General features: G+C 40.8%; 3 protein-coding genes across 5 annotated transcripts; all 3 read right to left on the bottom strand.

Moving 5' to 3' along the window:
- Positions 1–13,079: 13,079 nt before the first annotated feature.
- Positions 13,080–22,237, bottom strand: LOC117302376 (high affinity cationic amino acid transporter 1-like). The gene is made up of 12 exons (XM_033786302.1): positions 22,060–22,237; positions 21,470–21,794; positions 20,885–21,013; positions 19,991–20,146; positions 19,291–19,593; positions 18,527–18,749; positions 17,244–17,383; positions 16,263–16,365; positions 15,357–15,538; positions 14,993–15,159; positions 14,094–14,202; positions 13,080–13,769 (listed from the first exon to the last, which is right to left on the bottom strand). Exons 2-12 carry the CDS (start codon positions 21,705–21,707, stop codon positions 13,540–13,542), a joined length of 1,980 nt encoding a protein of 659 aa, XP_033642193.1. The 5' UTR covers positions 21,708–21,794; positions 22,060–22,237; the 3' UTR covers positions 13,080–13,539.
- A 1,890-nt stretch (positions 22,238–24,127) lies between these two features.
- On the bottom strand, positions 24,128–30,442 carry LOC117302539 (high affinity cationic amino acid transporter 1-like). The gene is made up of 3 exons (XM_033786513.1): positions 28,391–30,442; positions 27,547–27,655; positions 24,128–25,359 (listed from the first exon to the last, which is right to left on the bottom strand). The coding sequence occupies exons 1-3, from the start codon at positions 30,086–30,088 to the stop codon at positions 25,103–25,105; spliced, it is 2,064 nt and encodes a 687-aa protein (XP_033642404.1). The 5' UTR covers positions 30,089–30,442; the 3' UTR covers positions 24,128–25,102.
- Positions 30,443–32,326: 1,884 nt separating this feature from the next.
- Positions 32,327–46,046, bottom strand: LOC117302708 (receptor-interacting serine/threonine-protein kinase 1-like). 3 transcript variants are annotated; one of them, XM_033786706.1, is made up of 15 exons: positions 45,896–46,046; positions 44,122–44,311; positions 42,768–43,068; positions 42,382–42,518; positions 41,313–41,362; positions 40,942–41,094; positions 39,904–40,007; positions 38,485–38,701; positions 37,438–37,536; positions 36,065–36,150; positions 35,314–35,509; positions 34,949–35,034; positions 33,583–33,661; positions 33,159–33,338; positions 32,327–32,692 (listed from the first exon to the last, which is right to left on the bottom strand). In XM_033786706.1, the coding sequence occupies exons 2-15, from the start codon at positions 44,286–44,288 to the stop codon at positions 32,427–32,429; spliced, it is 2,121 nt and encodes a 706-aa protein (XP_033642597.1). In that variant the 5' UTR covers positions 44,289–44,311; positions 45,896–46,046; the 3' UTR covers positions 32,327–32,426. The 3 variants fall into 3 exon arrangements, with proteins under 3 accessions (XP_033642597.1, XP_033642598.1, XP_033642599.1); XM_033786707.1 differs by having other exon boundaries at positions 38,485–38,698; XM_033786708.1 differs by lacking the exons at positions 35,314–35,509; positions 36,065–36,150.
- Between the last annotated feature and the right edge of the window lie 26,043 nt (positions 46,047–72,089).

Raw genomic sequence — 72,089 nt, 5'->3', positions numbered from 1 at the left:
TAAGGCCTTACGCCCTTTTGCCGGGCACACGACGAACTCCTTTCCAACCAGATGAATTTGCCGATCTCAAAAAACAATCAGTTTACTGGTGAAGTCATCAGTCCAACGGAATCAAACAAAAAAAAGTTGTTGGGTTTCTGAAGGGTTTTGGGTGGTCTTGACTAACTAATTGTATAGACACTTTAGATTTGGATTTGGGTTTGAATACAAGAGGCAAGATCAAATGGGAGAAAAAAAAACTTAAATTTTGTTTTAAAAAAATGCTTCAATGCTACATGAACAAGAACTTGAATTGTGTAAACTTATTTGTAAAAATAATAATAATTACATATACGATATTTTAATACTTCAGTTGAGTTTTGTGTGGTTTTTCCTTAACAAAAATGTGAACTGGAAAGCCAAACAAATTTATCTGATTGCATTCCAAATACAGTGATTTGGTAATGCAATTTCTTCCTAAAGGCCTTTTTCACAGAGACTACCTGTTAACTACTACCTGTAAGATGAAAATCTGTTATTATTGTGTCTCTGACAAAAACAGGGAACCAGTTGAATGCAAGCTTAATATCAAATATCATTGCTAAACGCTTCAATGATTTTTTCATTTAGTGAGGAAAGAAAAAAAATATATAATGAATTGAATGTTAAACTAACAGTTGTTTTCCTGACTGGCTTTTATGCTATTTTAGGTTTGCTTAATTAGAGAAAGGATCTCTCTCTATGCTAAAAGTCCAGGTGTCAATCGTGAAGGTGGGGGGGGGGGGGTAGGTGAGGGGGACAGGTGGAGTGGGGGCAGTGGATAGGAGGTCTAACTTGTCATCCATCCTTCAACTACATCATTTACTTTAATTGCATAACAGACCTGTGTACTTTGTTTTTGAAATAGCAAGGGCAAAGGCATTTTCTTCTTAGTAAAGGGCATCCTATGAGGAAACTGTAAATTTCTACTAGAGCGTTTCTAGGGCGCCAAGGCAATGACCAGGGGGCAAAGAGGCAATCGCCTTCGCTGTCTCCGTGAAGTACCAGGCCTGGCATAATCAACAGTTTTTCATAATATCAGTGTTTTGTTGAATTCTGAAATAAAAAGTACATTGAAAACACTTGTTTTTAAAACAAATGTCTGCTTAGTAGCTTAAAGTGGAGATTCTTATCTTTTAAGATGATTTGCAACACTACTCTAGTATAGTTAGGGGCTAGTAATGCTGGGGCTTTTTAGGAGAGGGGAAACTTTCATCATTGTACTACAATTTGTAGTCTTAATGTTATCACATAGATAAACAAGTGACAGATAACCAATCACGGTGGCTTGTATAATTTCTGAAACAAATATTCATATCATCTCCAAACATTTCCAAGAAATGACACATTACCACAAAAATGTCCCTGCACGGTTAAGAGTACAAAGGTGACACTAAAAAAAGAAAATACAGAAGTTGTATGGTCCTCCGACGATGGTAGTTTATACAGTCAGTGGTGGCATCTCCAGTTTCAACCCCCGGTCTAGAGCGAGGTACGAGGCAGACGATCCACGAGGCCCTGGTCTGTGCCCCGTCCACCAACCCCCAAATTCAACCACGACAAAACTAGTCAAAAAGTCAACTAAATATCCCACACAATGCCACTGAATATCAACTTATATACCAACCAATACTTCAAGAATGTTGGGAGGTGAGGAAGGATGTAAAAACTACTTACTTTGGGTGAGTTTTCTTGCCTTTCCTTTGGAGCGCATTTCGGGGCCCTCTTTGGTACCGGTGGCAGTTTTCTAGTGTGTTGATATGTTGCATACACTTTTTTCGTGTGAATTTCTAATGTACACAAAATGCCAGCGCCACCTGCCACGCATGCGCTCTTATCGCAAAACCATTATGTGGCCAAAAAAATAGTGTCTCGCTTTTACACTGAAGTGTAAACAAATCATCTGCTAATAACAAATAGAAGGGCAGAAGGAAACCTACCCAGCACATGACAAAACAAAATAATATCAAGATCATCATGAATGAAATGGAGATAATCAGTGTCAATACAGGAAATTAAGTGTGTGTTTAGGTGATTAGACCAGTTGGATGAGCCGGTTTGGAATGTACCTTATCACCCGAACTTTGGTGTCAAGTTCATCTTTTTCTAAGAAGAGTTTTTTTTTTTTTTTTGGGGGGGGGGGGGGGATCGGAGCGCAGCGGTATGTCCGTTTGTCGTTGTGCTGTGGAAAGAGGGATGGCTAATGCCATGCTGACCCATCCCTGGGGGAACAAAATTATTCTGGAAAAAAAAAATAACATCGATAAAACTTTCCACTGTCAACAAAGTTTTTATTAAGAGACAGATAAAACTTCTGAAAGCCTAGCTATTGCTACCAACAATGTCAATATCATTTTAAAATAGAAAAAAAATGTATAAAAATCTCAAAACCCCGTTCACAGCCGTTGAAATTTGGATTTGTACCTATGCACAAACTGGGGTGTTAAAATTTAAACCATGGGTGTTGCCACACATGGATGCCGAAGTGAGAATAAAAATTACCACCAGGGTGTTTAAAAAAGTATATATATATATCAAAATAATACTTTAAAGCGATGCAGTACCCGCTGCTACCGAAAAGGATTCGAACTGCCTCTACCCAACTCGGTGGTCTAAAGTCGTAAGACATCTGCTAGCAGTTCAAAGGTCGTGGTTTCGAATCCCACCTGTGTGGTTTTGTTCCACAGAACTTGGGTGTTTTAAAAACTTACTTTTCTATTTACACGCAGACAACTTATTTGTTTTTACACTAACACCGGGTTATATATTTAAAAAAAAAAAAAATTACTAAAAGGCGCGAAAAGGGGCAAAACAGTTAGTGGGGCACCAGTTGCAACAATGTGAACAGTTATTGAGTTTTGGCTGATAACCAGTTTCTGTTCAGCAAGTTTGTTTGTGCTTAGTAAGTCGCTTACAGGCTTTATGAAATTGGGCCCAGCTCTGCACTCACTACCAAAGAGTCACCCACAGTCATACGCCTCTCTTAATATTTATGCATGGGGTACGTCACAATGCTAACCCAAAACGAGGCAATGGGCGCAGCCACTGCAAGTGATGGGGGACTTGCGCCCATAGCCTCATTTTGGGTAGGAATTATGACGTCATGCATAAATAATAAGAGAGGCCTATAGCGCTGGATGTTATCAAATCACCATGGAAGCATAATTTGCATAACCAGTTTCTGTTAAGCAAGATTTTTTTGTGCTTAGCAAGTCGCTTACAGGATTTATGAAACTAGGCCCAGCTCTGCACTCACCAAAGAGTCACCCATAGCGCGGGATGGGTATCAAATCACCAGACATATTTTATTTATGAAGCATAATTCGCGACAATAACGCCGCCGATGTGCCCCCGAACACTCAGCACTGTCTTTCGCCAAGTAACATTATCTCTCGCTGATCTGTTGGAATGTCCCCCCGTGTGAGTCTCTTATGACAAGGGAGATTGTCATAAGACATGCGGATTACATTCCCGCCTCTTTCTGTTATTTGTTTTCCCCGCTTGATTTTGTTTCTGTCTCTGCTGTTGTCTGCTCCAACGGTCTGGTTTTAAATACTGTTGGTGGGGGGGGGGGGGGGGGGTAAACAATTACGTTGAACAAGAAGACCGCGAATGATAACCGCTTCTTTCTACAAATTTCAAAGTTTAATCAAATTTACACAGTGGATTAATGGGGCATTAAGAAATCATGTATAAAAACATCTTTAAAAATACAAAATAAAATAATTTTGTTTAACAACAATCAAAGTTACATTATTAGCTCGCTCATGTAATTTATGAAATTTAATAAGGATGAATTAGTTAGTTAGGTTTGAAAAACAACAAACATTACACAACTGTTCTTGTTTGCTACATTCTGAACTAAACCAGTTAGACGTGTGTGCCAATAGCTTCAAAATAAAGATCTGAAAAGGTACGGTAATACTCTATACATTGAAAGCATGGCCTATTTGTTGATAGGCCTCATGTGTATGCAACCAAACAATATTATGCGGGTTTTTTTTTTTCAGATAATATAATTCAAATCAAAGCATTTAAAAAAAAAATTGTGATTTTCTTTCTTCAAAAAAGGCTAAGGAAAATAGGCCTACATGAGTAAACAGTGCTAACACACATCGGTGTATATGGGTAAAACCAAAATTACTATTGTTTATCCCCGATGCAAATGTCAATCTACTAAAGGTTTTTTATTCTAAATAACAAAGTTCCCCCAAATAATATAAAACAAAAACATGACCGTCTGTGCTCATCACAGTCACCCTGTTTATACCATGACATTCCAACATCTTAAAATTTGAGACGTCGGGTCGTGACATTAGCCGTGTAGTTCGTGTTCCTTGCTCTGTGATAACGCACGGACGATGTGATGAGATCTTAGGCTACAGCAGAAAGTGATGTTTCGAAAAGAGAAACAAATTTCCATCAAATTCGTCCCCTGCAGAGTTTGGCTTGTCAACGAGTCGGATCATTTCAGTTCGGAGTTGATCTGGTTTCGCTCCCCACCCCTGGTAAACAGTCATCTCATTTTGGGGGGTTGAGTTATTTCTTTTTTCTTTTTTCGATTTCTATATTAGTAAAGCAACCCGTATGACTGATGATCAGTTCTCTTGTTTTCAGATATGCAAAACCGGGTGTTGAAAACAGACTTGCAGGGTATTTTTGTTTTGATTAATAGATGGAAATTTGCATCGGGGTAAACAATATTAGTTTGTGTTTTACCCGTATACGCCGATGCGTGTTAGCACTGTATAGTCTGTAGGTTGGTAAGGCACTGCTCTAGAACTGCAAAGGTCGTGGGTTCGGATCCAACCCAAGTAATGTGCCAGTGGGTTGTTTTTTCACGGAGCTCGGGAAAGTATACTGAGTATACAGTGCCAACACACATCGGTGTTTGTGGGTTAAAGGCAGTGGACACTATTGGTAATTACTCAAAATATGTATTAGCATAAAACCTTACTTGGTGACGAGTGATGGGAGAGGTTGATAGTATAAAACACTGTGAGAAACGGCTCCCTCTGAAGTAACGTAGTTTTCGAGAAAGAAGTAATTTTCCATGAATTTGATTTCGAGACCTCAAAATTAGATGAGGTCTGGAAATCAACTTGCATCTGAAAGCACACAACTTCCTGTGACAAGGTTGTTTTTTCTTTCATTATTATCTCGCAACTTCTGACGACCAATTGAGCTCAATTTTTCACAGGTTTGTTATTTGTATGTATATGTTGCGATACACCAAGTGAGAAGACTGGTCTTTGATAATTACCAATAGTGTCCGCTGTCTTTAAATACACGCTGTATTAGCTCTTCATATCTTTGTCCGATCTAAAAGTATGACTTCGGTGGTGGTGGGGGGGGGGGGGTGCAAAACTTCATCATCAAATAACACAAAACACTGGGCATTGTGTTCGTTTTAATTGTGTCACAGAATATTGTAGTTTGTTGACAAACAATTCACAATTTAGTGGTATGTTCCCCCGAAGGTTTGTTTAAAACTAAAATACCGCCCAATGAGTTGAAGACACTACATGATTGTTAATGTTTAGTGCACTGAGGCTTTGTTTCTGTATCATGCTCGTTTTACTATCAGATAACCCACCCCAACTAATTAAGCTGCAACAAAGAAGCGATGTTCATTGTTTTCTTAGGGTGGTTATTCCCCCCCCCCCCCTAAAATAAACCAACCCCTCTCGGGTTTTCTGTAACAATATCTCCTATTTATCAAAGGTTCGTTAGTGAGCGCACCAGGGCACTGTGGGTTGCCCCCGGGGGACTTCGCGACTTTTTGCGGGGTCTCTTTCAACGCATTTGCGCGGTCATCTTTTATTCCTCGGACTTTCTGACCTTATCCTTCGCCGTTGACCGGAAGAGATCGTTGAGTTTATCCAGTCATATGAAATAATCTCATTGTGAAGATTTACTGTAGTTTCTGTAGTTGTTTTGTGAGTGGTTAATTATAACCAACAAACCACACAGAAGGGATTCTGCATGTATATAATATGTTTTCGTTGCAAGATGAAGTTTAATTTCGTAGGCAGACAATGAGTGAAAAGGCTTACACTGAAAGTGACGAGTTGTTTTGAGCACGTTTTGCTGTGATTGTGTTAATTAGCCCTGGTTTGGGAGGGGGTCCTATTTTGAAGGGTATAAGTGAAGCCGGTCTTTGACCGAACACAAGAGCGGTAACATTTAGCGGTCACAAATATAAAATTGTCTTCTTCGAATAAATCAATGGTGTCCGAACAGTCTCCCAATCTCCACAGGGCAAATCAAATTATTTATTATTATTAATATCATTAAACAAAAGCCTATTTTATATTGAACCCATAAAACAACAGTACATCTTTATTCTCACGCGAGTATTGCATCTAAAATTAAACATTCACAAGTAAAGATATCATGCTGAAAGAACGGTAATAATATGAGCGCTTATTTAAAGACACTAAACACTATTGGTAATTTGTCAAAGACCAGTCTTCTCACTTGGTGTATCTCAACATATACATACAAATAACAAACCTGTGAAAATTTGAGCTCAATCGGTCGTCGAAGTTGCGAGATAATAATGAAAGAAAAAACACTCTTGTCACACAAAGTTGTGTGCGTTTAGATGGTTGATTTCGAGACTTCAAATTCTAAATCTGAGGTCTTGAAATCTAATTCGTGGAAAATTACTTCTTTCTCGAAAACTATGTCACTTCAGAGGGAGCCGTTTGTCACAATGTTTTATATCATCAACCTCTCCCCATTACTCGTCACCAAGTAAGGTTTAATGCTAACAATTATTTTGAGTAATTACCAATAGTGTCCACTGCCTGTAATCCTTTTGTTTGTTTTGCAGTTAGTGTAGTCATACAAAAAAACTGTTTCCGCTCTTTCAAAGTCTTCTGACAAAAAATGAGTTATAGGCCTATTTAACGTGGACAACATTAATTAACCTTATCATGTTCGTTTTAATCAAACATCTGTAGAGTTTTCACAAACCGCACTTGCTTGTGAAGTGAATTGAGTTTAACATTAGTTATTTGACAACATAATATGGAACAATATTTCTAAATATATATAAATTTATATAGAACACTGATCGCATTAAAGACAATAGACACTATTGGCAATTGTCAAAGACAATTCTTTCTCGTAAACTACGTCACTTCAGAGGGAGCCGTTTCTCACAATGTTTTATGCTATCAACTTCTCCCCATTACTCATTACCAAGTATAAGGTTTTATGCTGATAATTATTTTGAGTAATAACTAATAGTGTCCACTGCCTTTAAGATCGTGATGCAGTGTTTGTCAGGTAGTTGCCTCAACAAGGTAAACAATTATTAAGTGTGCCGTTTACCGTATGGTTTCTTGTTTGGCAGTGGCCATTAAATCTCAGTAATAAAAAAAAAACAATGTACTTAATCAGACTAATTATTGCGTAACTGTTACTATTAATGTCTAATCCAATTTCACAATTAGCGTAGACAGATGTAAACAAAAGAAGTGGCAAATCAAAATCAGAAATGTGTGATAATTCATACCTTTTGATGCCAAATAACGCCCGGTGTAACTCCCCGCCCTCTGAGTTGCCCTACTTGTCAACCCCCACATGGTGTCACTACCGTGTGTCTAGTGAAAGAGTCGACCGGGTGAAACGGCTCGTCGCTCGGTAGGCCCAACACCCGCGTGTACGGCACGCTCCCGCTATATCGTGAATCGGCGACTGAATTTATCTACAGGTTTCTCTGTGAATAATTATGACCGGTACAAGACCATGTTTATTAATCATAACGAGGGGGGAGCTAGAGAACTGTTGTACGGCGTCGGTAACAAGTTTTAAAATGCCATTGACGCGGGTGAAGTTATTCAGCACCGTGAATATCCATTGCATATTACATGGGTATAAAGTCAGCTATTTTTAAATTTGCATTAAACTTGGTCTCTGTCTCTCTCACGTGCCGGGGGGAGCCGACTGGAGCATTGGGGGATATCGCTGGCTCAACCCGGCTTAGGTGGGTTGACATTTTTAGGACGGCACTGTTGAAATATCATGTATAACAAACTTGACAAAAATTGGGGAGGATTGCAAATGCCTCCTCTTCGAAAGTAACCCCTTTACTTTGAAGAAACTAGAAGTGGATGTTGTCTCTATTTTCTTCGATTTTTTTTTTATAGTAAATAATGAAATTCGGTTTAAGAGAGGCCCTCGCAGGTTTGAATATAGGATCATAACGATTCACTTTCATCGGCTCAACAATTTTCATTAGTTCAGTTGACCATGACAAGTCAAAGGGCAAAGGTTACTTTGTCAACCAACCCTGGCTATACGACCCTAATCACTGGAAGACAAACATATCAAAATGGGCAAAGCAGCTGAGTGTTTTTTTTGCGTGCATGGAAAGACCGACTACTGTGTACCATCAGTGCATGGGTCACCAAGGGATGTTTCATGGGGGTGAAACACCGGGGTGTCCGGGCCGATTGAAGGGGTAAAAAGTCACTGATGCTTCGGTGAATCCCGTGTAAGATAACCAGTCAACGCTGCTTCAACAAAAATCCACCGGGGAGATTTTTGTTCAGTAGCCTACATCTAAATATTGCCACTGTCGTAGTGCTTTTCAATGTGGAATTTTGTTCCTTCTAAATCGATTCAAAAAGGGAAAATCGGGAATTTGTTGAGGATGGCAATTATATTCTAAACAAAATTGACACTTGGAAAATGCGGATTGCATGTTCGATCATACAGGGAAGAGCTTACGGACGGAAGATGTTGTGAAATTCGGGCAAAATTGTTCTTTTCTGTGTAATTTTACAATTTCTTTTCTGATCCGAGCAAGATTAAGCCACAAGGGAAACTGCCTGAGTCAATTTTTAAAAAGAGGCACATCTTTAAAGGCAGTGGACACTATTGGTAATTGTCAAAGATTAGTCTTCACAGTTGGTGTATCTCAACATATGCATAAAATAACTAACCTGTGGAAGTTTGAGCTCAATCGGTCATCGAAGTTGCGAGATAATAATGAAAGAAAAAATACCCTTGTCACACGAATTTGTGTGCTTTCTGATGCTTGATTTCGAGACCTCAAATTCTAAACTTGAGGTCTCGAAATCAAATTCATGGAAAATTACCTCTTTCTCGAAAACTACGTCACTTCAGAGGGAGCCGTTTCTCACAATGTTTTATACTACCAACCTCTCCCCATTATTCGTTACCAAGTAAGGTTTTATGCTAATAATTATTTCGAGTAATTACCAATAGTGTCCACTGCCTTGAATCATTATATTCAAAGTTGCTTCAATCCTGCTTTGTGAAAAAAATATGCCCTATAGGAGACTACTGCAATTGTCAATTAAGTCAAAACAATTGTCATCACACCATGCCGTAGTAGGGTTAAAAACATTATTCGCTGATTTGTTTAATTTGTTGTCTTTCTATTTAGTATTTCTTTTTATATATAGGCTGTAGAGGGTTATAAAGAATACACTTGTAGTTGAGAAAACCATTAACGTACAACTCGAGGTGCACAAATTATACACAAGCCTGTATTAAGCATTAGTCGTATGTTTCGGTGTTTGTTTGTTTGTCTGTTTTGTGTCTTCACCCTTCCCCAAACCACCCAAGCCATTCCACCTCGTTGCATTCTCAAAAACAAGACAAGCACTGCCCCACACAGATTCGTCAACAACAAAAAGAGGCCGCGCGGCCTGATTTTTCCTATTGGTGGAAACTAAAGCACGATGTTGGAAAAACTCGCCCTTCTTTCAAGACAGACCCACAGTCCTTAAAAAGTGGGCCACGCTCGGCATCCATTACCCATCAGTCACGCATGAGATCACGCCGTTTCGCGTGGACATCTCGAGAAAAATTCTCGCACTTCCGTTGTTATTAGCGCCGACTAGAAATTCAAGAAACAGCGATTCATAAGAGGCGAGAAGATGAGGCAGCAACGGGAAATTCTTTCAACTTGAAGGAGAGGAGCCTATTCCTTTTCTTCTTCAGTTTTTTTTTTAACATGTTTCTCTACAAAATATTGATTTCAATAGCGGGTGGTAACGGTAATTGCATTTGTATTCGTTTTTTTCTTCTTCAGACAACTTAATCAGGGCCCAATTTTAGCAGATGATACTGCTTGACACATTTTCTTTGCTAAGCAAAAACTGAGTGGGGCACCAGTCACAACAGTGTAAACTTAATCTAATTTTGGCTGGTAAACCGTATGCCTATCTGTTTAATAAAAATTATCTGTGCTTAGCAGGTTTTTGTGCTAACAGGCTTTATGAAATCAGGCCCTGGATAGTCACCCCAAAATGGAAATTGCATTCAACTGCGTTTATCTGTTGTTGGTCCAGAGGCGACGTGTGATTGTTTACCGTATACGGAGGCCCAGACAATCCGTAGGAACCAATTATGAAGAAGAAAAAAAAATCATCTTCTATGAAAACGCGATCGGGGCACCGGGTGCCCTCGTGTCACCGTGAAGAACACTGGAGATGACCTGAAGAGGCGTGGATGTGACATTGATACAGAACGGACTACATCGCCACACTGCTCCACAAACCTGACGCTCACTCGATCCTCAACACTGAACGACTTGATGGCAGTAGATGATGTCCGGGGCAGGCAATCTGTCGGACTCCTCTCCTCTCCTCCTCCCCGCCTCCGAGTCATCCCCGCCGGTGTCGCTTACCCCACTTTCCCGCTAGAGAGGACATTTCCTGGAGTGGGTCGCTGATTTATTCATGACGGTGTCGAGTTTGGGTTAAAACGTCAAAGAAAAAACAGATTTGGGACAATACAGGGATCGCTCCATAATGGAGACCATAGAGCCATGCAGATCTGTCTTATACACAAACGTTATTATACACTATGGTCAGAATTGACCCGGAATCAGGCTCAGAGCTAGACTTAATTCAAGTCCCATTCTCGTGTGAGAGATCACTAAGCATATCACGCCGATTTACTATGCCACAACCCGTAGCATACAGTACAGTGCGCGCCTGCAGTCAAAAATGTGGTCCCGAGAATGGGACAGGTTTGGTCGGGTGCCGAGCATCACAAAACGGTAGTTTTATGGGGATGGCACGGGATTGGGACTTAAGTCCGGTCTAGCCTCCAGGTGGCCTGATCCATTGTCTTGGTCGGGCTGAACACTAAAACTGATACAAATAAACTAAAATATATCGGGTTCTGCGTCAGTCTGACCACCTTCTGTGCCATTTTTTTGACCAGATTCTGGGCATGGACCATATAGGCGCGCCTACAGACACAAAAATTGGTCAGGATACTGACCCAGAAATGGTTCAGGCCCACGGGACCCGAACTTTGGGTCAATTCTGACTCTTACCCAGGACTTGTTTTAGTGTAGTAATTGCCATGCATGCAAACACCGTACAGAGCCACACAAATCTGTACTTCACTTTACGTTCCTTACTCAATTAGATCCTTACTCATTATTTGTATCATTATTAATCGACCTAACAACTTCAGAAGGAATGTTAAATTAATTGTTTTATATTCAGATGGTTTTTAATAGTTGCCATGGGCTAAGATCCGTTAAATTTAAAAGCATATTACAAAAAGTAAGAGAACTTAAATTGCTGTCAACCGTTATTTAGCCTTCACAATCCAACAATAAAAACGCGGAGCGATACCTCGCGTCTACCCGTCATATTTTCATGTGTACGGGTTCGTCTGCTCAAATAGATCAGCATTTTTCCCTCGCGTGGATCCACTCAAGTCCCGGGTACTTCGCGACCAAACCAACCCGAGCTATCGCACCGCACTCCCCGGCCACTTAACCGGCCCATGGATCGCTCCACCGTCCAATCACGCCGTACCTCTTGACAACTGGATACGTTGCATCTTGTCGCGTCCGGTGCATGCTCCTTCGATGATCACTTGTGGAGCATCAATTTTATTTTGAGCCAAAATCGGGCAAAATATCAGGGAAAGTGACTCTACCCGACGAGGTAGGCTGGAGTGCTGAAGGAGAGTTTTAGGGGCTCCGTACAAGTGCTTTATTTGAAATAAATACATTGGTGTTGTTGATGCTATCGCGGGTTTTGTTTTAAATTTCATCCATTTTGTCTCTCATTCCCTCTCTGTTTTTTGTCCAAGTTCAACAGAAATTGAAAAGGACTTCAAAGTAGCTATAGTTTGAGTTAGAGAAGCTGACCACACGCATGAAAATGAAATTGATATTTTTTGCAACTCTCACATAATCCTTTATACAATTTTTTTCATCAAAGAAAATGAAGTTTATTATGGATGAATATTTTAATAATGACAACGGCAACAGAAGACAACAGTTTTTTTTAAAGAACAATTAAACAAATGTTTTGTCCGTATAATAACAACTATGATGAGGCAGAAATTAAGAATAAGGGAAAGAATGAAAGAAAGATTTCAGATATTGAATAAAATGCTAAAGACTGTAACAATTTGAATAAATTGTATTATGTATTTATTTTTATTATTATTGCTATCATCACTGTTGTAATTTTTTTTTTTTTTTTTCCGAACAATATCCTTTCATTTAATCTTTTGTAGATATTACTTTATATTTTTTTATGCAAGCATTCAACACACAGGTTCAAATTCAAGTTCGTTAGCTAAAATTTTCCGCATACGAATTTGAATGAGACAACGTGTTCGTTGTCTATCCCTTAGATTTTATCCCACACCTTTTGTAATTCTGCTTGTCTGTTAATTTTTAAAAGCATTTAACAATTTAAAATGTCAAACTGCCCCCCCCCCCCTTCCCCCAAATGATCCGCATGAAAAATGTGTAGAGCTGCCAACAATTTGCAGCTTGCAATCAGGCGAATTTTGTCCAATAATCGGAGAGGTATTCAGGCTTCCATAATCGGGGAGATTTTTCAAATGTGTTCATCAGAACGTGGAAAGATTGGTTTAATTTCAGGGAACAAACTGCAGAATTAGGCCGTGTCCGAAACGGCGACTTCGGCTACAGCTACGGCTAGATCGCGTGCGTCTGCCTATTCTTCAACACTGGTAGACGCGCTGATCTAGACGTAGCTGTAGCCGAAGTCGTCGTTTCGGACACGGCCTAAGGGAGACTTGGCAACTTTGAATGTGTCGTGCATAGATTGTCTGTATTATACTCAATAAGAAGTAGTGGCGCGAACCGGACAGCGCCCTCAATTGTTTCATTTCAGCAGGATAATATTCATCCAATCACAACTCATGGCGGTTGACACGCTGCTGCATAATTAAGGCTGGGCCCCTGACTTCATCCGCCCGCAAGGATAAACGAGCCTCGAAGTGTGACGTCAGATGTTCAGGCTACTGCATAATTAGCATAGCTTGGTGGCGCTATACCAGTTTTACTTGGCGACCGCATCGAGACCGCTGCAGCAACCGACCACATCATGAGAACAGAAGTGTTACATAAAGCAATCTCTCAGAACTCCCCTTTCTCTGACCGAACAGGATTTTCTCTTTATCGTAGCCGACAATTTCAGAGTAGGCTACTTTAATAAATATAAAGACAGTTTGTTTTGTTAACGAAACGCATTATAACAGAGGAGAAGTATCTAACGCCGGCGGTCGGACATTGTGGGCGTTGCCGTTTTCGCTAAAAACTGCAGTTTTCCCGCTTCTCTCCAATTCTCTTTGTCTGTCTTTCTCGTCCCTTTTCGCAGCTTTCCTGGCGACAGCTTGGAGTTTCTCATGACGCAAACGCATTGGGCTTATGCCTCGCTCTTTGCTATTCCATATACCATAGCCAAAGTAGATGACCACGCCTTAAAAGGGACAGGAGAACATATTGGGTTAAAAAAGAAGAAGAAAAGAAACAACATTGTTTTGTATTCAGACTCAAGTTTTAAAATACGAACAGTAAACCACAAAACATTCGACTCAGTGGCGCACCCAAAGGAGACGGACCACGAGTCAATGTTGAATGGGTCTTACTGAACTTAAACATAACTTAGCCAGATGCACTTAAATCACCCATGATGACCAGTGAGCCGTTAAACATAAAGTTAAAGTAAAACTAAACATTAATGTGGGCGGGCCGGGCTAACGTTTAATCACAATTCATAATCATAACTTTTAGTTATTCTTACCAACACCCATGAGCGTCATGTAACGAGCCCACGTCATACCATCGAGCTGGACAAGGAGATACACATTAATGAAGAGACTGGCAGCCGGTATCAAGGGAACCATCGGAACCTATACAAGAAATCGGTTCGGAACATAATCACTTCTCTCTTTGAACGTAGCCTATTATTAATACGCCACAAGCCATTTTGAGGTGGAGGACTTACTATACACTGCAAGGTTGGGGTAAATATAGCCCTATGTAGGACTCTTTCTCTGTACAATATAGTCCTATATAGGACTCTTTCTTTGTAGTATAATACGAAAGTGTAAGGCCACCAGGGCTAGGGTAAATAGGTCTGTCTACACACAAACCACGCCACAGTGCTCGCCTTATAGTGGCCACCATATCTCAAAAGGCTAATTATTGTGTTTTACACAAACTGCTCATACCTATAAGGCCGTTAATGGCAATTTCATATTACGTCAAGATGAAAAGATGTAATCACATAATCACAATTACGTAATTACAATTACGTAATTACAATCATAATTACGTAATCACAATTACGTAAAGATGGAAGGGCCTTACATAAACAAAATAATTTCAATTAGAACAAAATCAAAATAACAACACAAGTGATTATCTTTGCCAATTTTGATGACCAATCTTGATCGATAAACACATTATTACCAGGAGACCCAACGTATGCAAAAGCATTTTTCACGAAAAGGTACCGTATGCAACGTCCCTTGTCTGGAAATTGTGGATAGAGGTACCAAGGGAGAGCTGTTCATTGGCTCTGACCTAGTCGACCTACCGACTTACGTCCAAAATATATGAAAACTATTAATAAGACGTAGGCCTACGACTTCAAGTAATTACTTTTAAAGGTAACTTCTTTAAGAATAACCACCTTACTTTAAATGCTAGTTCAGTATTGCTCTGAGGCTGCCTTGCTATGACTATCAGTAAGATAACGATGAGGGCGCTCATTGATGACGTCACGGCTAAAGCCCACGGTGTGTGAGATGAAAGAGCGTCCATTGCAAATACCACCATTGATGAAATGCCTACGAAAAGAAGAGCTAAAAGGGACGATTGTTTTATTGATGTTTCGGGTTGATTTTTCTTCTTTTATTTATAGTTAAACAAGTTAATTGTAGAAACAAAAGCAAATGATAGTGTTCAAAGTTTTCATACACTGATCGACCAACTGACGTCATCACGCTGATGTTGACGAGTGAACATTGATAAGTAACAAAATGATAATCAAGTGACTTACTCATAATGAAAACTGCCCAGGTGACGACCCGTGAAGAAAGTAAGGTGGCCTCTGCATACCGTGGACTGACGGCTTGTTTCAGTAAGGCAGTGAAAGAATCCACGTACGGAGTATGGTCTCTCTCACCCACCGTAGGATACAGTTGTGTGGCTGCTGCTATTGATGCGTAATCTGGTTCATATCTGAATAATTAATAATTAATTAGTGGCTTCACGCACAGGTGTTTGTGGATTGTTTCTTTGTTTACATTTTTCCAGATTTAATAGGCGAGTTAAATTAATGACGACTGGCTTTTTTGTACTTTTGTATAACATTGCCATCCCCTGTCCAACTTGTAATCATTATGTATTATGTCTAAATATTTAAATAAATAAATAAATAAATAACTTAACGGGATTTAATTAACTTAAATGGATTACTATTATAAAGCGCTTTAAAGGAACAAGTTGCCTAGTCGACAAGGTAAAAGGAAAACCGTGCAATTTCGAGGCATATGTTTGTGTAGATCATTGTATTCTACTTTTACAACATCTTTCCAACCATTTGCATTTTATAACAAACGCTTTTCAAAAACCAACTCGACCGACCCATGGCAATTATGTTCCTTTAACACTGTTTCAAAGAGCTGTAGATAAATAAAAAAAAAACACAATAAAGTACAGGATAAAAACATGAGCAGAAATAGCAATCATGGTTTAAAAGCAGAAATAGCAATATGGTTAATATGGTTTAAAAACAGTTATAACAGAAGCAAAAATGGCACATAGAAACATTCATATTATATACAAAAATCGTCAAGCAGAAGATTGTCCATACAGTGGAAAATAGATGTCCATAAAGTGGAAACAAACAAATAAATAAATAAATAAATAAATAAATAAGACACCACAAAGACTTCGTCCTCACCTTAATTTCAAGACACAAGCTGCAACTAGGCCGTAAGGCATTAATGTCCCAGCAGCCACGATGTTTACTAAGGAGTTGATGTCCAGCATCATGCCCATGACGCCTGAAACAAGAACATTTTCGAAACTACGGCTTCGGATTCGGCTTCAGGCTCCGTCCTCTCGTCTGAAGCCATGAGCGCGTATACGCAAAGCATGTGCATTATTGTCAAAACAACTGCGGGCCAAGTATAGCCTGAGCCGAATACAAGGCCGAAGCCGTAGTTTCGAAAGGGCCATTATGATTCAGAGAGAGAGAGAGAGAGAAAGAGAGAGATGGTTATTAGAGAAAAGAAGTTTGTGTTGTCTTCTTGATTGTAGTCTGTCTGTCCATGCTGTCTTCTACGAGCCTTGGCTAAATGATCTGACAGCCTAACTCCCTTTTTGGGGTTTAAAAGATCAACTAGGCCTATTTACCATCCTCTGTGCTTATTATGTTGCTTAAACAGTTGCTATATAATGGATCCCATGACTCAAAACACATCTCTGCTTTTCCTGTTGAAAACAATGAGCTCTGTTATACACCCTATAAGGGATGTGATAAAGCGCTGTATGAACCCATGGTAGTTAATATTATTGCTCTCTCAAAGATGATAAATTGTTGATTCTGTCCCCCCCCCCCCCGGAGATTCGGCGCCCCCCTCCCCATTTGACAAACTGTGTACAAACGTTTTCTGATATCGCCCTCTTTTGAATCTTCCTCCTCAGCCCATGTTAATTTCCAAAATGGGGGACCGAATCTCCGTGCGGACAGAATGGGAGACTTTGGAACGCAAGGTGGCAGCAGACTTAACAGGTAAATTTCCATTGTTTACGTAGTTCTGAGCATGCGCACATTACCGAGAACAATGGATGTTACCTGGTAAGTCTGCTGCCACCAAGCGTCCCAAAAGTCTCCCATTCCCTGGGACACCGGCACAAACTGCTAAACACAATTGCCTACCTGCAACGACCGCACAGAACATGCAGGCATTGACGGGCATGTGGAATCTCTCGTCAATCTTTGCTAAACAACTAAAGAGAAGACCGTCTGAAGCCATCGAATAAATGAACCGAGGAAGAGCGAAGATACATCCTAGCAAACTAACATAAAAAACACACCCATTAATATTAAAGACACTGAACACTATTTGTAACATTGTCAAAGACCAGTCTTCTCACTTGGTGTATCTTAACATATTATGCATAAAATAACAAACCTGTGAAAATTTCAGCTCGAAGTAGCAAGACAAAAATGAAAGAAAAAACACCTTTGTCACACGAAGTTGTGTGCTTTCAGATGCTTGATTTCGAGACCTCAAATCTAATTCTGAGGTCTCGAAATCAAAATCGTGGAAAATAACTTCTTTCTCGAAAACTACGTTAATTCAGAGGGAGCCGTTTCTCTCCATGTTTTATACTACCAACAGCTCCCCATTACTCGTTACCAAGTAAGGTGTTATGCTAATACTTATTTTGAATTACTTATAGTGTCCACTGCCTTCAAAAAACCCAGCATGTGCCAATTGAACTGGGCAGATGGCTCCATGGCGTTGGTCTCACCACTATGTATTTCGCATCCTATGTTCACTGATTTTTTATGGTAAGAAATATTTCTAATAAATAAGTTTTATCTGTCTGCATTTGGTTAGTTCTCCTTTAAAGTGAAACACAACAGCATCATGCTATTTAATGAACTTCGAAAATTATCAAATCTACAAATTATTTAAATCTTTGATTGAACACGTGTCGCTTTGAGAGTGTTCAAATTTCGCGCGCATCGAAAACGAATAAAAACTTAAGTTATAGACCTTGGAAATAAAGAAAGTAATCCCATCTATACTGTTTGTACACAATTAGTTGAGCAACATAGGGCGTTTTTTTCTTTCATTATATTCTTGCAACTTCGATTACCAAGTGAGCCCAAATTTTCACAGATTTGTCTGTTTAATATGTATAATGTTTGGATACACCAAGTGAGAATACAGGGGTGGATTTCACAAAGACTTAAGACTAGTCTTATCTCTATATAGGACCGGTTACTCGTCCTAACTTAGGACTAGCCATACGTTTTTAATATCTCCTAGGACTAGTCCTAAGTTAGGACTAGTCCTTACTCTTTGTGAAATCGACCCCTGGTCTTGCAATAAACGAACGTCAGTGAAAACCATAAACCAAGGGTTTATGGTCTAATAAGACCTCCTTACAACCAAATCCTTTTCGAAAAAAAAAACCCCCAAAACATACCTCGTCAGAAGACCGACAATCCCGCCCACCGTGACGACATATTTGGCAAACGTCCAACCAATCCTTTCAAAGGCCATCGGTAGGGGCGCCCTTGCATCCAGCAGGTAGTACGGGCACATCATGGTGAGTACCAGCGAAACACCGAAGAATGAGAGGAATACGAAGAACACGGTAGCCATTGTACTTAGAGGGATCGATCGCTGCGGGTTATGAGCCTCTTCGGCTGTCAGATTAAAGCAAAGATTATGCATGATCGTAAAACAGTGAATTTTATTTTTTGAGGAATCATGAGTTCCAACTGAGATTTATCACGGCGCGGCTATCTTGCTTTTCTCCCATTCAATTCAGTATAACCAAACCGAGGCTGAAAGGGAAAATGGTCTGGTATCTTTTTTGTACAATGAATACTAGCACCCATCACTGTTATAAGATACAGGGAACATGACCAAGATGACGGTAGCATAATAAAGGTCTACTGGGATTGCCTGAGCCTAATTTCATAAAGCCTGTAAGCACAAAAACTTTCTGAGCATGGACAAAGAAACAGGTTACAAGCCAAAATCACTTTAAGTAAGCACCGACTTTTGTCGAGCTTAACAACTTTATGAAACTGGGCCCCGAACGGCCGATGGCACACTTTGAGGCGGGCCCTTTAGAAAATGTGTAAAACCTCCTCTGATAGCACCCTCTTTTGATTCAACTATTCTAAAAATGTGGAAGAAGGTTCATTAAAGATAATTTACGAAACATTAAACAGAAAATACCTGCGGTTGAGATGACATCAAAGCCGATAAAACCGTAGAAACCCATAGCTGCACCAACCAGCACCCCACCGAAGCCATAGGGCATGAACCCCCCGGTGCCATAGTTCTCACACTCCTCTGACGTCTGGTTACCAGACAACGGTTTGCATGGCCCCTTAGGGATTTGATCCGCAGGTATCTGCCAGTAACTGATGTCCAATCGGAACAGCCCGCAGACGATGACGTAGATGATGATGAATAAATTAACGCCAGTGAAGATGTTGTTAAGGGAGGATGATATTTTGGCGCCAAATGCGAGAGCAGCTGACAAACAGATAAGAACATCGAACTTTTAAAAATGTAGTTTTGGAAGATAGAATCACTTATAGACTAAAGGTGCAAGTTACACGAGAAAAGAGACAGATTTTGGCGCCAAAATGCGAGAGCAGCTGACCAACAGACAAAAGAACGTAGAACTTTTAAAAATGTACTTTGGGACGCGTCGACGGTAGCATCACTTAGACGAAAAGTGTGAGTTATACATTAATCACTTACAGGACAGTTTGAAAAACATCTTGTAAAGGCCCAAATCTGGAAGAAGGTATTATTATTGATGTTATTTAGCAACAAAAATACCAAATTTAACAATTGTGTTAACCTTTGTGCGGCAAATTTAAAAATTACACTATAAGTCAATGAGCAATAAATAAACATGACGTACCTGCTAATAGTATGCAAAGTCCCAGTGCAATGAAATCCGGGTACTTTGCTAGAATGCCTGAGTTCATCGGCATGGCTACCGTCATGTAGGCGTCTATTTTGTTACCAACCAAAGAGTCTATGTAGGCACTGGTACTACGCGCAACGGAACCAGCTCCTGTAACAGTAAAAACACATTGGAAAGTAAAACAAGTTCTAATCAATGTTTAATAGCGTCTATACGAGTTTAGCATTTCAATGGAAGTTCATACAGTGAAATATTCAAACTACATTAGCGCGTCTGCCTATAGTGCGCATGTCTAAGGCGTTTGCAACGAATATTGTTGGTACGCATGCGTGAATTCAATTAGCATATTTAATGGGAAAGGCTAATAATGAGAAGCGTCGTTATCCTCAACATCTGAAGTCACACTTCAAGGTGCGGGGGACATGACCCTTTTCGAAACCACGGCTTCGGATTTGGATTCGGCTTCAGGCTCCGTCCCTCGTCTGAAGCCCTGGGCGCCTACGCACAACCCCGGCCGGGGCCTGAGAGCCGATACTTGAGCCAAAGTCGTGGATTCGAAAAGGCCATATTATGGTCTTATCATGAGCTACAACTTCTCTGTGAATGGGGTGCAGACTTGTCGCAAATAGCATTATCAGCATCTGATACAACTCTTTGTAAAATCGGACTCTGTTACTTTCAGGGTCCATTTCATAGAGCTGCTTAAGCACAAAAAGTAGAAACATTTCGTTTTTTAGAATAAGATTACCAGCCAAACTACCATGTCACAAAAGTACAATTTGTGACTGTAATATCCTGCTCATTTCTGCGTAGCAGAAAACTGGTAAGCAATCTGCTGAAGCAGCTCAATGAAGTTGGGCCCGAGTGGGTTTATTTACTTTCACTCACCGATGCTATTTTGTAGAAAGACACTCCATCCCACGAGGAAGGCCCATACCTCTCCCATGCAGATGTAGGTGTAGACGTAGGCCGAGCCAGCCTTGGGTACTCGGGCGCCGAACTCAGCATAGCACAGAGCTGACATATTTAGAGACAAAAAGTTAGGGCCACTGATTGGTTAAACGACTTCACTGCTTACGAGAATGCATGAAACGAGAGTAAGAGTCATAAGTTGTACGAGTCTAAATGGAAAATGGGCTGATGGACACACTGCCCGAAGAAATGACAATAGATGGACAACAAGAATAATGGATTGGCAACCAAGGACAGGGAAAAGGAACAGAGGTAGACAGAGAAGAAGATGGAGAGATGACATCAGGGCACATTATGCAGGTCTGGAACAAAATGGAACAGAACTGCACAAAAAATATAAATTAATGGCGTTTACAAGTGGAAGGGTAAATCTTTAAGCTTAGGATGAACACATTCTTATGATGATGAATGATGAGACGAGAAAACCCAGTTCACTCACTCACGATAAAACTGAGTTCTCACACTATTGAGAAGTTTTGCTCTATGATGAAGAAAACTCACCGGCCAAAGTTGCAACGACGGCAGCAATGAAGAAGGACAGTATCATCGCCGGTCCAGCGGTGTATTTCCCCAGTACGCCAGTGACAACGTACACCCCAGCCCCCAAGGTGTTCCCGGTCCCAAGGAGGGTCAGGTCAAGGGTCGTCATATACCTTACCAGATGACTAGTCTTCATCGCCTCCGGACTGATGTGCTTCTTGCGGGTCAGGGCCCGCGTGATGGTCTGTAGCACCCGCATGTTGTTCTCAGGTCAGCGATTTGAATCGAAGACTATATGCTGAGATATTTTCTCATCACCCGTGGAGAACCAAAATGGCTGACGTTGCTGAGTACGGGAAAACAGTAAAATTTCTGATTAATCTTTCATAATTTCGAAAGGTGATAGCGTATTTGAGAATGCCGAAAATCCGGAGCGATTATGCTGTGTACCCGCGGGAAGATCTTGGGGTTTCCTCCTACATCTCAAACGGAAACGTCCTTGTCTTCTCTCCATTGGGTTCTTGATTAGTAGAATGATTACGTCCTCGGCTTCACAACCAGAGTAAATGAAATGATATAAAAACAAAGATAGAAACGATGCTAACTCTCACCTTGCTTTGAAACTCCCGTTGACAACCAAGCAAACGAAAACCCGAAACAGTGCACAAGACGCCCTCTGAACAGCACTACCAAAGGCCTGCCAAAATAGTAGTTCTCTCCAACCAACGCAAGACAACCATTGAAGATAACAACAAATACCTTAAGGTTTTGTCAATGTCTTCGACGAGCGTTTGTTTCCATTTTGATGTATCGGTACAATGCGCGGCATGTGTAGAATGTTCATACTCAGTGAGTAAACTCATAGAATGAAACTTATCCACTTGAGTGGATCAGCCACAGCTGCTAAGCGCATGCGTAGATCCTAATTTATACAATTATCTTTTCACCTCGGTCAAACCATGATTATTTTTTGTAAAAGAGAAATTTCATGAAAGACAATGACGGGCCTTATCTTTGGTAATTTAATATTAATCGTTGGTTATCATTTTTGTCTTATCATAAGTCCATTCAATGGCTCGTAATCAGCTTGGCCGAGTCAATAGCAGGTGACAAAGGTCATTTCACTTTATTAATCGTGTAAGATTGCACTCATTTTTGACATATTTGTTTGTACCTTTCCAAAATTTAAACAGCTGTGGTAATACCCAGGATTTTAAGCTGGGGTGGGGGGGGGGGGGTATTAGAGGGGTTGAAGTTTAGGGCTAGAGTTAGGATGGAGAGTTAAATTAAAGGCCCACAATTAAAGGGCCTAAGCCCAAAGCACAAGCCAAAGCCTAACCCAAACTTAGCCAAAGTCCAAAGCCAAACCAAAGCCCACTCCCAAGTCGAAACCAAATCCTAAGCCCAAAGCAAAACCCAAGCCTAAAACAAACCCAAACCAAACCCCAAAGCGAAATAAACCCAAGCCCTAGCCCAAAACCAAATCCTTAGCCCAAACCAAAGCCCAAATACAATCACACGCTCAAACCAAACCCAAGCCTAAAACAAACCCAAACCAAACATATAAACCCAAGCCCAAGCCCAAAACCAAATCTTAAGCCATACCCAAGCCCAAAAGCTGTTCCAAAACCCAAACCAAACCCAAATCCGAACCAAATCATTAGCCCAAACCAAATCCCACGCTCAAGCCTAAACCCAAACCCTATCCCAAAGCCCAAATCATAAGCCCAAACCTGTTCCAAAACCCAAACCAAACCCAAACCAAAGCCCAAAATCCAAAGCCAAAACCAAATCCAGAGCCAAAACCAAAGCCAAAGCCTAAGCCGCAACCAAAGCCGACGTTGTTTAGAAATTGGCCTATACAAACATTTCAATGCTGAAACCCAGGTCGCCACTTCCATACTCAACCAACACTTTCGCCAATCACGCATTGCGGCCGTGGTAGTATGGTTGCTTGCTGATTGATTACGGTAACTGAACTTGTTATCGTCCAGATACCAAGCTGCTGTTTTCTCACGTGAGTTTGGGCTTACTCTCTTCCCGTTTCTTGAACTCTTACAAAATAATTCCAGTTTTGAGTAAAATGTCGCCTATTATCATACGGGATCGTTTAATAACATTTTTACACTGATAAAAATGGCAGCAAAGTTCAGAAAAGAAATTAAAACATACTTCATTTTCAAGAACTGCAACAACAGGGGTGTTAACCTTTACATATCAAAGAGAGAGTATCAAAGTTAATACCATGTGCAGATAACACCAATGTAGTTAATTTGGTAGAAATGAGTGTTATTTTAAAAGGCAGTGGACACTATTGGTAATTAGGCCGTGTCCGAAACGACGACTTCGGCTACAGCTACGTCTAGATCAGCGCGTCTACCAGTGTTGAAGAATAGGCAGACGCGGGCGATCTAGCTGTAGCTGTAGCCGAAGTCGCCGTTTCGGACACGGCCTTACTCAAAATAATAATTAGCATAAAACCTTTCTTGGTGACGAGTAATGTGAAGAGGTTGATGGTATAAAACATCGTGAGAAACGGCTCCCTCTGAAGTGACATAGTTGTCGAGAAAGAAGTAATTTTCCACGAATTTGATTTGCTTTTTTCTTTCGTTATTATCTCGCGACCAACTGAGCTCAAATTTTCACAGGTTTGTTATTTTATGCATGTGTTGAGATACACCAAGTGAGAAGACTGGTCTTTGACAATTACCAATAGTGTCTAGTGTCTTTAAGTGACTATGGTGTAAACTTGTATTCTTTTCGAAAGCTTACGTGACAACACAGAGTCAATGTGAATCTAAAGTTTTTGAACTGTATGAATATCATCAATATTTTTTGAAATTATTATCATACAAATAACATCAATTATAACACGGGAAACCAAGCCACAGCAATCTCCGTGTTCAGTTTTAAAATGTTGGAAAACAGAAACAAATTCCTCGAAATGATAGAAAAAGTAAGAATGGAAAAAAAGAAGAAGATATTAAAACAACACAACACAATTTCTAAAGACCATTAAACCCAAACGCGGTACAAAACCAAGACGGTCACAAATATATAAAAGTATACTGGTATTCCTTCAGACGTCTATTTAAGAATTTGACACTGACTGATAACAAGTGCGTTTCAACTTGTGTTTAGTATTAGTATATAGGCCCACATGTAACACACCTACGGAATCCTGTCCTTGGAGGGGTTCCGTAAAAAACCATTGTCAATCAAGCTGAGATGTGGGTGGTTGGAAGGATTTTAGCAAGGACTTAAGACAATAGAAAGAGTTGAAGAAAGTTAGAGAAGGATGTCAAGATATGCTGATAAAAAAGTCACGGTACCTATTTAAACCTTAGGCCTACCGCAAGTTAGTCATGGTACCTATTTTAACCTTGAGCCAATCGCAGGTAATAAAGTAATGTACCTATTTTAATCTAGGCCTACCGCATGTAATAAAGTCATGGTTCCTGTTTTAACCTTCGGCCTACCGCAGGTATTAAAGTAATGATACCTATTTTAACCCTTAGGCCTACCGCAGGTAATAAAGTCATGGTACCTTTTTTAACCTAAGGCGTACCTCTGTAACAAACTTTTATAGTCTCGTATCAAGGCTGAATAATAATTAACTCTAATCCATCTACAAAGTCACAATGTCAAGGCGTTTCAGAGAGCTGCGTCCGTGCTTCCATAGGTTGGCGTCGTGGAATACGTCCGACCGTCACGAGTGACGACTACGGCCATTGACCCGGCCCTGGCCTTCCTCAGGCTGTCCTCCTCCGTTGAGTCGTAGTGCGTTATGACGACGTCGCGGGGCGGCAGGAGCTGTGACCCCGCGGTCAGGGCGTTGGCTGACGCTGTTTCTTCGCGCCGTTTCCCTTCATTGCTGTTGTGCATGCCGTAGGTGAAGTAAAGTACGATTCCTGGTGAAAGTACACAACAAGTATAACAAAATTCATTATTCTTTTCAGAACCACGCCAACTTATTTAGAGGTTATCATGACATGGTGTTACCGCAAAACTTTCTATATATAATATTCATTTTGGATTTACCCATTTACAAGTACACCGATGTAAGTTAGTAATTTCCCGAGTACTGTGAACAAAATCACAGGCAAATTACTCGGGTGGGATTCGAACCCACGACCTTTGCATTTCTAGTACAGTGTCATCAACTAAATAAAAATAACAATTTAATATGTACAATTTTATATAAAGTGTTTACAATGTGTTGTGTCACATTCAGCAGCCACTGCCAAAAGAAAACAAGCAAAAATCCTATTTCTTAATGATAAATATGATTCTACGTGCATTCAGAACACACGGGACCTATGGCTTTTTGTCCCATCCGAAGGACGAAGCATTATTAACGGTTAAGTGTCTGTCTTAAAAGACCCGTGACTCACACCATAGTCCTGTACTCTAGTAACCGCTCGCCCACACCATAGAAAATAGTTTATAAAAAACTGAAACTAACTTTTGGCTCAGTTCCCTTTAAAAAAAAACTTTTTTGTTTTACCCTGAAAGATTGTAAACTCAAAGCATGTTGATGTTATGTTTTTCATGTAGGGAACAAGGTATTAAAAAAAAACTACATTGTCCATCTTTTGATAAATTTAGCTTTTAAAAGACGGTAGGCCTACATCTGCCCTTTGATAAAGGGACAAACTTGGCAAAAGCAGTCTAAATTTAGAAGAAAGAAACCCACACGCGGCCGATCCAGCTGTTGGTTCCCATTGATCTATTTTGGAAGATAACGATGTGATAGATCCAGGCTATCTTCAACTCGCAATCATCGTGTTAAGAATATTAATAAGCTCGATCGTGAACACCAAAGTTTATTGAAACAAAGATATAGCGTATAAGACACTGGACACGTTTGTTAATTGTCAAAGACCAGTCTTCTCACTTGGTGTATACCAATATAATATGCACAAAATAACAAACATGTGAAATCAATTAGGGCCCAATGGTCATCGAAGTTGCGAGACAACAATGAAAGAAAAAACAAACACCATTGTCCCACAAATGTGTCTGCTTTCAGATGCGTTATAAAAGGCTTCAGCTGAAGTCTTTTATTATTTGAGTGAGAAATTACCCCTTTCTCAAAAACTACGTAACTTCAGAGGGACCGTTTCTCACACAAAAATTCACTTTCAACGGCTCTCCCGTTGCTCGTTTTCAAGTAAGTTATGATGCTTACAGTTACTTTGAGTGCCGTCTTTAAGCAGACGAGATTTAGTCATTCTCAATTATTGCTTGTATAGGGAGCACAATTTGCACGCCTACTTTAAAGGCAAAGTATACATTAGGTTGTCGGAACCATTCGATTGTTTTAATCATATATAAATGAAGATGAATACAACAAAGACTTTCATGTGAACATTTCAAAAGGTGGCCGCCTTTTTAAGATGTTGCGGAAAATCCGGAGCGAATAATGTCCAGGCGGGAAGATAATCCCTAAAAGGAATACACAATCTGAGAAGAAGCGTTGCACGTTTTGAGACTCAAATTAGATTTTGGCACTGAAACAAATGTTTATATATATTTTCGTTTTATAAACCACGTCATTTCGAAGTAAACTGTTTCTCCAACTGCTTTATATACACCCTTTATATACACCTTTATCATAGACCTTATCGCAAATACCAATGCGCAAGCGCAGACTGTTGAATGAGGTGCATTGTGGGATATATATGGATCAAATTTGGATACCAGCTAGACCACAATGCACCTAATTCCAAGCGTTACGCGCGCGCCCCGGTATTTGCGAAAAGGTCTCTTCCATGCCCACCACCTTGGTCATGTTCACTGAAACTACGACTTCGGCTACAGCTACGGCTAGATGAGCGTGTCGACCAGTGTTGAAGAATAGGCATACGCGCGCAATCTAGCCGTAGCTCTAGCCGATGTCGCCGTTTCGGACACGGCATATTCATTGGGAAAAAAAAGAAGGAAACAACAGGAACCTGACTGTTTCTCCTTCTAAACTGGCTTCGGTTACATATTAATTTGAGATGGTGAAAATCAAGATGGCCGCACCACGATAAAGGTCTATACTATCAAACGCTGATGTAACCTAGGGTTCTAAGGTTTCAGTGTAAACTCACCAATAGCGGTCCAAGCAAGGAATTCCAACCAGGCCAAGGTGTCAAACCGAACCATTAGAACTACGTCACAAAGAAGACTGAAGAGCGGCAGAAATGGCATGAAGGGCACCTGGGGGTCAATGACATGTATTGACCTTTTCAAATAGATATCTGAACCTAAGAGTGCATTACGTAAACCTATTCATTGGCTTAAGTTTAAGTCTAGTACAATATTGTAAAGTTGCATAGCCAGACTTTAGAGAACATTGTCCAAAATACATCGTGCACTTAATTTAGAGGTAGACATTCCTTACAAACCTTTGTGAATGTCCAGCATCCAATATCGATAGACAAGGTAGACATTCACTGTATAAATCTACGTGAATGTCCATTATCCAATATCGATGTACAAGGTAGACATTCACTGTACAAATCTACGTGAATGTTCAATGTCCAATATCGATATACAAGGTAGACATTCACTGTACAAATCTACGTGAATGTCCAGCATCCAATATCGATGTACAGGGTAGACATTCACTGTACAAATCTACGTGAATGTCCATTATCAAATATCGATATATTAGGTAGACATTCACTGTACAAACCTATGTGAATGTTCAATGTCCAATGTCGACATTGATATTCTTTGTACAAGGTAGACGTTCACGGTACAAACTAATGTGAATGTCCAATATTGAAAAGGCAACATTGACATTCCCTGTACAAACCTGTTATGTGAATGGCCAACTTTAAATATCAATGTACACGGTAGACATTCACTGTACAAACTTATGTGAATGCCCAATGTCCAATAACGAAGAAACATTGATATTCACTGTACAATATTATATAGTGTGCTTACCTTGAATGGAAGGCCTTCTTTATACTGAGGCAGTGCAAACAACGGCCAGCATGCGATTAAGGACAACCCCACACTGAAGGCAACGCCAAACACAACAGCTCCGTCCATAGCTTGTAGTTCAGCCATTTTGTAGGTCAGCAGGGATACTGCTATGGACTCAAAGATGAGGTGAAGGGTCAGGGATATGATGATGGTCTGAGACGGATGGCGGTCGATCCATCTTCTAGAGTTTGAGCTAGATGTAGAGAAAGAGCTTGTTGTCGACGGGGTTCGTCTCGAACCGTGTAAGTCAGGAAGCAGCGCCGTCTTCTCGTCGCCCTGGTGGTGGCGGGACTTCTTTTTGACGACACGACGTGGGAATTCCCCGGACATCTCCGTGTCCGCCTCGCCATTGGCGTAGTCATTTGCATCGCTACTGTTCCCGTCGCCGTCAAGTGGGGAGTACCCACCCCTGAGTGGAGGGCGGTATCGAAGGATGACCGACGCCATGGCAACGATGACGAACTCAATAAACGCCACCAGCGACAAGAACTGAATAAGGACAACGAACTCGACGAAGATGCTGATGATGACGGCTAGGACTGCTCCGAAGAGGGTAGCCACAACGGGCGTTTGTGTCCTCTCGTTGGTCTTGGAGAGGAACGGTGGAAGCAGGCCGTCTCTAGCCATGACGTAGATGCTTCTGGCGAGGCAGTAGGCACAGTTGATCACACCTCCGGTCATGCTACCGAGAGCTCCAACCGCCACTAGGTATTTCATCCAGTCCAGACCAATGTCCTCGAAGGCCGTCACGAACGGCGATCCGGGGTTGATGTCTCGGTAATCAGCGAGGATAGTGATAGAGAAGACGCCTACAACATAGCACAAGATGGACGCCGTGAATGCGCTGATGATCCCGATGGGGAGCCCCCTGCTTGGGTCTTTCGCCTCCTCGGCACTGAACGCTATGGCCTCGAAACCACAGTAGCCCGTGAAGCAGGCTGCGGCACCGGTCATCACACCCCCGAATCCCGTGGGGAAGAAACCGTGTTTGGTCAGGAGAGAGAAGTCCGCGTGGATCATTGCAAACACAAAAACGAGGGTGATGGTAACGATGTTGATGAAGACAAAGAAAATATTCGCCTTGGCTGACACCTCAGTCCCAACGGCGACGAGAACGCTGGCAAATAAAGAAATCAACCCGGCTACAATGTCTGGGTAGTTTGCAAAAACCGGTGCCGTCCACTCTTGACCGTCCAGCACGAATTCGATGGTGATGTTTCTAATATGGTCACCGATAGCATCGTCAAAGTAGGCGCTCCATCCCCGGGCGACTAAAGCCACGGCAGCGACACGGACAACCACGGCATTCCAACCGATCATAAAGGCCATCAGCTCACCGAGGGTAACGTAGGTGTACAAGTACGACGCGCCGGTCTCGGGGAGCTGTGTAGCGCACTCCAAGTAGCAGATAGCGGCCAGGAGCGCCACCAGACCCGACAGGAGGAAGGAGAGAGTGCCGGCTGGACCGGCCATTTCACCCGCCACCTCTCCTGTCAAGACATACACGCCGGACCCCAACATGCACCCGATGCCAATAAAGGCAAGATCCACAGAAGACAGGCATCTCTGGAGTGGGGTCGACTTCAGGTCCGTGCCTACCACCTTAGTACGGGTGATATTTTCTCGAATCTGTGCACAGCAACCGATATCCTCCATGGCGAGGGAAGTTTGCGCTGCGACTCCTCCGAAGCAAAACTGCGACTCCTCTCTAGAAATAAGAGCGGGTAAATCGGGACGAATAGCCGGCGGCGACTACAAGCCAACGCCGCTCACTGTTTCTGTGTTTACCGTGAAAGCTCGTTGGTTATAGAGATTTCAGCTGCATGAGATTCCACGCTCATTTTATCATCACACAGCCAATGATTACAACTGTAAATGTAGCATATAAAATTGTTACAGTCAATGATTGGAACGTACTTTGCAGCATACTTTACGTCAGCTCCCGTGTAACTCATTTGCATAATTCGATGACGTACACATAATTATCCTACTTCCACTGAATATTCAACAGCCGAACCGGGATCGGAGCAGCACACATTGTATTGCAGCATTTAACTTTTGCTGCACATGTTAAATCGGCGCCCTTATTTGCACAATTCGATGACGTACACTATCTACAAAATGCATATTCAACAACCGAATTAAGATTGAGGGGGGGGGGGGGGGGGTTGAGGCACAGTTTAGGCCCTACTATAGCATTTTTCGGCAGTGTATATCTTTGGCAATTGCCAAAGACCAGTTTTCTCACTTGGCATGTCGCACAAGCCTGTGGAAAATTTGGTTCAATTGGTTATCGAAGTAAATAATAAATGAAAATCCAACCCTATTGCATTTAAATGTATCGGGTGCATTCAGATGCCAAAGACTAACCCATTTTTTATATATATATATATATATATATATTTTTTTTGGGGGGGGATGTGAAAAATTCGCTCAGCCCCAGCAGCCAGTCTATCCAGGACCGCTGGGATGGGCTAATCGCTTGCACAGATTCTTGTTCAGGAAGTACGTCATTGTATGCAGTGCATGAAATATGGTGCAGTGTGAGTGTGATGCATGATGGGACTGCGCATTATTAAACAAATTAACAGTGCATGATACGTTTGCCCATCCCAGCGCCTTTGGTTAAAGCAAGGCGCTGGGGACGAGCGAATCTCTAAAGCTACGTCGTTTCTAACAGTGTTTTATAAATCAACAGCACACCAGTGCTCTTTTAACATAGTGGGTTAATTTGGTCACGGAGTAAACATCAAAAGGTATTCCTTTGCAGCAGATCACAGAACCCTCGCAAAATTTACCATTAAAAAATTCTTTATTCAAGCATTGTAATATAAAATGGTTAATTTAAAAAAAAAAAACTTTAAAAATATTGCACTCAGGTACTTTCATATTGATGCAAATACATAATTTGTAATTGTTTATAAAACTATTGCTTGTTTTTGGAGCTCAAATTTATGAAAAAGAATTTCAAAACTTATAGTCAGGTAAAAAAAATTGGATCTCAGTACTTTCATTATATTCATATTGATAAAAAATACATGATTTTTAATTGTTTATGAAACTATCGCTTGTCTTTGAACTTCAAATTTCTGAACTTTGTTAATTTCAAGAAACACAGTTTTAGTAGTTAAGTTAGTACAACAAATATTACGAGATTATATTTGTAAGAAAATTTATGTGAGATATTCAAGTACCCCCCCCCCCCCAAGAATATGAATAATATCAAAGTTTTATCTAGCGTACGTATCTACCAACAAGGTACTCAAGGAGCTTTAGTAGTCACATTTACATTTTTACAGACAGATGAAATTCTGAGACCCAATTTTGTAGCAACTTATAAGGGTTTACAAGGTGCTGCGGCGCATTCTCACAGGCAATGTTCATATTTTGTGCCGTCAACCATTTACATTAATAAAAAAAACCTGTGATGATTGTTGCCTTAATCCGTTGTGTGAATCGGGAGAAAGTGGTGAAAAATAACACACAACTTGCAGCGTGTACAAAAATATATTCCCTAATTTTGGTTGTACAGTCATTCATTATCTGTTGTGTTTCCTAAAGACACTGGACACCTTTGGTAATTGTCAAAGACCAGTATTCTCACTCGGAGTATCTCAACATATGCATAAAAATAACAAACCTGAGAAATTTTTCAATTGGTCGCCGAAGCTGCAAGAGAATCATGGAAAAAGAAAAAAACCTTGTCGCACAAGTTGTGTGCTTTCAGATGCCTTGAATTCGAGACCTCAGCTGAGGTGTATTACTCAATTCAAACATTCTAGTAAAAATGACTTCTTTCTCAAAAACTATGTTACTTCAGAGAAAGCCGTTTCTCCCAATAAATAATACATTGTACACTCACTATCAACAGCTCTCCATTGCTCATTAACCAAGTCAGTTTTTATGCTAACAACTATTTTTGAGTAATTACCAATAGTGTCCAGTGCCTTTCAGGTTTTTTTTCCCAGATAAATCTGAGACATTAGAGTGTGATTTATCTTAATTTCAGAGCTGCTTCAGTCAGCTCAACAGCCAGAAGAGCTGTTGCTAGTTCCCCCTTCGTGGCTCTGCCTTTCTTCCTCATCCATGCCAACATGACTTGAAAAGCCCACTCTCGCTGACCCTCAAATTGATGATCAACCTGAATATTTTCCATCTTGACTCTACTCAGCTCCAGCTCCCCTCCAAGATCTTTCCATCTAAGGCCGATGTGGCCAGACAAGGTATTGATGTGTTTCTCTTCTAGAATCTCTTTGGAATCTACATAAACAAAATTTAAAAACATTACAAGAATTTCAAATTTGTGCATCATACACACGGCCGACAAATTGCTTGAAGGAAATATTTTGCATACAACAATAAACTAAAGTCAGTAATAAACATTCCACAAGATCAACATTTCTACAGAGTTTAAAAAACGAACTCAAAATGATCCAAAATGCTTTGACAAGTCTTCCCTTCATGTACTGTTTCGCATGGCCACGACTCTGTAAGGTCTTTTAAGACTGAGTTAACTACTCTTTTATTCCCTTTCTTAAGCCTGTTTCACACGAGGTTTCTAAACGATGGTCATTATGACATGCAACTGTGTAATAAAAAATTGCAAAATTGCATTGTGTGAAATTAATCCCTGTGATGAAATTGCCACGAACCCGTTTTTTAAACAGAATACTAAGCTCGTCTTCAGGAGAAAAAACCCCAGATAAACAATAAAGTTTCTGCTCACTCATGATCTTCTGCACTTCTGGGTCCAAGACGTCAGACTCAGAGCTCTTGGAAGCAGATGAGTCGTCCCCTCTTCCTGCCCCTTTCCCCCCCGTCTTCTCCTCCTTGGTTATTGTAACTGTAGTCCCTGAACCACCAAAGACAATATTATGTCCGTCACCCGAGACGTTGAGGTTAAATCCTGAGAGTGTGTCGATGCGAATATTCAAAAGAAAGGGTAAGAGAAAAAGGTATAAACTAGTGGTAGTAAAAAGCTTACATTTTTTTATTTTTTTTTATTTATAGTTTTCAATGTACCTGTAACAGGACCTTGAGCACCTTGGTGGATATGTGCTCTTTATGAAACTTGGTAACTACTACTATGATTATTAGGACTATTACTATTATTTAGGATATTTGGGATATTCCTTGAGTTTTGGGCTCACCTTGTTGACCCCATGGGCCTTGTTGACCCCATGAGCCTTGTTGCATGAAGGGATTACTCGGCTGGGGATTGTATCCAGTCTGCACACACACAAGTATAAAGTAAAGCAAGAAGTTAAATTATGCTAATATTGATTTGCATATTTATGAGAACTTGTGTGATGTTATAATGTTTGCAACAAGGTGTGTCGCAACGATGGCCATGGCAGCTTCACCTTATCGGAACATATATGACAGGATACAAATTCATACTGACAAGTACAAGGACCAGTACAAGGGAAAGAGGCAACCTATCCACTGCCTCGGTTGATGGGCAGTCATTTTATAGTCTTCCTCGTAAGATTTGAATACAGATTATGCCGCTTGGATCATAACTAAATGGCCGCCCTACTTTTGAACTTTTTTACCTGTGTAAGTGCAGAATGCCTATTAACATGGAGTACCGGTACTCCTGAACAAAAGCAAAATTCCCTAATAAGTAACCCCCCTAATAAAACCATGGGTGAGAGTCATTACTAACAAAAAAGTCTGAAACTTGGATACAATTTCAAATGTATGTTGAAATGATGCCACTTCTACCATTTGGTAACCCCTGGGGTTATAGATTCCGAGGGGCTTTTGGAAACAGTATCGAAAGCACTAGAGTAGTAGACCAATGAGCAGGATTTCTTTATTTGAGGAAACAAATATTGTCTGATTCTCTTAACCAGGCCAACATAAAAAGTCTGAATTCAGCCAAAAGTCTGAACAATCTCATCCTTGTAATACACTTGACGTAAAAAGGAATTTCCTGCTTCGTCAAGTGCCAGTTCTTTGCTTACGGTGTGCAGAAACATGAAATTTTGCCTTGTTTGCAAGCGCCGATTCTTTCATTACGGTGAGCAGAGGCATGAATTTCGGCCCTGTTTGCAAGCGCCGATTCTTTCCTTACGGTAAGCAGAGGCATGAAATTTTGCCTTGTTTGCAAGCGCCGATTCTTTCCTTACGGTAAGCAGAGGCATGAAATTGGGCCTCTTTTGCAAAAGTATCTAACTTAACTTAGGATTAATCATAGGGGGTGATTTGTTATTTACTATTCTGGTTTAAGTTTTTTGCTGGAAACTTAATATGTTTTTGGACTGCTTCTGTCTCTTGTTTCTTTAGTTCTGTTCAGGTTTATTAGGTTCCTGTCCCAGGCTCTCACGTGTTAAATATCTTTCTTCCCGGAAAAGTTCAGTGTTCTAAGATATTTTATATTTATTCACTTTCTTTTTATACAGACATGCAACTTTCTAATTGCAGAATTACAGTTTATTATGGCATTGTTTTGAAGAAAAATTAGGAAATCAGCTGATCAGCTGAAAAGTTTCATGCCTGTTTATAGCTTACCTGGTGTTGGTTTTGCGATTGATTCGGGAATGAAGAGTTCATCGATGTTTCTGGATTTCCACGAAGTGGTTCTTGATGAGGAATCCCTTGGAGTGAGAAAATTAGAAGTGAGTGATAACATCAATTTATCGTTTATATTACTGTACTTATGCTAATGCAACCAAGGATGCCTCATAAATGAACTTAATCATTGTAGCTTAGAAGCCCGAGGAAACCTATATACAAGGGTGCTTGCTATGTGATAGACACTTTTACTGTTACTTGGTTCAGATTTCCAAAATTTGAGCTCATGGTTTGTAGAATGTAGCTCATAAACTATTATTATTTGGGATATTTTGGAATTTTTTTAATAGTTTTGGGGTTACCTTGTTGACCCCATGAGCCTTGTTGAGCCGCCCATGGGCCTTGATGAGTCGCCCATGGGCCTTGATGAGTCGCCCATGGGCCTTGTGGACCCCATGAGCCTTGTGGACCCCATGAGCCTTGTGGACCCCATGGGCCTGGTTGACCCCATGAGCCTTGTTGCGTGGAGGGATTAATCGGCTGGGGATTGTATCCAGTCTGCACACACACAAGTATTAAATAAAGCAAGAAGTTAAATTATGCTAATATTGATGCATATTTATGAGATCTTGTGTGATGTCATAACGTTAGCAACCAGGCCACTCCTAACAGGGGCCGCCGGTTTGAATGTTTTGCTACCTATCAAGGCCCAATGTCACGGCTCTGCTTAGCGCGGAATTCTGTCTTACAATCACCTTTCTCCACTTACTGTGCATGTGTAAGCTAAATTTCTGCGCTAGCTGTGTCAGCACAGAATGCCTAATAACATTGAGTACGTCTGCACACAAGCAAAGTAAGCCGTGAGTAGGGTAAATCTCAAGACAAAACTTATTTTAGCATGTAAAACGTATTTTCATCACATTGCTTAAACTAACTTCTCAAAAACTACAGCACCTCAGCCAGTAATATTTTTAAGGTAAGCGTTCTACTATCACTATTTTCAAACAGTGTAAGTTTAATCTAAATCTGTGGGCACTGTGTTTCGTAATACAAAAAGTACTTAAATCCTTTATGATATTAAATACTTACACACTTTCTTTTCTCATATCTTACCTGGTGTTGGTTTTGCGGTTGATTCGGGAATGAAGAGTTCTTCGATGTTTCTGGATTTCCAAGATGTGATTCTTGAGTAGGAATCCCTTCGAGTGAGAAAATTAGACGAAAAATCAAATAAATTTAAATTTTTTTACTTCTATACATCTGCTAACGCAACCAAGAATGCCTCATAAATTAACTTAATTGTTGTAACTCGCAAGCTCGAGGAATGTGAACCCCAAAACTTGGTAAATGTCAAAGACAAGTCTTCTCACTTGGTGTATCTCAACATATTCATAAAATAACAAACCTGTAAAAATTTGAGCTCAATCGGTCGTCTTCTCACTTGGTATATCTCAACATATTCATAAAATAACAACCCTGTGAAATTTGAGCTCAATTGGTTGTTGAAGTTGCGAGATAACTATTAAAGAAAAAACACCCTTGTCACACGCAGTTGTGTGCTTTCTGATGCTTGATTTCAAATTCTAATTATCAGGTCTCAAAATCAAATTCGAGGAAAATCACTTCTTTCTCGAAAACTACGTCACTTCATAGGGAGCCGTTTCTCACAATGTTTTACACTATCAACCTCTCCCCATTACTTGTTACCAAGTGAGGTTTGTGCTAATAATTATTTTGTGCAATTACCAATGGTGTCCTCTGCCTTTAAGTTCTACTCTTCAGTTATCAGCATTCTTTAACGAGCTCTACCAATCCTAGCTAATGCCCAGTCTGAATGACAAACCAATAATGGTGAAGTATCCTACTCAAGGGCCCCCAAGTGCCATACCAGGACTCGAACCCGTACTCTGTTGACCAGAAACACCAGAGCTCGAGACCGGTGCTCTGAACCGCTCAACCAAAACACACCACAACAACAGCTTGAAAGGTCTTTCCCAAATAATACATTTGAGTAAAACTGTTGCAAGCTCTAAATGCCGAAATAATCTAAACTCGCAAACTCCAAGAATTTAACTTTTTTTTATGTCTTTTCTGAAATTTGGCTACTGGTTTTCCAGGTTGTGGCTTCGGATCTCTAGAAAATGGCTTCTAACTCGGACTGGAAAGCACATAGAAATAGAACCCGGGAATGCTGAGCTCGGCCGCCCTGTGTCGTCTGTGAACGCGGCGTATCGATACCGCGCGATACGCGTGTATGGCAAAATGAGCATCACGTGACAAGCGTGTATGGCAAGATGTCGGCGCACATAGACCGTTTCTAGTGTGTTCATTGGTCAATGATGATGTCATTGTATGGCAAAATATTTTGCCATACACACGTAAAAAAATGGCGTACGCGCATCCATCAAAATGGTCTCATAGCAAAACCGCATGCACAATGAGACACTCAGCGTTCTCCGGGTTCTATTTCTATGGTACAAACTCACTTGGTTCTCCAGCTGTGAGACGTGGGGCGGAGGCACTTTCCAAAGGTTGGCAGCTTGCCTTCATGTTATCAGACACAGGTTGCACAGCATCTCTTCCCTCTGAAAATAATTCACAAAAAAAATAGGCTCAATTACAGTCTCTGAGAGTGACAAGGATGGCAGCAGATACACTCCCTTTACTTTGAGTCAATCTCAAACACACGCAATGGGAGACTTTTTGAAAGGTCTGTCACTAGAGGGCAGCAGACCTACCAGGTAAGGGTGCACAACTCCCATAGTAACCAATGCTAAATGCTAAAAATTCAAAAATAGTCAACAAATAATTAGAAGTGTCTCAGCCTCTTGAAAATTAATTAGATACATTAGTCAGACAACTAAACTTCAGATTTCTTCTAAATTTTTGGTAGGTCTTTAGTTTGGAAATTTTGCTAATTACCCTAGAAAAAAAAACACCCAAAACTCATACACATCGCTTCTTATCCCCGGGGGAACTCGTGTCCAGTCTGTCCTGTTCAAGAAAAGTTTGGTTTATACTGCTGGCATTGTATTATGGAAAACAAAATACAGTTGGGCTCAATCCAAATACAAAAACAAAAACACGCAAAACACAAGGTATTTGCTGTCGCTGACCGTCACTCCCATGCTTCTCCTATACCTAAATTGCTGACATTACCTGGTGAAGAGTGCCCTCTCTTTGTTATAGGCAGAAAGTCTCAAGTTTCCCATCATTGCGCAAGTCTGAGAACTATAGGACTTCAACGCGCAGTAACAATCTTGGTCATGTTCCCTGTTTCCAAAAACAGTAATCAATGCTAACATTTATTGCACATGGCACCAGACTATTATTTCGCCCAGCCTCAGTTTGGTTACAATGAGTGGGAATGGAGCAAAATCAAGATGACCATACTGTGATAAAGGTCTATAATCTGCGTGGAATCCTATTATGCCGTTTTGTCAAGTATCATCAATCACTCGACATAGCTCACATTCGCACAACAAATGTGCAGAAACAGTAAAACACTCTAAACTTTAACTTGTTCTACGTACCGTCAATGCCCAATTTGCCAAAGGCTGTGGCAACTCCTGGTAACTCCCCCTTCCCAGTATCCGACACTGGCACAGATCTCTTTTCAGGAACGCCTCCGTTTCTCTGATGGTTGTAGGAGTATAGTGGACTAGGCCTAGCTCCGTCAAGCATGGACAAATTGTCTTCCGCTGAAGGTGAATCTGGAGTATCCCCATTCTCCTTACAAGATTCCTCCTTCTTAAAAAAATCAGTGACAAAAAAAAGCAATAAACAAATTGTTTTGCTGATTGCCTCGCTCAACTGTGCCATTGCACAGATCTCTGTAAACACCATACAGCATTGTCCAATTTAGAATACTGCTACTCATCCTGCAGCCGATTTCATAGAATTTAACTCAACTGCGTAAGTCCACTTGCACAACGTTTATGGTGCAAGTTGCTCCATAAACAGGGCGCAGGTGCACTTACGCAGTTGCGTAAAATTACGTGAAATTGGCTGCCGGTCTTTATGATTTTGTTTTCCTGATGGATTTAGTTTTGGAATAACTCTATGGGAACTGTCCACTTGTGGAGATCCGTTTGAACGTTAAGTATTTGATATTAAGGTTATATTAGGTTTTTGGCCATGACATGAATCCCTACTCACTGTGAATGAAGATGTATGTAATATAATTTATCTGTAGAAGTTGTAACTTCATTAGTCGTTAAGTTTTTAAGGGGGAAAAAAAAGAAAGTGGAAATCCAAGAGCAATGTTTCCAGGAGAGTGGAGTAAATTCGTTGTTAGAAAACAACAGCAGTTAGAAACTCGGAGCAAATGTCGTCAGATTAAAAAAGCTTTGTATAAAAAACTAAGTGCTACGTTTTTGTCAGTTTGTAGACTGCTTTAATCATCAACTTTATCCCAACGCACTGAGTTCAGCAGCCAGAGGGAACTACTTCATCAAAGAATTTAAAAGTGGTTTGGAAAATCATGGCTTTCTACCCAGCCCCCTTCCCCCCCCAAACAAAACCAGTGGCATAACTGTTTTTGTTAAAGGAACATTACAGAATTGGTAAGAAAACATATTTTCGTGAAGATCAGAGATTTACATAAAACTTACATGGTCTAATGATGATGATAGTAGAAAACATCCCTTGAAATACTTCTGTCCAAAATTCCATATTTGATGAGAAATAAATAAAACTAAGTTCCTGTTGGAGTTAATTGCTCAGTGAGCATTTCATTCATTTCTCTTTTTGCATCGATGTCAAGCAAAACGTGTATTCGTTTTTACACTATTTTCTTGTGACCCAGATGGCCAATTCGATCTCAGACTTCTACAGGTTTGTCCATGTATGTATATAGTGGATTACATAAAGTACTTACACTGCCAGCAACTATATTGTTTAGCAAAAACCAATTCTGTTTCTGTTCAAAAGGAATACAAGTAATAAACTACCTTCTTCTGAGCGGAAAGTAACTTTGTGTAGCATAAAGAAAGAGCAGCAGGAACATCCTCTTTGTAATTGGCGTAATACTCTTGTGCAATCTCCTCTTTTAATTCTGTGCAGAAAAAGAAAGATCATATTCCTTAAATATGGCGGAGAATTTTGATGTTGAATGTAATTTCTAACTTCCCAAGAGAAACAATTAAAGACTCTGGACTCAATTGTTCATCGAAATCGCAAGAGAATATTGAAGAAAAAACACCCTTGCTCCACAGATTTCAATGCTTTTAGATGCACAATAAAAGGCTTCAGCTGAAGTCTTTTATTATTTGAGTGAGAAACTACCTCTTCTTAAAAAACTACCTTTCTTCAGAGGGGGCCGTTTCTCACAATGTTTTATACTATCAACAGCTCTCCGTTGGTCGTTACCAAGTAAGTTTTTATGCTAACAATAATTTTGAGTAATTACCAAGAGTGCCCAGTGCCTTTAAACTGTTGGTCCAGTGCACATAAAAGACCCCAGAACACTTTATTGTGAAAGAGTAGGGGTTAACCCTGGTGTTTCTGGTTCACAAGCACCGTTAATCACAAGTTTCCTCAGGCTTGCTCGCCAGCTGCAGTGATTAAGTTCACTTATGAGGCATCCTTGGTTTCACTACCATCCTTGGTTTCATGAACGAGTGAACGAACGAACAAATGAGTGAACGAACAAACGAACCAACGAACATACGAACGAACGAACGAACGAACGAACGAACGAACCAACCAACGAACGAACGAACGAACGAACGAACGAACCAACGAACGAACGAACGAACGAACGAACCAACGAACGAACGAACGAACGAACGAACGAACGAACGAACGAACGAACGAACGAACGAACGAACGAACGAACGAACGAACGAACGAACGAACGAACGAACGAGCGAACGAACGAGCGAGCAAGCGAACGAACGAACGAACGAACGGAAAACAAACAAACAAAACAAACAAACACCCCAACACCAAAAAAAGAACCCTGAAATAGTCTGGCCCTATAAACTTACCTTGGAATGTAGGTCTCTTGTCTGGTGCCTGATGCCAGGCTCTTTCCATCATGTCTTTAATAATGTGTGGCACATGTACTGGGAAGCATGTACTCATTTTCGGTCTGTGGCCCTCCAAAACAGCATACTTTACATGCGAGCTATTGAATGAATCTTAATCATGATAAAAAGGCGTTTTAAATACATTAATTATAACACATTTAAAAATAATAATCTATAAAATCTAAAGGGAAGAAAATGAAGTTTCCCTTCTTCAAAATTAATGAAGTGTCATGGCCGAGCACCTTGAGTACATTGTTGGTAGATACATGCGCTATATAGGACTTCGCTTGTTATTATGACGTGATAAACCTTTAGTATCAAATACTTACATTCAAACGGATCTCCATTAGTGGACAATTCCCATAGAGTTATTCCAAAACTAAATCCATCGGGAAAACAAAATCATAAAGACCAGGATGAGTGGCATATTTCAACATTGGACAATGCTGTATGGTTTGTATAGAGAAATCTGCCATGGCACAGTTGCACAGTAACCAGAACCCCTCCCCCCCCCTCTCTCTTGCCTCCCCCCTTGCCCTCCCCCTCCCTCTTGCTTACTAAAATGAACTGGGTCAAATTTCATGGCTCTGCTTACCGTAAGCACAGAATCTGCGCTTACTGAAACAGGGAATTGTGTGCTTACAGTAAGCGTATTTCAAGGGTTAGCGGCGAATTTTGGCTTCTGCACGTGCGTACTTCACGATACTAGGCATTCTACGCTTACAAGGCTTGCGCAGAAAAAACACCCTTGTCACACGAAGTTGTGTGCTTTCAGATGCTTGATTTCGAGATCTCAAATTCTTAATCTGAGGTCTCGAAATCAAATTCGTGGAAAATTACTTCTTTCTCTAAAACTACGTTACTTCAGACGGAGCCATTTCTCTCAATGTTTTATACCACCAACAGCTCCCCATTACTCAGTACCAAATAAGGTTTTATGCTAATAACTATTTTGAGTAAATACCAATAGTGTCCACTGCCCTAAAGGGAAACCTCCTACCATCTTTATCTTCAAAAATGTTCCTTCCTTCGTCTTCTCTCCATTTGGTTCTTGGCTAGCACAGTGATTAAGTTCGCTTTTCTGAGAGTCCTTGACCTCACAACAAGAAGAATCAATGGGTGCATCCGATAAGCTTCCCCGGGTCAACCCTAACCTGCCCCTGGTAAATTTGAATAGCTTTGAAGTCAGTCCAGGGGGGCTCACCCGGGTCAGCCCCAAGTGCCCTGTTTGTGGAACGGGTCACTTGGGCCTGGCCCGAGCTGCATGACGTCACCACAAGAGGGCAAGTGATCATTCGATTAGCTCTTGTCAGGGGCTCAACCGAAAGAACACCGTAGGATTGACACAGGGAAGCTAAGCGAACACACCCACTAAATGAAATGATGTGAAAATCTTACCTATAGACGTCGGACATTTTTGTTGCTGGCTGATTAACATCTTGAAGAAGCTCAGGTGCCAAATGTGTCATCGTTCCTGGAGTGTCTTTAGTGTGACTTGCGACAGACTTCCAAGTTGCGCATCCAAGATCACCTATCTACAAGACAGAAACAATTTGGTTAAAGATTAAAAATCCTATTTCAATGCCCTTTTAGAAAACAACAGGGGAACAAAGTGAGGAAATAATAGACATCGGGTTTCAGGTTTCAAATTTATTTTCATACCATTAAGTAGTTCATGTACAATGTCAGGAAAAGCTAAAGGACATACGTAGTGTACAAAGTAAAGGAGTCTGCGATTAGGCCTATGTACCCCCTTGCTTTTATTCTGCGTCTAATTTACCTACCTTAACAGAGAACTCTTTCCCAACAAATATGTTTTCCAGCTTCAGGTCTCTATGAATGATATTCTTATCGTGTAGAAAGTGCATGCCCTCGATGACTTCATAAACCATCCTGATCTTCAGAGAGTCTGGAATTGGGCTCAGGTTTCTGGAGAAATCCTTCAAAGACCCGTATTCCATGTACTCCATCACAATATAAGAGTGTTCATCTATTTCTGTTGGCTCAATCCAGCCTAGTATTTTGACAGTGAAATTGTTTAAGCCCGGCTTGGCCAGACTATCCACTTCCTTTCGACTGTTCAACCTTTTTAAAAGAACCAAGAAGTTAAAAAGAAAATTCTTAAACGGTCTATGTACGTTTTCCTAACACAAAACACTATGTCCACAGATTTACATTAAACCGACACAGTTTGCATATTAGGATAGTGGAAAGCTTCCCTTGAAATTTCACTTACTGAGGTGCTGTAGTTTTCGAGAAATGAGTAAAAGAAATGATTTTCGTCTCAGTTTTAGCATGTAAAAACGTACTAACCAGTTATGCTATTGTTATGGTATAATGTCATAACTGGTTAAGGGGATTTTACATGCTAAAAAATTGTCCATCTTCATAAGACGTAAATTATTTTGTGACTTGTTTTACTCATTTCTCAAAAAATACAGCACCTCAGTAAGTAATATTTGAAGGGAAGCTTTCCACTATAATTATCTTCAAACCCTGTATTGTGTAATGTAAATCGGTGGACATTTTGAAAAAGTACCCAAGTCCTTTAAGGTAGCAGAGCTGGAATTATACACGAAGGCTTTGGAGAGGCTATGGCCTAGATTGCCCCTGGTATTGGCCTTGGTGCCCTTTCAACACTTTCCAATAGACTTTAATATTTTACAATGGAAGTGCCCAATATTAATTTCAACTTTGGTTTTTTACCTATACACCGATGTGTGTTAGCACTGTATACTCAGTACTTTCCCGAGTCTTGTGAAAAAGTAACACAGGCATGTTACTCGGGTGGGATTCGAACCCACGATGAGAAGTGCCCAAGTTGCAAAAAGAAAACGGCCTTGTACTTTCAAAGATGAAATTCCAGGCCCGAGGCAGGCGTGGAGTAGTTCTCCTACTCATCTTGTGTCCACAAGAAGGGCGCGTCAAAGGTTTTTATCGGTAAACGGGTGTAAGTAATTAACGTGCAAAATCGTGTTCCAAGAAAATTTGATTGATTTCCTGCCATTCATAGGTCATTAGGGGAAGACTACATCCTGCATGGGAATGAGAAAATATATCTTGGGGGTAATTTCTCTACAAATGTTTTAATTATTATTGTTATTATTATTATTATTACCATTATCAATGACATTTTACCTGCATTTTTTGACTGCAACATCTCCCAAGGAATCATGTTTATATTTATACACAGTGCCAAATCCACCAGCTCCAATCTCTGTGCGATCTTTTAGTTCGCTATGTTGGATTATTTGGAAGGCCATGGAATTTGCACCTGATCTCATACTAGAAGAAGTTTCCGCCATTGTTCTCTAACAACTACCAGGGGCTAAGATAAGACATATTAAAGGAACGTTACAGAAATTGGTAAGAAGAAAAAAAATGTGAAGATCACAGATTTACATAAAACTTACACAGTCTATTGATGATGATAGTAGAAAACATCCCTTGAAAATGAAATATTTCTGGCTGAAATGTAATTTTTGATGAGAAATAAATTAAAGACACTGGACACTATTGGTAATTACTCAAAATAATTGTTAAGAATAAAAACTAAGATGGTAACAAGCAATGGAGAGCTGTTGATTAGATAGAATAAAACATTGTGAGAAACGGTTCCCTCTAAAGTAACATACTTCTCGAGAAAGAAGTAAATATCCCCGAATTTGATTTGGAGACCTCAGATTCCAGAAGAATTAGATTTTGAGGTTCCAAAATCAAGCATCTGAAAGCACAAAACTTAGTGTGACAAGGGTGTTTTGGAAAAGTTTCTGTATGGTGCCACCGATTTTTCATTTGATATGAAATAATATAGTATCTAATTTACCTCAATGAGATATCCCTTTTTGTACAAATGAGTGTAAAAGTGGTGGCGCCATACGGAAAGTTATCCGGTGTTTTTTTCTTACATTATTATCTCCCAACCTCGACGACCAATTGAGTTCAAATGTTCACAGGTTTGCTATTTTGTGCATATGTTGAGATACACCAAGTGAGAAGACTGGTCTTTGACAATTACCAAATGTGTTCAGTGCCTTTAACGCTATACGTTTTCAAAATCATCCAAATCGCCGTTGATAGCTGAACACTACACAATCCTTGTATCTGCCCGCGGCCAGGCCAGGTTTCTCAGTAACTTGCTAGTGTTTTTACATATTTGTATTCTTTTTATATCCATTGTATTGCTTTTTCTTGTAAATCTTTATGTGCAATTTTTTACTGCTTGTGTTTTTTTCATGTTTGCTGGCAAATAAAATGAAATAAAAATAAAATTAAATGAAACACTTACCTTTCGTTTGCCATCACTAACTCCAGTTCTCTTCCTTGCTCTAAGTCTATGGTACTACACAACCTAGTTGCGATAATCGTAACCCTCCATCCTCCCGACGGTCGGAGACCGTCGGGAGGGGAGGGTTACGATTATCGCAACTATACACAACCAAAACTTATACCACACACTCATTCATAATACAAGGAAGTTGTTTTGCCTCTTTGTTGAGGAACTTGACAACATGGAGCAAAAAACTATTGAGGTATTTTTAAAACTTGTTGGCGGCGTGTTGGCGGCGCTCTGGACTTGTTGTCGGCTTGTTTGTCGGCTTTTAGAATAGTAGGACCGACTTTAACTTTTAATATTATTACAATAGACCTTATGCACATGACGTCATTTCAGTACGGCGCCCCCGCATTGAGGTCAAAACGAGATTGTTCATTGGTCAATCTATGTGCGTTTTGATTGATTCGTCACCGTTTGACCTCAAAGATGGCGGCTGGATGACGTCAATGCATAAGGTCTATAATATACTAATAATACTTTAATAGGACTCTTATAATACTATATTATAGGCCTAGCCTAAAAACATTTAAGTGGACCACACATTAATCCATGTATAAATAATTATTATTTAATTACCTTAACGAAGGACTCTATCTTGTCTCTATGATGATTTTGACGATGTACTCCGAAAAATGCAGTACCGAGTTAGTCTATACAGGAGGAACAAGTGTGGTACAACGTTCTTTTCCTTCTCTGATCTGAAGTTCCAGGAAAACTCAGGAAGTTGGACTTTCCCTAATGTGTTTACCTGGCATCTGTTTGAATAGGAACCAGTCTATTATGGATGTCAATTTCATGTAGATTGCCGTCTTGTTCCTGTAACCATAGAGGAAGGATGCTGCGCATGCAGCCCATGGCGTAGCCTTTTTTCAAGTCCTTCGTGGCTTGGACAGTTTCGTGAAGGCGCAGTCCGAAGCGTATGGTAGGGGAGACAACGTACCCCTACAACGTATACTCTACGAATCCTCCATGCTCTAACCACACATATAATTGAGGTTCGAACCTCATGTCCCATAACACTGATTGTCACGAAGTGGTTATGTATGAAAGAAATTACTGTTAATTTGTTTGTATAAAGTTTAAGGTTACGTTTCAAGAGAAACAAGAATTTGGTTTTGATGGCCAATATTGGCCTGTAAAGTTCGTCGAGTTCAGGATGTGAGTTACGTAAGGTTGATCGTATCGCTCTGTGATTGGCTGTAATAATGGGCCCTCGTAGTTCTTCTGCTTTCAGGCTGCACTTTTTTGTAACAATAGATTTGAAGTCACGGGTTGCACCTTTTTCGCGGGTTCCATAATTTCGTTTGTAGCTATTGAGTGGACAGAGTCTCCTCCTAGCCTGCCGCACATTCCCTCCGCCCAGTCCCAGAACTTTCAGAAACGCTACCCTCTTTGCACCTAGAACTATCATACCCCCGGTGTGGCAGGAAATTTTGTCCCGATCCCCGGAAATTCTTCTGATAGCTTTTTAATGGGAGACTTTTGGGACGCTTGGTGGCAGCAGACTTACCAGGTAAAATCCATTGTTCTTGGTCATGTGCGCACGCTCAGAACTACGTAAATAATAGACCTTTTCGCAAATACCATTGCGCAAGCGCAAACTGTCGAATGAGGTGCATGCTGGTCTAGCTAGTACCCAAATTTGATAGTTAGCTAGACCAGCATGCACTTCATTCCACGTCTGTTGTGCGCATACCGAGTATTTGCGATAAGGTCTATGGGCATTTACCTGGGAAGTCTGCTGCCACCTAGCGTCCCAAAGTCTCCCATTGTCTTCGTTCAGCCCTTTTTAATTTACCAGAGGCAGAATTCCATTATGACACCGAGTGCAACGTCATTAAGATTGAGGTTTTGAGCTAGATTTCACACCTGTAATAGCACTTGCTCTATATGACGAATGATTCTGGGTCTACTGACTTATCGCTGCATATGAACTTAAAGTAGGAAGGCATTTAATCCTCCTCCTTGATATTATTATGAGCCATGTTGTACAATACTTCTCTAAAGTAAAAAAAAAAAAAAAAAAAAAAAAAATGAAATTTTTAACTAAATTAAAGGCAGTGGACACTATTGGTAATTACTCCAAAAAATTATTGGCATCAAACCTTTCTTGGTGTGACGAGTAATGGGGAGAGGTTGATGGTATAAGACATTGTGAGAAACGGCTCCCTCTGAAGTGCCATAGTTTTCGAGAAAGAAGTAATTTTCCTAGAATTTGATTTCGAGACCGCAAGTTTAGAACTTGAGTGCTCGAAATCAACCATCTAAACGCACACAAATTCGTGTTGCAAGGGTTATTTTTCTTTCATTATTATCTCGCAACTTCGATGACCGATTGAGCTCAAATTTTCACAGGTTTGTTATTTTATGCGTAATATGTTGAGACACACCAACTGTGAAGACTAGTCTTTGACAATTACCAATAGTGTACACTGCCTTTAAGCTCAAGTCCAATATTGTTATTTCAACAAAATTACCACTTGACCACAAGAGGTCGGTCGGCACCAATGATCTCCATACAATGGTCGGCACAAAACATGATAATGTGATTCTGCTGCAAAGTTGAATTAGCGTCCTCTGTTGATGTGGCATCAAAGAACTTTGATTGAGTACCCACTTTTACGGCGTGCTGGAACCAGAACAGAGGCCTCCAACAATAAAAATAGAGTAAAACAAAGAAACTTTAGAATGTACTCTTTATATTAAAGACACCGGACACCTTTGGTAATTGTCAAAGACCAGTCTTCCTTGTGTGTCTCCAAGAGCGTCGTTTGCTACTGAAAAGTGGGGGGGGGGGGGGGGGGGAGGGCGAGCAAGTTTTAAAAATACCTTACATTATTTTCACCCATACCTTTACGTTTAGATTCTGTGTAACACGTCTTCCCTATTGTTTGTTTGACAAGGAGGCGAGTTACAGGGGGTGATAATTAACAATAACATCATCCAATGGAGTTTGGGAACTTGTTTCCCTCATGTAAAACCGAGATTTTATCAAATTCAAACATCGTATGCACAGTCTTTTTTTAATTGTAACAACATCGCGAAAAATTATTGGGTACAATTTTAAGAATTCTTTATGTTTTTGTTTCCTTTCTTTTTCTTTTAATTTAAGATATTTTACCTTCAAGTTTACAACATTTTTTTACCGTGTGTATCAGCTGACTTGAGCCGAAATTCCCGTCCGGCGCAATGGCTCAATGCAACCCCTCTCTTTCACACTATTTTAAAACATTTTGATTTATAGGGCCTTTGTATTTGCTATATAGCTGTCTTCATTTAGTATGTTTACTTGTATAAACTGTTTTTGTGAACTTTATTGTCTTTGAATCTTGGCCGAATAAATAGTATTAATAATACTAATAATGATCGCAGGGTAGGAGGTAGGCATGAATTATTTAACAGCCTCGCTACCATGCATGGGCAGTGCGACGTATCGCCCGCTAGCTTTGCGCAAGTCTATTCTTAGTTTGATTTCCAGTTCAGGCCACAACTAGTCATCAACCAAAAATAATGTAATCTAGATGAAAAGCGCGCCCTCTGTCGGGGTATCACGTTTACGTTACGAGTTTGAGATAGCGACGTGTTGGACCAAGACTAGGGTAGATGGGGAAAAGAGATTCAGTGGTTTAGTGAGTTGCCCACGATCACCGATAACGCATCAGTGATCTTGTGTGTTGTACCATACCGACAACCGGGGGGAGCACTGATGTACACGATACGCAAGAATAGCTGATAGTTTGCCATTCAATCACCCATTGTCACCCCGTCTCCGGGAAGCACCAGTTGAGATTGCAAGTGATGTCTAGAACTGTCCAGCTTTCTTGAGATATATAGGCCTGCCCAACTGGAGTTGTCAATTCTTGAAGACGGCAGTGTTGGGAGTTTATAAGTTTTGGCTGAACGTGTGATGTATGTTGGGTGAGAAACCTGTGTTAATACCAAGTGCGATCAGCATGGAATATTGATCAAGTTTTAATGTGTCTTTAACAACACTTGGAGCTTATTTTGGATGGGTGTACCACGGAGGGTTAAACTGAGTCAGATATATGTTCGCGTGAACCACAACTTTTTCATCAGCTAGCCGATCGCGCCAACCCCCTTCCACGCCACTCATTCTACAAGGATCATATTGGATTTTGCTCCTCAAAGATTATTGGTCAGAGCAGAGAATTTTGCTTTCACCAGCGAGCGTTCAAAGTCACTCGGGATTGGTTGACCGCCAAATGATGTAATTAAAGAAGAAAAAAATCTGGAAGAGAGAGGGGGATAAAGAAGAAGGAAACGGTGGAAGGGCTGTATTTCAACTTGGTCCACTCGGCTTAAAGGTCTTCGCAGTGATGAAGTCCTCTGTACGATAGTGCTGGAGTTTTTGTTTCAGGGAAAACGGATGCGCCGAGCTGCATTCTTTTTGGAGTGTAAGTTTTAAGTTCTCTTTGAAAAGTTGGTGCTGCTGTGTGTGGTGGTTGGACGGAGTGAGAGTTTTATAATTATTTGGTTTTTTCGGCAATGGTGATCGCATACATCGGTGTTCCCCTAGTTTGACGGTGGGGGTATATCCATTACGGTGTTGGCGACAAACAAGATTCTCAAACCCTAATCGGAGTGATTGAGGTTGACACTCAGAGGCCAAGCGGCTGGGCGAAACTTTCTCGTGCTGGATTCAGCTAAAGTTTACGAGCCGTGAGTTTTTTTTTTTTTATGTATGTGAACAGTTCCCCACTTGTTCGAGGGGCTTGAATTGAACGGATGCCCTTGGAATGGGCTACCTTGCGGCGTGTTTGAATCGTAGGGGCACCCATCAGAGACAAGACACGAGTATAATGCTGGGGACGGTGCGTGTTTTAGTGATCTTAGCAGTGAGGTCCTTGGTCATGTTACCGGTTTGGACTAGTGCTTCACCGGCCTTGCCACCACCCCAGCAGACGCCCCAGGCCGGTCAAGTGCCGGCCGCCGTCTTAGCGGGGTCCTTAAACCGCGGCTCGGAATACATACAACTCAACGGGTTTCCGGAGGAGGATCTACAACTGGAAGAAGATTCCGCTAGCTATACCTCTACAGTGGTAAGTACAAATCCTCCCTTTGTCGGGAAATGTTTTATCCGTGGTGGTAATCCGTGCATATGAAAGGTGATGTTGACCAAAGGTGATATGCCCACTATGTGTGAATAGGCTTCGGCTAGGCTGCGTGGAAGCTAGCACAAATCACGATAGGGCTTAAGGGTCTTACGTCATTTGTAAGCACTTAAATCTATTTTCAAACATTTTCAGTGGCGCAGATAGTGGATGTGTTGTTATGAATAGGAATAGGGTATGTGAAGTGGGGTTATAATGTTGGCCAAGCTCCAACTACCTCCATGCTCCAACCATGGAGGTAGCTCAGGCTTCCAACCAAGAGGAGGGGAACGGGGCCCAATTTCAAGACACTACTTCCACGGAACTCTGTTGACAAAAGAGTCAGTTTACGTTTGGTAATGACTCTGAAAATGAATAGCAATACAAATTACTTCCTATTGCGTAAACAAAAAATCTATATGAACCGGACGGTAGTTATGCAAATGGAGTAAAGTTATTTTGCAGTGTTCAAAACCCCGAAACAAAAACTTACCTGTACGCAATGTCTAGTTTGTATTATTATTATTCTATCTTTTTTAAAGGCAGTGGACACTATTGGTAATTGTCAAAGACCAGTCTTCTCACTTTGTGTATCTCAACATATGCATAAAATAACAAACCTGTGAAAATTTGAGCTCAATCGGTCATCGAACTTGCGAGATAATAAGGAAAGAACAAAACACCCTTGTCACACGAAGTTGTGTACGTTTAGATGGTTGATTTCGAGACCTCAAGTTCTAAATCTGAGGTCTCGAAATCAAATTTGTGGAAAATTACTTCTTTCTCGAAAAGTACTCCACTTCAGAGGGAGCCATTTCTCAAAATGTTGTATACTACCAGCCTCTCCCCAATACTCGTTACCAAGTAAGATTTTGTGCTAATTATTATTTTGAGTAATTACCAATAGTGTCCACTGCCTTTAATACATCATTTACGGCAAACTTAAACGGAGCTACGCGCATGTCACTCATCATACAACGTTTATTATGCCCCACAATAAAGTCTTTTAAAAAACTCCCCAAATCCCCAAACCCTAACAAGTGTAACTTACTTTAGAGAATAAATAAATAAAGCCGTACAAAATATTCTCCCAATAGAAGAAATGCAAGCCGTAAAGACAAATGAAGTACTACTGCGGTCAAAGGCTATTTCCCTGGTGTCCGACCCAGTGGACTAAAGCGCAGTAATTTAATAATGGATTGTGGTGTATAATAGTCTGGTCACGGCCAATTGTTTTTTTTGTTGTGCGACGGCTGCTGCGCTTTCGTTGGTTTAAAGCACTGGACACTATTGGTAATTACTCAAAATAATTGTTAGCATAAAACAAGTTCTTGGCAACGAGCAATGGAGAGCTATTGATATTATAAAACATTGTGAGAAACGGCTCCCTCTGAAATTATTTTTTTCACTCAAATAAAATAAAGACTTCAGGCCAGAAGCCTTTCATTGTGCATCTGAAAAGCACACAAATTTGTGCAGCAAGGGTGTTTTTTTCTTTCATTATTCTCTTGCAACTTTGATGACCAATTGAGTCAAAGTTTTTCCAGATTTGTTATTGTTGGGATACACCAGGTCAGTGAGAACTTGGCCCCGGCGGCCCTTTCGTATTTATACTACAGTTACTGTGTACAGAACAGAGGAAGAGTCCTATAATATAGGGCTAGTGAGATCTGGGATGGATTTCACAAACAGTTAGTACTAGTCTTATCTCGAGTTTGGACCAGTTACTCGTCCTAACTTAGGCCTAACTTAGGACTATGCAATTTGTATATCTCGTAGGACTAGTCCTAGTATAGGGCTAGTGAGAACTGGGACGGGTTTCACAAAGAGTTAGTACTAGTCTTATCTCGAGTTGGGACCAGTTACTCGTCCTAACTTAGGACTATCCATGCAATTTGTATATCTCGTAGGACTAGTCCGAAGTTAGGACTAGCCCTAACTCTTTGTGAAATCGACCCCTGGTCTTTGACAATAATTACTAAACGTGTCCAGTGCATTTAAGCTATGGGGTTATTTTAGACAAGTTAATTTCAATAATCTTTTTTTCTCTAAATTCATACTTCTGGACTGATTCCCAAGAAATCAAATGGAGGGAAATTCCTGAGGAATTTGAAAGACATTCCATCCGTGTGTTCGTTTCACATTATTTGCGCAACGTCTCTCTGAAGAAAAGAAGGAGGAAAATTTAACCGGTGTGACAATTACTGAGAGAAAAACAAAACAACTTGTGGAAGCTTATAAGAAAGTCGAGTAATATTGATCTTAAGCAATACATTATTGGGTTTGATTTTTTTATATTTTTTTTGTATGGATTGTCTGCTTGCTTTGGATTGACTAAAGACATTAGTGAACTGACCATTGAGGAAATACAATATGGACTTTGTGGTCCAAACATGTAGTTTTACAGTTGTTTTAGTGAACAATACCACTTTCTATAACACTATACGTTACTTCACATAGGTTCATTTCTAACAGTGTTATTATAATAATTATGAGCAGCTCATGTTTTTTTTTACACACTATAATTTTGATCTTAATTAGGGACTTCAGGGTATTTTATTTAAAATGGCGGCCATCTTGAAATTCAAAGATGGCTGCCAAAAAGTGTCTTTTGGAAAGTTGTTCATACCTAACAAGAATTCAAAGCTTTTTATAACGAGCATGTGGGAAATATTTGGTGCTTTTGTCCGGAGTGTCCACATCCATTCGCTTAAGCTGCCTGGACTATTCGGTGTTGACAGGGCCCACCACTTTCCTCCATAATCCACAAGGAACAGATAAGAACCAGTGTTCACGGGCGTTTGGAGATTATAAAGTTGGCCAATTTTAGCGGCTAGCAGCACCGGCGAAGAAGAAGAACATAAAACCCTCGCTATAAAGAGATAGCGGTATTGAACAGTGTGAATCATAGTACATGTACACGTTATCATTGCACCGTTACGCTGAAGTGCCAATGGTGTGTACGTTCACGCCTTGACACCAATGGTGTGTTAATCCTAGCTTAATACTTAACACATTTAGTAACGGTCGATATCTGGTTGGCGGTGTTAAAGAGAAGAAAAAAAGGAGGTGTATTTCGGTGGCAGGGGAAGTTATCAGTCATTGGCCCTATTTATAGACCTCTACGACAGCCATCTTGGTCTAATTTCCAGTGTACCCAACGACAAAAATAGTGTTGTAGCTCGTATTCCTTATAAACATTTAAAGACCTGACCATTTTGTGTATTTTGGATCGTAACTACTCGAAAAAATAAAGGCTATATAAACTTAACAACTTGGTTAATACAAATTGACTAAGCGCACATGCTTAATGAGAACATGTCCTTTCTCTATGGTAAGAAGTACTGAATCTGTTGACTTAGTGTTGACGTCGAGTAGGATTTGAAAACTTTGCATGGTGGAAATACGATAGTTTTGCAGGCGTGTAAAATGATAATCTATTACATGAGTTCGTTAATGGGTGGTCCTGAAAAGAACCGTAGGTTTCAAACTCGACGTTTCGATCAGTATGCTCTGATCGTCTTCTGGAAAATCTATATCTATGATATAGATTGTGAAATAATTTTGACTTCCCCTCGCTGTATATGTATGGGAACATTTTCAATAGTGGGAATTCAAAAAACCCACTCTGTGTTTGTGAAATCGTTCCATCACAATTGGCCTGAGTGTGGTTTCCTGAAACAACATTAAGCTTATCAGTACCCAGGATTTGGGAATAATTAACAGCTTATCAATAATCGGATTAAATACAGATTGATAACATTAATCAATATGCTATTGTTAAAAACCAAAGATTAATATTTTTGAAGACGAGAATATTTCGGGTCCCTGTGTGTTTAAACGTGACACCGTGCGAGGAAGCACTTGATCTAGTATTATGATGAGCAGGGTTGATCACCGGTGCCAGACATTTTCATTTCCTCCTCTCTTGTCCCCCCCCCCCCTCCTTCACGGGCACAGAGGACCAGGGGACAATTTCATAGAGCTGCTTAAGCAAAATATTTGCTTAAGCACGAAAATAGCTTGCTTATTTTCATGCCATATACATTGCTTGTGACTGGTATTTAGCTGTTAATTACTTAGCATAACATTATTGATTGGAGTCTTGGCCTGTAATCTGATTTTACTAAGCATGAATTTTTCTGCGTAAGCAAAATTTTGCGCTTAAAGGCAGTGGACACTATTGGTAATTACTCGCAAATAATTATTAGCATAAAACCTTTCTTGAGCACGAGTAATGGGGAGAGGTTGATGGTATAAAACATTGTGAGAAACGGCTCCCTCTGAAGTGCCATAGTTTTCGAGAAAGAAGTAATTCTCCACGAATTTGATTTGGAGACCTCAGATTTAGAACTTGAGGTCTCGAAATCAACCATCTAAACGCACACAACTTCGTGTGACAAGGGTGTTTTTTCTTTCATTATTATCTCGCAACTTCGATGACCGATCGAGCTCAAATTTTCACAGGTTAATTATTGTATGCATATGTTGAGGTACACCAACTGTGGAGGCTAGTCTTTGACATTTACCAATAGTGTCCACTGCCTTCAAGCAGCTCTATGATGGCAACGAGGCAATCGCCTTCGTTGCCTCATTGAAGTATCAGTCCTGCACAGCCAGCGACGTCACAGAAAGCTCCACTTGATTAATTATAGTCAGATCTCTTCTGAGAATCATGTTGTGTTGTTGGTACATCATCATCGCACACCTGTGGGATTCGAGAGGGTCCCGTTAATAAGGGGGCCGTGACACAGTTTCACCTGAAGAAGACTTTTGGGGTTCGTTAAGACGGCTTTAAGAGTCTGAATTGTGGTGTACTTAACCAACAAGGGACTGAATAGGACCAATGATGATTGCAGTGTGTAGTACCTCTATGGCCACAGGATTCCTCTCTGCACACCTGTGTTTTTCTCTCCCCCATTGTGACTCGGGAGCCCCCCGGGCCTTGTGTTGTCTCCGCACGGCATCCCTCCCCCTTTCTCCCGTTGTCCTCTGTTGTTGTGAATCCTGATAGAAAGAGAGAGCGACACACTGCGTTTCTCTGTCAACACAACGTTTAGTCTTGAGGATGTGTTTTGGGTGTTGCTCCAGTCTCGAAAGTGTAGAACAGATGTGAGTTTTTGTGATCATCGAACGGTGGGCTCCTGACACGTATTTCACCAAAGAGGGATGAGGATGCCATAACTTTATACTCTTGTTTTTGTATGCAAGCCTGAAGGCCACTTCAAGGTGTGGGCTACTTCTCATTTATTTTTCCAGGCGCCATTACCAACCTCTTCCTGGGGCTAAAACACCCCCTTTGCAGTCCATATAGATGAAGGCTTGGGTATCATCCACCAGAAGCCTGGCGGGTAGAGCAAAAAGCACTACCTCCCCAACTTTACGAAGCAATCGTGGTTAAGTGTCTTGCTTAAGGACAGAAGTGTCCTGACCGGGACTCGAACCCTAACTCTGCTGATCAGTCATGTCACTGTTTAACTCCTACCATGAAAAGTTTAAACTCCTAATTGTAACCAAACCACAGAGTTTCAGGCCTGTATGCTTCGTTTTTGAAAGGGTGGGGGCACCCAGGGCATCTGCTACTTGATAAAGTACATTGTACACTTCAACTGGAGCATTTCAAGGGCACCAAGGACCATGGGGGCATTGAGGCAATCGCCTTCGTTGCCACCCCTTGAAGTATCAGGCCAATGTTTTAATTTATTTTCACTGAGTGCAAGTTGATCAACTTACTGTATTGGCACCTTTTGGTTTTTTTTAACACGTATGTCCTTCCATGGTCCTTCGATTTGGAAATGTCACCCCGCTAACGGCTGTTGTAATGGACCCTTCCCATGAAATATGCTAATTACATTCACGCATGCGTACAGACCCTGTTGGTTGGCAAACACCATAGACCTTTTCGCAAATACCGGGGCGCGCGCGTAACGCTTGGAATTAGGTGCATTGTGGTCTAGCTGGTATCCAAATTTGATCCCTATCTATCCCACAATGCACCTCATTCAACAGTCTGCGCTTGCGCATTGGTATTTGCGATAAGGTCTATAGAGTTGTGCACTAAGCAGACGCGCAATCGCGTCTGCGTCACGCACCCATTAGCCGTGTACAAAACAGCACGATGTTCCCTCATTTTGCCAACCAAAACGTCAGTGCGCAAGCGCTATGTGCAATTTACATATTTCATGGGAAGGGTCTATTTGCTTACTGTTATTATCATTTTTTTTTAGAAGCACAACTATAGGCAAAGAACACGATAAATATGAAACGAAGTGAAAGGGCCTTTAGTTTTAGATGTGGGAGGAAATCCAAATGGGGCAAGAACTCACGTAATCAGTTATATATAATAAGGACTGTGAAAACACATTGCAATCCACGTGCAAGAATCATCTGTTGAGGTGGGATTCGAACCGTGCTTCCCATGCCCAGGATGTGAAAGGCAGGGCTGCTGAGCCAACGTGATTCCCTCACCAATCATGCTGCGCGGCTGTATGATGAATATAAGTTGTTGCGAAATTGTATTTGCGACTCCAAAATGGTTGCTTATCCTTGGCATAGGCCTACTCAAAATGATACTTAAACAATTATAACATCTAATTTACCTGACGCGCCCTTGGTTGGTCATCCCCGCCCCTATTCTGCCCATTTTCCCCGTATCGGTCGGACACCCTTGTGTTACGTCCTCCATGTTTGGATCAGGTGATTCTAAAGAAAACCTACCGTCAACAACTCAATTATGACGGCATGCCTGCGGTGCTGAACTGTCCCCTAATGAAAAGCCTCGTACATGGGGTCCGATTACGCGTTCTTTACCCGTTATTGTTGTGGAAGATAAGGACCACCATCTCAGGTAGAGGAACAAGCCTACAGTAATGAGGGATCTTTGAATCAGAGAAGTGCCGCGAACCCCCTCAAAAAATCAAACTGGAGCGCGTCTTGTAAACTCACTGACAAAACTTGGGCAAGGTTGGTCTAAATATAATTGATGTTGTCACATTACTTTAGATAGCAAGATAAAAATCCAAATTTAAAGGCTCTGGACACTTTTGGTAATTGTCAAAGACCAGTCTTCTCACTTGGTGTATCTCAACATATGCATAAAATAACAAACCTGTGAAAATTTGAGCTCGACTGGTTGTCGGAGTTGCGAGATAACTATGAAAGAAAAAAACACCCTTATCACACGAAGTTGTGTGCTTTCAGATGCTTGATTTCGAGACCTCAAATTCTAAACTTGAGGTCTCGAAGTCGTTGAAAATAAATTCTTCCTCGAAAACTACGTCACTTGCCGTTTCTCACAATGTTTTTAACTGTCAACCTCTCCCCGTTACTCGTTACCAAGTGAGGTTTTATGCTGATAATTACTTTGAGTAATTACCAATAGTGTCCACTGCCTTTAACATCATACATAGGGTGGTAAATTATTACAACAATTCAGTTTGAGAGCGTTTTGCACACTGACAAAATGGGGCAAGGGTTGTTGTTAAAATCATGGATGTTGTCACATAGGCCTACATCGTGTAGATAACCAAGAGAGAGAGAACAACACTAACACAAACAAAATCAATTTGAGAGCGTCTTGTACTGGGGAAGGCCTGATACTTCACGGACTGAGGCAACGAATGAGATTGCCTCCATGCCCCCTGGTCACTGCATCGGTGCCCTTGAAATGCTCAAAGGGTGCTCATTTCCTAAGGAGACAATGCCTTAGTGCCCTTGCCCTTTTATAAACGAAGCACGCAGGCCTGATTATTGCCAATAAGTTTGGCACGAGACGGTAGTCCCCCAAGCATCAAGTCGTTGTCAATGGGCGGGAAACCTCTTTATGTTATTGACTTTTCTCCACGTCCGTCACTGCTAATTTACCGGAGAGTTGCTGACATTCGCTCTGATGGTCGAGTTCCTTTCTTCCACCCTGTCAATCGCATACATCACCGGAAGCCTAATTTCATAAAGCTGTTAATAAGCAAAAAATACTGCTTAGTTAGTTTCTTTGCTAAGCAGAAAATGAGTGGGGCACCAGTCGCAACAATGTAAGCTTTATGTAATGTTGGCTGGTAGCCTGTTTGTGCGAGGCAAGGTTTTCATGCGCTTAGCAGGTTGTTGGGCCCCAACGGCAACATGGTCGCTTATCGCGTCGAGAAATCGGATGAGAGGGTGCGTGGTCTAAAATAAGCTGGTGCTCCTAGCCTCAGATCAAGTGTGCTGCGTTCTTTTCATCAAAACCTTCACCGTGCCCTCGGGGTGCTAGACAAAATGGCGGTGGTCTCGACATCTTTTGCATTTTATAAAAAAGAATGGTAAAAGAAATAAACAAAATTGGTCCAAGCATGCGGATCGCTTCTCAATGGAAATGGCTCCAAACATCATAATTGGATTCGCTCTGAACCAGATTTCGACAAAAGAAAGAACAATCTTGTCTTCAAATGTTTTTTTTTTTTTTTTTTTTTTTAACAGAATGCATCCGTGAGAATGGAAATTCACTTTTCCTCACAAGATGGCTGAAACAGAAGTTTTGTTACAGTTTATCAATCTACATTCAAGAATCATCCACAACAATGTTTCAAATTTGGACAGAAACGAGTTAAGAAAATCCTGTGCTACTTCCTCTAAAGACACTGGACATTATTGGTAATTGTCAAAGACCAGTCTTCTCACTTGGTGTAGCTCAACATATGCATAAAATAACAAACCTGTGAAAATTTGAGCTCAATTGGTCGTCGAAGTTGCGAGATAATAATGAAAGAAAAAACACCCTGGTCACACAAAGTTATGTGGTTTCAGATGCTTGATTTCTAGACCTCAAAATCCAATTCTGAGGTCTCGAAATCAAATTCGTGGAAAATTACTTCTTTCTCGAAAACAACGTACTTCAGAGGGAGCCGTTTCTCACAATGTTTTATACTACCAACCTCTCCCCATTACTCGTTACCAAGTAAGGTTTTATGCTAATCATTATTTTGAGTAATTACCAATAGTGTCCACTTCCTTTAAGCACTCAATTCATCAAAACCATCTCAGGGTTTCATCGTCTGACGTCTTTTTTGCCAATGATGTCATCAAAAAGAATTATTGTAGCCCAAGATCTCAAAAATTTGAATAGCACTTCCAGACCTCCGTAGTAAAGCCCCTTTCCAGCAATTCCAATCTGGTGTAGTTTTTACACGTCATAACTTTACACGAGAGCCCGAAGTTTTCAATAACTGCTGAAGAGTCCTGGACTATCTTTATGAAATCGACACCAGCTCTGATTTAAAGGCACTGGAAACTATTGGTAATTAGTCAAAATAATTGTTCGCATACACATTTACTTGGTACCGAGCAATGGATAGCTGTTGATAGTATAAAACATTGTGAGAAACGGCTCCCTCTGAAGAACGTAGTTTTTGAGAAAGAAATAATTTCTCACTATATTATTTATTTTACTTCGGGACCTCATCAAGCATCTGAAAGCAACTTCGACGACCAATTGAGCTCAAATTTTCACAAATTTGTTATTTTATGCACATGTTGAAGTACACAATTAGTAAGAAGACTGGTCTTTGACAATTACCAAAGGTGTCCAGTGCCTTCAAGCACAGGCATACAATCAGATTGCATCGCGTTCCTTCAGCCACGATGGAAGCTAAACCAAATTGCTTTGAAGCGTTTTGTTTTTTGGAGAAGCTGTTTTTACATTCGTATTCAATGCTGTGCCTAGACATTCCCTTTAAAGTGTCAGAAGTTTAAGTCACCTCCCCCAGTGTAAAAGCAACATGGGAGGTTGGCTCGTCTATTATGGGGGTTTGTCCCCCTAATGAGCAGCCACCAGACCGGCACAAGGGGACGGCATGCCGTGTTTTTGTCCCGATCTACGGGGAGCACTGCCATCAACTAAAGGCTCAACGACCTAGCAATTTATCTTCCTTTTTTTCAGTGTCCGTTTAGCTATAAGGTTATGGTTGCACGTAGTCTCCACCCCGTGTCGGCACAGTCATTGCGCATGTAAGAATTATGGTTGATCTAACAATAGGCGTTATTTTTGAAAATGGCAACCTGTACCACATTCAACACTTGTATTTTATTGATGCAATCGCCAATATCACTGATAAGTATAGGCTATTCATCCATATACCATCCTTAGAGATACTTTGTCACAAGCCTGTATATGTTTAGTTTTTAAAGGGCAAGGGCACCAAGGCATTTTTTTTCTTGGTACTAAAGGGTACCCTATGAGAACTGTAAATTTCTATTGTAGCATTTGAAGGGCACCAAGGCAGTGTCCAGGGGCATGGAGGCAATCACCTCAGTGAAGTATCGGGCAAGTTGTCATAACAACAAAACCAATGACTTCCACAGAGAAGTGCTTCTGATCGTTGCGTATGGGGCAATAGGCCTACATAGACTTCGAAACTGTGAGTACAAACTTTTTGTATTGTACGGGCAAAGGAGCAATGAACGGACATTGCCCCACGTCTCAACTGATTCGGAAACATATGCACACACTTTGGCTATACGAAAGTTTCCCATTTACTGTTAAAAAGAAGAAGTTTTAACTATTGAGAAACATTCCTGACCGTGGACCTCCAAAATAACCATCCAATGTCATTATGCCTTGCTGGCCAATACCCACTCGGGACCTTTAAGTTCATCCCCATGTATAGGGCCCGCCCCCATTGTCTCCATGTTGACTTGTTGCCAGTCCTCGCCATTGTACTCTGCATTGTTTGCTCCCGTGATTAATAGTAGAGGTGCCCCCGGGGTGTATGCGCTAAACTAAGCCGCATAATCGAGCCTAGCAGCTAACCCAGTAGTCGGGGGAGCACAGCCTGCGTGCCGGCGCACTCGTTTGGGGACTCAACTCTTTTTTTTTCTTTCCACAGTTGTAAACTTTTGTGGCGTACTTCTTCCAAGAACTTTTTGTTGTATGTTTGGAGGCAATATGAAAAAAAGCATTCAAGTATTAAAGTGTAGTGTAATTCGATGATGTTAACCGCCTAGAACAAGTATTAGGGAACCCTTTGTCATGTACTTAGGCACTTTATATGGCGTTGGAACTCTTAATAATGGAAAAGTACATAAAACATGACGCCAAAGTGTAATTCTAGTAATGTAGGCATCTTTCCCGCCCTTTTGTGTGGCTGTCACAGACGGTTCATAGTAACCAGGCAAGTGCGAACGTCAGTGATTATTTTGGAATCAACCCGGGGCCAGGTGGCCGAAGGCCAAAGTTCATAGTAACCAGGCAAGAGCGAACGTCAGTGATTATTTTGGAATCAACCCGGGGCCAGGTGGCCGAAGGCCAAACCCAGCTTCCGACGTTCAATTTTGTGATGACCTAGTGTAACAAACCTTCTCCTGAAGACGATCAGAGCATACTGATCGAAACGTTGAGTTATCAACCACCGGTTCCTTTTAGAATCAATGCTCCAAAAAGGTATTCACACGGTGTTACCGAAAGCTTCACTATACTAAACCTCTCATCAAACCTCACGGGATTCGAACCAACAACCATGAGTTCGGCTTTTTGAGGCTTACTACCATTAGATTAAGCGTTATCAGTGAAGAGATTAGCGTTTGAAATGGCGGCAAATAGGTGGTGGAATCGCCGAAGGTCGAGTTGGTAAACTGCTTGAGTGGTCTTTGGTATCTTTCTCTATAAAGATGAGCTAGGGTCGCCGAAGGTCGAGTTGGTAAACTGCCCAGAGTGGTATTTGGTATATATTTCTCCATACAGCTGATCTAGGGTCACCGAAGGTCGAGTTGGTAAACTACACGAGTGGTGTTTGGTATCTTTCTCCATACCACAAGATATGAGCTTATCAAGCGTGTCATCCAGAAGCCATGGACGACTAAAGTCGGATGTGGCGGCATCGGGGACCATCCTCGATCCAGCCCCAGTGTCACCATCTACGGCGCCACTACAATCCCCTTCCTGGCTGTGTTTTTTCTCCTCGCTCTTTTACTGTCTTACCAAGAACTCTGTGTCATCCACCACTTACGTATACCATTTTCCAGCTAAGATTGTCTAAGAATGCTCACATCCCGGAAGAGGAGAGAGAGAGAGAGAGAGAGAGAGGGAGGGAGGGAGGGAGGGAGGGAGGGAGGGAGGGAGGGAGGGAGGGAGGGAGGGAGGGAGGGAGGGAGGGAGGGAGGGAGGGAGGGGGAGGGAGGGAGGGAGGGGGAGGGAGGGAGGGGGAGGGAGGGAGGGAGGGAGGGAGGGAGGGAGGGAGGGAGGGAGGGGGGGAGAGAGGGAGAGAGAGAGAGAGAGAGAGAGAGAGAGATGACACTGTCATGGTTACGGCACAGAAATCTCATCACGGTTGTTGTGATGCATTTCAATCCCCTGTCACACGAGAGCAATTTAGCAAGGGTCTCTTGTTAAATTGTAGCATGGTTGTACAGTATTTTTACAAAATGTACCTCAAGATGAAAGGACAACAATTTTGTTTCTACTTTCAAAGTTCCCTTGCGAAATCTTGTTAAACTTTGCTACATTTTATAAGCATTCTGAAATTAAGCAAGGGACCCCAGTTAAATTGCTGTCGTGTGAACAGCACTGAAGAGTGTTGACAGGCAGGCGGCGACTGACTTCTTTATAGTGGTCTTGCTTTCGTTATGTGTTTTGGTCTGGCCCATTGCGCAACGATTATAACAACGGGCCATATTCCTCTTACGTGTACAACTGAAAGCAGTAAGCGGCATCCATTCAGCTGTCCGTTGTACAACTCCGGCCAGTGACCCGTACCATGGGCCGGTGATTGTAAAACCACACTTTCAGTTTTAGTGGGGCAAATGGCAGTATTCTCGGGTAATATGCGTGCGAAATTATTGTCAGAGACTAGTATTAGAACTGTATAGGTGACCCATACCAACCATGTGAAAATTGCCTCCGTGGTCATTGCCTTGGTGCCCTTGAAATACTCCAGTAGAAATTTACAATTTCCTCATAGGGTGCCCTTTACCAAGAAGAACATGCCTTGGCGCCTTCGCCCTTTCAAAAATGAAGGATAAGGCCTGTTCCAAGATGCCCTTGCCCCAACCCAAGGAGATTTAAGAACACAAAGAGAATTGTGTCGTCCTTCAAATGCCCCCAAGTTGTATTTGTGCCCCAATTACACCATTGCCTATATTATATGCTTATTCCGATTCCGATTCGTCAAGAAGATTAATGACTAAGCTTTATAAAGTATTTATTCGTAACAAAAATAAAACAAACGCAAATTGCTGTATTTAAGACTTCTGGGTGAGACATGTCGCCTCATCCCGTGTAGGTCTCAAACCCGTATAAACATGTCACCATGGTGGAATGTCCTCCCCATCATTTATCAGAAAGCTAGGCTAGCCAACCCCCCCCCCCTAAAAAAAGTTACAAATTCACACATCAGAGAAATATCATTTTTCTCTGACCCAGCTATTAACCGGACCGTTTAGGATTCCAATGTAAGGCGTTTTAGCGTCCCTGCCCGCTTCCTTTTTAGAGGCCTCCTTTTTATTATTTTATATTTTGTATTATTTTTTATTCGAATGAAAATAAAAAAGGAAGTATGTTCTTTTTTTTTCTTTTTCATAAAAGAAAGGATACAGTTTGACGATCTTTTGCAATAAATATATTCTTTTAATCCAAGCCGATTATCGGGCGGCCATTTTGGAAAAAAAGGATCTCCTTCACTTTTTTCAAAAAGGCAGGACGCCAAACATTATGTTTGTTTTATTCGGCCTAAAATATTAGTTGTGCATATCATTTCGCTCCTAATCTCCGCCAGGGACCCAGAGCGTGGCTAGCATTCCGTGGCGTCTCGCCTCTTCAATTTCATCCTTCGCGCCAACGCGAACCCAAGACCAGACGATCAGTTCAATTCCAGTTTCTGTTTTCCCGCCATAAACGACATAATGGCGCGTAGCTGCTAATTAATTTTCTACGTTGGCCTCACTCGCGTTTGAGTTGGCGCACATTTTTTACTTATCACCCATCGGCGTGTTTGACTGATAATAATCCACGACTCCTCCTTTATTAGTCTGGCACCCGTGTCTGCTACCAAGACTCCAGGCAGGGTATACACTGATAGCCCCCAGGGGGATGACGCAGACACAAAACGCCGCCCGCTCAAGGTGAAATGGGTCATTATTATAATAGCTGACCTAATTCTCGAACAAACGATTTACAAGTTGGGCTACTTCAGTGACACTGTGACAGTTTCAGTTTATGTTATTAAAGGCAGTGGACACTATTGGTAATTGTCAAAGACTAGCCTTCTCACTTGGTGTATCTCAACATATGCATAAAATAACAAACCTGTGAAAATTTGAGCTCAATCGGTCGTCAAAGTTGCAACATAACAATGAAAGAAAAAACACCAATGTCACACGAAGTTGTGTGCTTTCATATTCTTGATTTCGAGACCTCAAATTCTAAACTTGAGGTATCGAAATCAAATACGTGGAAAATTACTTCTTTCTCGAAAATATGGCACTTCACAAGGGAGCCGTTTCTCACAATGTTTTATACCATCAACCTCTCCCCATTACTAGTCACCAAGAAAGGTTTTATGCGAATAATTATGTTGAGTAATTACCAATAGTGTCCATCGAGTAAAGATGCAGAATTATACAATCCTTTTGATCGGTAAGCAGTTCGCAACAGCTAATTGGTTGTACCCGCAAGTTTCCTGTTTAGTTATACCATGGTTATAAAATGTAACGGTAATATTTCTTAAAATTTATTAAATTGTCCACAATGCAAAGCTTCAAATATCACTTTATGTTTAAGTCGCGTCGAAGATTTATCCCGGGTCCAGTAAAAGTGTTGACTTATTATACAAGAAGTGCAAAACATGTGGTCTTGCATAATGTAGATATCATGGTAACTCAAACCACGTACATGTACATTAAGGTCGTTCAGACACAGAAATAAATAAAGTCTGGTTTAAAGGCAGTGGACACTATTGGTAATTACTCAAAATAATTGCTATAGCATAAAAACTTACTTGGTATCGAGCAATGGAGAGCTGTTGCTAATATAAAACATTGTGAGAAACGGCTCCCTCTGAAGTAACGTAGTTTTCGAGAAAGAATTATATTGTCACTAAAATATTTGAATTTGACTTCAAGACCTCAGAATAAGCTTTTGAGGTCTCGAAATCAAGCATCTGAAAACACACAACTTCGTGTGACAAGGGTTTTTTCTTCCATCTCACAACTTCGACGACCAAGATTGAGTTCACAGGTTTGTTGTTTTGTGCATTATGTTGAGATACACCAAGTGAGAAAACTGGTTTTTGACAATTATTACCAAAGGTGTCAAGTGTCTTTAAAGCCATTATACACTTTCGGAACAGAAAAAAAAAAAAGTTCACAGATTTACAAATAACTGACATGGTTTACAGAAGGTAATGGTAAAAGACTTCTCTTGAAATATTATTCCATGAAATGCTTCACTTTTTGAAAAAACATTAAAACAATTATCAGTTCTCGACAACGAGCATTACGGATTATAGTAAACACATGTCATGACACGGCGAAACGTGCGGAAACAAAGGTGGGTTTTCCCGTTATTTTCTCCCGATTTTCACAGGTTTGTTGTTTCATGTATAAGTTGTGATACACGAAGTGTGGGCCTTTGGACAATACTGTTTACCGAAAGTGTCCAATGGCTTTAACTCATGGTTCACTCCCGAGCAAGTTCAACTCTGTGTGTCTGAACGGTTCTAAAGTTAGACCGAATCGGGTTCAACCCGTAGAAGTTAGACCGTCGAGCTGGGGGTTTATCTTTCTTCTATAGAGACACAAGTATTAATATACATGTACACAGATAGCGCAAATATTCAACGGCATGAAATGAAATGAAATGATAAGCTGACGTTTATTGATGATGTGATACCAAAGGGTGGGTTTAGGGCGTCTTCAGTCTTGGACGTGTGTGGTCTTTACTCTCTTCCCGGAAACGAAGATGAATCGGAAGATGATTTCACAAAAGACCAATGGCCACCAGACTTAAAGGCACTGGACACTATTGGTAATTGCCAAAGACCAGTCTTCTCACTTGGTGCATCTCAACATATGCATAAAATAACAAACCTGTGAAAATTTGAATCCAATTGGTCGTCGAAGTTGCGAGAGAATAATAGAAGAAAAAACACCCTTGTCACACGAAGTTGTGTGCTTTACAGAAGCTTGATTTCGAGACCTCAAAATCTAATACTGAGGTCTCGAAATCAAATTCGTGGAAAATTACTTCTTTCTCAAAAACTACGTTACTTCAGAGGGAGCCGTTTCTCACAATGTTTTATACTATCAACCTCTCCCCATTACTCGTTACCAAGTACGGTTTTATGCTAATAATTATTTTGAGTAACTACCAATAGTGTCCACCTTTTAACGAAATAAAACAAACAAATCAATATTGAAATGGTCTTCTGATGAGAATAGTGGTCCGTTTTTTTTTGTTATGGACGAAGGATTTCTTTAAGGTTGCAAGGTCTGTTCTTTGCTGTTAATTGCGGCACCGATGCATGTGTACTTGCTTTACATCATTATTGTATATTTTTGTTTAATCATGATTTGGGGTTGAACACAAAGAAAACAAATGATTGGAATGGGACTCGAACCAAAGACATCCGGATTAACGTGCCGGCGCTCTCTCGTTTACATCATGCTAAACCTACCTGTAAATGGTGCAGTTTTTCCGGGATTCGTGAGACTATCATAATTACAGTTTTCTGAAACTAACCGTCCTGCTTATTATTCACTTGGCAGAGAGTAGGAAATCCAAGACCAAGTTCAAGCCGCGTGAAGGGCATATGTCGGTTATCAGCTTAAAGGCAGTGGACACTATTGGTAATTACTCAAAATTACTATTAGCATCAAACCTTACTTGGTGACGAGTAATGGGGAGAGGTTGGTGGTATAGCACATTGTGAGAAACGGCTCCCTCTGAAGTGCCATAGTTTTCGAGAAAGAAGTAATTTTCCGCGAATTTTGATTTCGAGACCTCAGATTTAGAACTTGAGGTCTCGAAATCAACCATGCAAACGCACACAACTTCGTGTGACAAGGGTGTTTTTTTCTTTCATTATTATCTCGCAAGTTGGATGACCGATTGAGCTCAAATTTTCACAGGTTAGTTATTTTATGCATATGTTGAGATACACCAACTGTGAAGGCTAGTCTTTGACATTTACCAATAGTGTCCGCTGCCTTTAATGAGTTTTATTTAATATGCTAAGCGAAATTTGGTTGTTATTATGACCTATTTACGAAATTCAACACATTACAAACAAGTGTTTACTTATGGTCAATCTTCCTCTATGGTTGACAACGTCCGCATTTATAGTGCAATGACATCTCATTGACCGCAGGCGTTCAACGACTTTTTTATGACACTCAAAACGAGAGCTTTTTTATTGTTACTCGGTATGTGCAACATTCTACAGATATAAACTTCCGCTTTGATACCCTAATATTTTGTGTCACCTCAAACAATGGCCTTGTTTTGTGTGTATTCACTTGGTTTCTGACAAATGACATCATGTTTGGCAGTTCATCGAGGTGAGAAGAGTATTTTATGGCGAGGGGGACTTCAACATATTTTACATAGTTCTTGTGTTTGTCGAATAAACAAGAAGCTGTTTTTTCATTGTGTAATCTTTTGTTATGGGACTCCTGAAGTCATTTCCGATCCGGTGAAGTTTTGTCGGAATTAAGGATCAATTTGGGGTGTTTATTTATTTTTTCGAAAGTGGTGCTCTGGGCCTAAAGAAGGGGGTATATAGGCCCTGGCTCACACGCCCCATCAAGGCAAATGTGTCCTGGGCCCAATTTCATAGAGCTGCTAAGCACAAACATTTTCTTAGCATAAAATTTCTTTCTTGATAAAAAAACAAACAAGATATCAACCAAATTTTCTTTTGTTGCATAGTGCTTGTTACTGGTGTTCAACTGTTGTTTGTTATCCTGAAAATCACCTGGAAATTTGGAAATCCTGTTTTTTTTTTTTTTTTTTATAAACTAAGCCAAACATTTCATGAAGCAAATTGTTGTGCTTAGCAGCTCTATGAAATTGTGAAGGGCCATCACATATGTTCCAGTCTTGACTAAGCCTAAGTCTGCTTAAATGGGAAAATGTACCAACGGCTGATCCCGTTCCGATGCGTCAATACTTCAGACTAATTTTAAAGTCCGTGAAATCTAAAATAAACCGTAAATCTGAGAAACGCCTTTGCCTGGAGCTAGTGCGTTCACACCCCGCGAGACACCCCCAGCCCTACGGGCATCTCGTTCTATTACCTCGGACGAATAATCTTGTCAATTGAGTGTTGTAATTTGTGAGTGTTTCCTATTTTTGGTAGGTTTACTTGGTACTTGGTACTTGACTTGGCAGGTTTTCCTCCTGAAATTTCCGCGGGGGAGCTTGACAGGGAGGTCAGGATTTCGTCTAATTCGTCCGATTCTGAATTAGGAACTGTGGTATCTTATTGTGAAGTTTACGCATGGGGATTCGGGCCTCGATACTTCACGGAGGAAACGAATGCTATTGCATCAATGCCCCCTGATCACTGCCTCAGTGCCCTTGAAATGCTACACAGTACAATACAATGTCCTCATAGTGCCCTTTGCTAAGAAGAAAAATTCTTGTTGCCCTTGCCCTTTCAAAAACTGTATAGTGGTTAGGGGGTGATGGCACACGATTCTACGCACTGAAACGGAATAAGATTGATCTTCTGCGAAAGAGATGATATTTTTTGAGTTTGTGCTCCCAACCCACCCGGGAAAAAAGTGTCAAGTTTACGGCTCACACCACCATCGAGGATCAATCGATTCCTATTGGTCAGTTGATCCAACTACACAAAGTTACATCCTCTCGAAATACTCTGGTCGGTTTAAATAGTTTGACCTACTTCTCTCCGAGTTCAACTTCGGCATTTGTCAGAATGTCAACCCCCAGAACACTTTCTGCGAAAGGTTAAACTTGTTTGCCTTTGACATTTTACACAACACCCACCCCCCACTTTTTAATGTTTGATGAGTTATTTATAGACCATGTGAACTTTGTTGACAATAAGTGTGACGTTGAACATTCTTTGAGTATTCTGGCAGGCAAGATACTACATGGGTCCTATGGGAAAGTTGAAATTTTGTGTCCTAATTTCCAAATAAAACCAAGAGTTATGAAAGTAAAAGCTGAACAAGTTTTGAGATGTGCCCCCCTTTCATCATATCAAAAGTTGATAGGAATGAGACAGTGCAATCTCCATAAAATGTAAGATTTTATGTTTTCTTCCATTGAGCTGTGTACAAATCCTGCCTGCAGGAAGTCCAGGCTCTGTGGCTCTTTTGTAAACATGTGATGTCACAGGTCACATCGTCTATAATGTGGGCATGAGCGCACAAGCGGCGGTCCAGCAACCGACTTCACGAAACGCTATAGGATTAACCATGGAGGTAGAATTCTACCTCCATGGATTAACCCTATCTCGAGTTAGGATGATGGGAAGAGTTAACCCGTCCTAACTTAGGACGGGTTGAATGCGTCCAACGTCTTTGGACACGGAAACTTAACTCGTATTAAGTCCCAAGATTAATCCTAAGTTAGGAAGAGTTTGGTGAAATCGACAGCAGGGGAAGCCAGTGTGTGGTGGGGTGGGGGGGGGGGGGGGGGAGGGAGGGAGGAGGGGAGAGGGTGTCGGCACCTATAACCACACCACACACAATTGAAATGTAGCACTGTTCCACTTCCTAACACGATATTAAACAAAACACCACAAGGATTTCTCTGTTTCCTCCCACATCTAGAATTGCCACGTCCTTCCTTGTCTTCTCTCCGTTGTGTTCTTGGTATAGCAAATTGATTAAGTTTTCTTGAGTTCGTGGCTTTCCAACCAGAATAAATATATATATCTGAATATATACTTGTTTTTCTTTTTAAAAATCCATTCGACCACTTGCATTCTGATCTTCGGAACCAATTTATTTCTGAGACACATAAGTTTTCTTTCATGGCAATCATAGTACGAAAAGCATTTTGTTGTTCGTCCACAAACCTTGCCATTGAAATAATTGTACTATTCTAATTGGCAATCCGGTCTTTTTGAGGGTGAAAGAACTTCTACTTTTGAACCGAGAATTGTTCTCAATGAATGCAACGCAATTCCTGGAGGTCAAAGTCTAACAGTTTTTAAGGCGACATCTAAGTGTCAGATTGTCGTTTTTCGACGAAAGCTGATCGATCAGCATTCCACAAAAGATCGACCCCCTAAAAAACCCTTAAAAAAACAACAACAACAACAACAACAGAACAAAATTGTGATGACAAAACTGATTGGCAAATTTGAAGGTTATTGGTAGCCGTCAAGTCTGTGGACTACCAAGTGCACTCCATCTTAAAGGCACTGAACACTATTGGTAGTTACTCAAAATAATTATTCGCATCAAATCTGACTTGGAAAATGGAGAGCTGTCGATAGTATAAAACATCGTGAGAAACGGTTCCCTCTGAAGTGATGTAGTTTTCGAGTAAGAAGTAGTTTTCCCACGAATTTGAGATCGAGACCTCAGAATTTGAGGTTTCGAAATCGAGCATCTGAAAGCACACTACTTCGTGTGACAGGTGATTTTCTTTTATTACTACATCGCAGCTTCGACCACCAATTGAGCTCAATTTTTCACAGGTTGGTTATTTTGTGCATAATTATGTTGAGATACATGCACACTATTGACGACAATATAATTCAGATTCAGAAGAGAACTTCAGGGGCCCATAAGCAGGCTCTTTTACAAGTTTCAAACTTTGTCATGGACGCCTAACAGATTATTTTAATATCTTGTCTGTCACAGCATTTTTCGTTCCAACTTCAAAAATCGTCTCAATAGTTGGCCCACAACTTGTGTGTTACAGTTAGGACGGCCAAATAAGTTCGTATCTAGATTTCTCTGCGCGCAGTAATGGTGAGGGTGGCTAGCAAGTCGCCACCCCCCCCCCCCACACCCCCACCGTTCTCCAATGCAAACAACAGACAAAAAGTACCGCGGAATAAAGTCATAATTCATGCGGTAATGGTATCTTTTCTATATGGGTCATCTGTCACCGTACCCTACTTGACCGAGAGCTGTTCGCCATACGAACGGCGCGCTCGTTTACCCTAAAGACTGCTGCAAAATACCCCGTACTTAAAGAGTCTGGAAACCTTTGGTTATTGTGAAAGACCAGTCTTCTCACTACAAAGCGTACTCATGGAAACAACACAGCAAACTCAACTTGTTGTAGAGAAGGCAATGAAGAAATTTAAGTTTTAGTCGTGAGATGTTATATAGGGAAAACCAACTCAGCCATGCAGGCATGGACTGAAAACCCTAAATCAACGTGCAGGGCTCCGGTCCGGGACTCGTACCGGGGTGGGTCCACAGAGGTGAAAGGCAGGGACAGAAACCACTGAGACAACATGACTGCCCTTAAAGTACAATTTCATCTATTTCTCCAAAACCAGATGCCATTTCAAACAGATTAGAATATTGGGCAAATTGCTTGACTTATTTGCTCAAGTTCTTTTATTTTATTTTAGTGGACTTGGGTTGCCCCTTTAAGAGCGGCATGCCTTTCTTGTTTTGTTATTTCATTCACAGCTAATTGTAGCGTGACACAAAGGTCAAAACCGATTCAATGTGCCGCATTTTTTTATATAAAAAAC

This window comes from Asterias rubens, chromosome 18 (genome assembly GCF_902459465.1).
Source record: "Asterias rubens chromosome 18, eAstRub1.3, whole genome shotgun sequence".
In the NCBI taxonomy this organism is placed as follows: domain Eukaryota; kingdom Metazoa; phylum Echinodermata; class Asteroidea; order Forcipulatida; family Asteriidae; genus Asterias; species Asterias rubens.
Note: the sequence above shows the minus strand (reverse complement) of the source record. Positions and strands in the feature narration are given on the sequence as shown.

Bases quoted from the DNA above. Each gene is read 5' to 3' on its own strand.
- LOC117302376 (XM_033786302.1), bottom strand. From the start codon at position 21,707: ATGCGGGTGCTACAGACCATCACGCGGGCCCTGACCCGCAAGAAGCAC. The intron at 17,384-18,526 runs GTATGTTTTGGG...TTTTTATGTTAG, and splicing joins ATTGTCGGTCTTCTGACGAG to TTTGCTAGGATGTATCTTCG. The intron at 15,160-15,356 runs GTAAGTCACTTG...CGTCCCTTTTAG, and splicing joins CTGGGCAGTTTTCATTATGA to CTCTTCTTTTCGTAGGCATT.
- LOC117302539 (XM_033786513.1), bottom strand. From the start codon at position 30,088: ATGGAGGATATCGGTTGCTGTGCACAGATTCGAGAAAATATCACCCGT. The intron at 27,656-28,390 runs GTAAGCACACTA...ATTGACCCCCAG, and splicing joins AAGAAGGCCTTCCATTCAAG to GTGCCCTTCATGCCATTTCT. The intron at 25,360-27,546 runs GTGAGTTTACAC...TACTTTCACCAG, and splicing joins CCTTGCTTGGACCGCTATTG to GAATCGTACTTTACTTCACC.
- LOC117302708 (XM_033786706.1), bottom strand. From the start codon at position 44,288: ATGGCGGAAACTTCTTCTAGTATGAGATCAGGTGCAAATTCCATGGCC. The intron at 43,069-44,121 runs GTAAAATGTCAT...TCTTTTAAAAAG, and splicing joins GTTGCAGTCAAAAAATGCAG to GTTGAACAGTCGAAAGGAAG. The intron at 40,008-40,941 runs GTAAGTTTATAG...TTTTCTGCACAG, and splicing joins CAAGAGACCTACATTCCAAG to AATTAAAAGAGGAGATTGCA.